The sequence below is a fragment of the Arctopsyche grandis genome, chromosome 9, assembly GCF_051622035.1.
Source record: "Arctopsyche grandis isolate Sample6627 chromosome 9, ASM5162203v2, whole genome shotgun sequence".
Taxonomy (NCBI): Eukaryota; Metazoa; Arthropoda; class Insecta; order Trichoptera; family Hydropsychidae; genus Arctopsyche; species Arctopsyche grandis.
The window spans coordinates 23,096,410-23,168,498 of NC_135363.1; the positions used below are offsets into that span (position 1 = coordinate 23,096,410).

General features: G+C 32.5%; 1 protein-coding gene across 1 annotated transcript; it reads left to right on the forward strand.

The window, feature by feature from the left end:
* The first annotated feature begins 3,636 nt into the window (after nucleotides 1-3,636).
* On the forward strand, nucleotides 3,637-48,969 carry LOC143917317 (cytochrome P450 4d2-like). Its single transcript, XM_077438801.1, is given in 12 exon segments — nucleotides 3,637-3,790; nucleotides 4,173-4,279; nucleotides 4,359-4,449; nucleotides 4,530-4,715; nucleotides 4,789-4,858; nucleotides 5,170-5,384; nucleotides 5,454-5,563; nucleotides 5,630-5,763; nucleotides 5,825-5,931; nucleotides 6,002-6,181; nucleotides 6,259-6,383; nucleotides 48,682-48,969. Coding segments are annotated over 12 exon segments (1,767 nt in total).
* The last annotated feature ends 23,120 nt before the right edge of the window (nucleotides 48,970-72,089 follow it).

Sequence of the window (72,089 nt, forward strand, 5' to 3'; positions counted from 1 at the left end):
GGATAAGGACTCTACGCATATATGTATGTACATACACACAGAAACGCATAATTTATACTGTATTATTATATATTGAAACTGTAAATCTTTCAGATAAGCCTCACAACATGACAGCAATAAAAATGAATTGGAAACAAAAAAGAAACAATAAAATCAGATCCGATTGCACAATATCGCATCCCTGCGCTGCGGAAGTGGAGGAAAAAGATTTATTTCCTGTTATGCATCTAATGCATCTTTCCATCTCAGCTTCCTGTGAGTTTTCCCCCTTGAGGGGGGAAACTAACATTGATGTCATCCATTGAAAATATGTATTTTTATATATTGAAAGGTATTGTTACTGTGTGAGTAAGCTATGACGTTGGTTCTGGTTGCATATACATACATATGATTGTTATATTTAAAAATAATATAATAAAATATAAATACATATACATATATATGTATATATATATATATATATTTTAAATACTCTTACTGTGTATAAGTAGGTATGCATTTAGGGAATGTTAATGTAATTGAGATGCGGCTTGTCTTATCTGGCGGAGTGAATGGGCAAAGGGGCACTTTCTTATTGTTGCGGGGGAGTGATTCACGCCTTTGTTTGCAATAAAACCCTGCCCTATGTCAATACCATCTTGATTAAATAAGGGTGAGGGGTTTGGGGGCTGCTGGAAAACTTTTTGATTGCCGTAACAAATGCCACTAGGGGAGGATGAATTTATACGGAAATGCCGAAGGGAAAGTGCGACATGTCACTGTGCGGAAAACGGATCTGTCGATAAAGTTACCCGTCTTGTGTGCAAAAGTGCATTCGAATCTTGCGAAATTGAGTCATATAATAATATAATATGTCTATAGTAAATTAGTGTTATATCTAACCATTTATGGATTGTTATAATACAGCTGCCAGACCTTATGGAGTACCTTTGTAAAGGTCAATCCAGTATGGAAATGCATGTGACATTTTACATATTATATATGTATGTATGTACATAACAGTCCACGTGTTAACTCCGGTTCGTTCATGAACATACTACATATAGTTTGTTCATACACGAACTATTGGTTTTAGTTTAAGTGCTAACAGTCAAAAGCTATCTTTAAATAGACTCACCAGGTGTCACATGAAACTCTCAAAACTTTAGAACTGTCAAAACGTATTTAAAGGGGAAATTCTATGGAAATCACATTACAACGTTGCTATAATTCCCGTTTCTGCTATTTTTTTAATATTGCAAACCAGGGTAAGCATACATAGGGAATGAGATAAACAATTGAGAATACTGAAACGTATGTATGCCTAATAGTTTGTGCATGAACAAACTACATAGTTTGTTTGTCATTTTGTGTACACTATAACTGACCAGATTAATTCGTGTATGAAAAAACTATTACTCTTCGACTGTAATATATGTGTTTGCACTAATATTATAATATTTTATATTTCAAGTATTAAATCTTCCCAATGAAAATACTACTCAATTGAAATAAAATACAATATATAGCAAATTTAAACATATTTTGGTTAGAATTAAACGAAGAAAAATTCAATAAAAAAAATATATCATATAATTTACGATTTTTCCTCGAGTTCTACAGGTATAATATATGTACATACATATCTAGTATTTTTTATATTACTATAACGGAATTCAAGAAGATTCAAGTTTTGTGATTCATAATTTAATGGCGATTAAGGGATCGTTCAGAAAAAGTACGAATATACATAGGGTTAAAAAATGGACTCAATTTATTTACATAGACGATCAAACCCTCAAGACCAATTTATTTAGGGGTGAGTAAATGAGCATTGAATGCAATAAATAGACGTAGGATATGAAAGCTTACTTTCGACCAAAAATCAGGTACATTTTTCCATAAAGTAGAACATAAATGAAAAATTATTATTGTCATTTAAATAAATCACAATTTTTTTTACACTTGATTTATTGACGGACACATCACCTTTTTCTTTTTAAATATTTCTGGTTTTGGCTTAAAGGCTTCTTACTCTTCATATGTATGTATGTGCAATACATGCATTTGTGATATTTTCTATTTAAATTTATTATCAGTATTAAAATATGTTAAATTACTTTATATATTTTATACACTATGGGAAATTGTCGCGATCGGATGACATTTCTCGTCGTTTCCCAAAGTGTGACATCGCCAGATGCCCCAGATCACGGTGATGCTGCGCTTCTCTACCCACTGATCCGAGGCTCTGATGTCTCCGGAACGAAACGAATTTTTATCTAATTAGTTTCAATCAAAAAGGACGGTTTCACGGCCGCCATTGTGCTCGCGTCGAAAAAATTAATCGAGTAAATTGTCCCGCGTTTCCGGCGATTGAAGCCTGTGAAATTGCATCTGGAGAAAACGTCAACGATCTGTCCAAGTTGTTCCAACAACTCACACGTATCAATTACTCTAGATATAAAATAATATCTGACGAATTACCCGAGACGTACGACGGGATGAAATTTATCTTAAAAGCATTGCTTTTATATCTATATTGACAGATGCGGTGCAACCGCAGTCTCGTCTGACGATGAGCAAACATTTATTTTGGCAACGGATGCGACTTTCACCCCCTTTTCATACATAAACGAACATTTTAGCAGGAGCCGTGATGCTGTCGAAATATCTTGATGTCTAAAAGTAGTGACATCCCCTTTGTGCGTCCTCATTCGACCGTTTAAACAGGGCGATCAAAAGTCACAATAGATTGGTTCTAACGAAATTGAATTGATTCATAATGTATTTATTTGTAATATAAAGTACATACATACATATAGCATTTCCTTATCTTTCTTCACCTTACGTATGCGCTATTATTAGGCAAAATATGCGGAGGTAAACCTCATTATAAAATTTACATTTTAATATACTCATATTTTATAGGTGTATTGCGTAATCGAAAATATAACGATCCTCAACACTAGTACGAAGATTTTAACTACCAGTTTTATTATAACGTTTAATAATTTATTGTCCATTATTTACATGTTGTGTGTATGTATATATATATATATATGTATGTATGTGCCATAAATGTTTATTTCAAAACATCAAAGGTTTGTCCTCACATTTTCAGTACATGAATTTTGCATTGACATTTGAATCATTCATAAAAAAGAGGACACCTATCCAAGGGGAAGTACCATTTCAGGTCAACTTAAAAATTAACTTCATATCGTCATACTTTTGACTTTTGATTTGAACTGTTTTTTTATTTATATAATTAAATATAAATTAAAATAAAAATATATTAAATATTTTCCTTCACAGATTTCATATTATTACATTTGTGTTTTATTTATATATTTTATTCATTGTTTTTAATATGAAAATAAATAATCATTTTTTACTTTAAATTTTTACATAATAAACTTTAACAGTTTCCCGGATTTTGGTCGCAAAAACCCAATATCAATATAATATAAATGACAGGGTTTCTATTGTGGTTTTTAGGAAAAATTCCACTGATAAAGAATTCAATCAAACATACTGCTGGATAATTTTAACACCGAAATTTTTATATATAATTCGATGTCACGTTGAATTTTATGTCAGTACACGTCTTCCTCTTATAGATATTTGGTAGTTTTGTGACGAGTGGAATTAGTGATGGTAATCATTTTCCTGCTTATTGTGTGCTTAATTTCATTGTTCTATGTTTATACTATCAAAAATGATCGAAAGTTGGAGTTTAAAGGACCAAATCCACTACCCTTGATTGGAAATGTGCATCAATTAGGAGGTCAGCTGGGAACATCAGCTGGTATGTTTTTGAAATAAAATAAAATTTTCTAAGGCTGGTTAAGTTTTGAATTAGTTTAATATGTGTTGCTTTATTTATCAAAATGATAGTTTATGGAAAATAAAAGTTTTTCTATTATACACAGATAGTTGAAGTAACACGAAACCTTTAAATTATGTGAAGGTAAAGTTATAAAAATGAGAATTTTCCTGTTTGTTGTATTAATATTTATGAATATGATATCAATATTCAAATCTAATAGAGCTGAGTCAAAGTATCATAAAAATAAGGTAAAATAATGTAGAACTGGTTTTCCGCTCGATTTTAAGATTAAAAGTTGTTTTAACATTTGAACCAATTCAATTTATTTTTGGTAAAGGCTAAGTTTGAATTATTATTTAAGATTTCTATGGAAAAATTAATGAATTTTGGCATGAATACGGAACCAGATTTCAAATCTTCGTTGGCAGTCAACAATTAATTTGTTTATCTGATCCAAAGGATATACAGGCGAGTATATTTATAGGATTGACAAGATACTACGGTGTTTATTTATTTAGTTGTGATAGTATTGAAATTTTTTTTATAGATTATACTAAATAGCAATCAGTTAATTGAAAAATCACGAGAATATGATTTGTTAAAACCGTGGTTAGGAACTGGACTTCTAACTTCTAATGGTTTGTAGTGAAAACTCTTATCAACACTTACATACTGTTAGAATTATATCTTTAAATATTATATAATTCTGATTTTCTAGGCAAAAAATGGAAGCAACATAGGAAGGTCATAACACCTACATTTCACTTCAAAATATTACAAGGATTTGTACAAGTTTTCGACAGTCAGACTGTTCATCTTATCACAAAGTTGAAAAAGCACGTCGATGGTGAATCCTTTGATTTATTTCCACACATAACTCTCTGTGCCCTCGATATTATAAGTGGTAAGTTGTTGCTTAACAATTACATACGTATAAATGAAGTTGATGAGAATATTTGAAACATTGCAAATTACAGGAAGTGCTATGGGAGTGAACATCAACGCTCAGATTAATTCCGATTCTGAATATGTAACTGCTGTAAAAGAGTGAGTATACTAAATACAAATATATTGGATTATACCTACATATATAATATATGTACTAGTCTTTTTACCCGGCTTTGCTCGGTATTTGTAATATAAACCGTTGAAACATGGCCAATCTAATAGTAAACATTTTATCAAATTTATTTAAATAGTTTTATTTTATTTAAACTTATTTAAAAATTCATTTGTTTTTTTATTAAATTGAACGTCATGGATTTTACGAACCAAACAAATAAAAAACATACATACAAAGTCTATTTCGAAATTATATATTAGATGTACACATGTAATAATTATTATCTGAATTTCAGTATATGTCGTATTGTTGTCGAGAGAGGAACAAATCCATTGAAACAAATAGAGCTTCTATTCATGTTCTGCAAAGATTATTGGCTGCAAAAGAAATCTTTGAAGATTCTCCATAATTTTACATATAAAATGATTTCGGAAAGAAGGCGATTGTTGGAAAGCAACAAAGAAAATTTTACGTCGTATATAAATAGTGATGCAGACGACTCGATATTAGGTAAATAGATTGCGGTGATCGAATATTTGATTGAAGAATTTTTTAATTGATTTTTTTTTTATTTAATAGGAAAGAAAAATGCTTTAACTTTCTTAGATATGCTTCTTTTATCGACTGTCGATGCAAAACCTTTAAAAGATGAGAATATCAGAGAAGAAGTTGACACGTTTTTGTTTGAGGTAATTTTCTTGAAGTTGTTGATTAATAATTGATTTTTATTTATTATTTTTTTTTTTTTTAATTAGGGACATGACACCATAACTTCCGGAGTCACGTTTGCCCTTTATTTAATTGCCAATAACTCAGAAATACAGAACAAATTGTACGAGGAACAGAAGATCATTTTTGCAGACGATCTCGAACGATCCACAACGTACAAGTAGGTTGCAATTTCATTTGATCTAACGTTGAACTAAGTACTTTATAAAAAAAGTCTTTAGAGATTTGCAGGATATGAAATATTTGGAATAAGCGATAAAAGAAGCGCTTCGTCTGTATCCACCAGTACCATTGATTGGCAGATCGATTTCCAAAGATATAGAAATTGGTATTGAATTACTTGTTTTAATACGAAATTCGATTCTGTAATGAATACTAAATTTAATTTGAATTTTCAGGCGACATGATCCTTCCAGCTAAATCGACTGTCTTAATTTTAATACACAATATGAACAGAAATGCTTCCGTGTTTCCTAATCCTGATAAGTTCATACCGGAAAGATTCCTACCAGATGAAATCGCAAAACGAAATCCTTTTTCGACGGTGTCTTTCAGTGCTGGTCCTAGAAATTGTATAGGTAAGCAATTTTATTAAATCTGTATTCAAATAAGAATATTTGTAATTGAAGGAATATTTTTTTTAATTTGTTTTCAGGACAAAAGTTTGCCATGTTAGAAATGAAGTGTATTATATCAAAAGTAATGCGTCATTTTAAATTACTGCCCTCTTATGAAAAGATGACTTTATCTTTTAATGGGACTTTGAAGGCAGTGGATGGAGTAAAAATCAAAATTAAACAACGTTAAATACTAACTAATGAAATATAGCAATATTGATAGCTTTTCATGCACTTTAATGCAACGATCTCGCGAAAACAATGAATAATAACATTGTATTGTATAATTATTACAATGCACATACGTTCACAGCACCTTTATGTAGTTTTGCTTGAAAAAATTACGAAATTTTAAAATTCTCGTAATTAAATATAGTTTTAAAACCTCTCGAAAATATGAAATCGTGTATATATTTTATCTTGAATTAATTTTTATAATATTTTTACTGTCATATTTTAATAAAATTTCGAAGCATAAATGAAATCGTATGGTTTTTGTCAACAACAAAGTCATACGTATTAAGGACGCCAAGTTGGCGTCATCGGTTTTTTGAACGAAGCAACGGTAGGACGCCAACGTGGCGTCCGCGGTCGGTAGTGTTAAATTAATTTGAAATTGTTAAATTTTGAGTACATATACGTATATTATTAATCTAGTTATTTCAATTTAAACTGTACATTTGTAAATATTTCATATTGTTTTGACAGATAGAAAAGTTTGCAAAAGTGCGGATTGCGAATTAGATAAATCCACGCAAAATTTTAAACAATATTTAGAAATTGCACAACGTATAAAATAATGTCAATTGTTCAATGCCAAGTAAATTTCAAAATTCACACTTGAATTTCGAATCAAATCTGAAAATTCTAAGAAAGCGTGTCGATACAAATCGCATTGTTTCGCAATGCAGTTATAAATCGCCACTGCCGTTTCTCAACGCATGGTTGAATCCTCACCGTGTAAATTTTCACTTCCCGTTGCCGTTAATCGAATCAATGATGTGTTTTTGGTATTTTTCAGTCGACGTTGTCTTGAATGGAGTCACAAATGATGGGGAAATTATTTCGCGTTGTTATTATATGTAAGTCTCTGTTCGCACAAAGAGTGAAAATTCACATAAAGACGATGCCAAAATGCATAATAAATAATGACGATTTGGAAGGCAAAAATGCAACAATGCTAGGGAACAGTCGGCCAATTTTCTCGGTGAAATAAACATTCGATAGTGCACTGAGCTGAGTGCCGCAAATTTAGGGCTGCCACAAATTTTTATCAAATATTTCCTTACACGTATGTGTTATAATATACTCATAAGTAAAATTTCATTAAGGTAAAGAACAGCACGCTTATGTTTTCATACATATTATACTAGTTGTTTTACTCGGCTTCGCTCATTATTTGTAATATAAAGGGCCTAAACATGGCGAATCTAATAGTAACTATTAATTTGTTTTTTTTTTTATTAGATTTATTTGAATCGAAAAAAATATAATATTCAACCAATTGAATCGTCGTCATTGAAACTTTGTATTGTTTTCGAAGTTCCCAACCAACAATACTTACATACATACAAAGTCTCTTTTGAAATTATGTATTAGATTTACTGTAATACTTTGATTTTTAAATCAGTACTACGTCATTGAAATTCATTACTTTCAAGTAAAATCTTTCTTTTTGCTAAAATTAATTATATTTGATTTTGATTTTTAAATGCTTTTTATTATTACGAAATTATGTTCACAATACATCTTATATCTATTTTAATAGCTACTGATCTACTGATCATTTTCTATTTTACAATTTTATTTTATTTGTTTAGTAATCCTAGTATTATATCATTTTATTGTACAGCATAATAGGAAAAAGGGCTCAAAAGCCTATTTACAATTCTTAAATTAGTTATATAGGTACTAAAGTTGATATGTATATTTAATATTTAAATTAAATATGGTGTTTTCCATTCAATTTTAATTGTTAAATTGTATAATATGTATACTTTGAGCTTGGAATGTTTGAAGTTTAAAACATTGTAATTATATTCTCCATAAAATTTATCTTATTATTCATTAGAAGATTGTTTTAAAATGAAAATACCCCCTGACCCGAAATATCTTCTAAATAGTCTCATTTTGGTGGATTTTTACCTGCAGCTAAGAAGGTTGCCAGGGTCTGTATGTATTATATGTATATAATGTATGTATAGTAATATATAACAAATTTTAGCGTCGATTTCTTATTAGATTTGAATTTCAGCATATGTATGTATGTACATGGAGATGATTTACCCTGGTTTTGAGACCATTTTACTGTAGGTACCTACATACATATAGTAATCAATTAAAAAAAATGTAATTATCCAATTAAATGTTCGCTCATTTAATTGAATGATTGTTTACTTTCAGAAAGAAGGATCAAGGATTTGAACTTTGACTAAAATTGTCTTAAGTATAGATATTTAAGGATAATGGTTTCTTTTTGTTCTCTTTTATATTTTTGTATTTTTTTTTCTTATACATAATATGGATGTATGTATATCTGGCCATAGTGGCATATTGGGATGCTGTAAATCCATTATAGCACATTTTTTAAAAATAAAATCTCACGAAGATGTACATATTTAAAGAATTCTACTGGGCAGGTCTTAATTGTGTCGGAAACGAATACGTGTACATTAAAGCTATGCTTGAAAATATGTCAATTTTATTAGTGGAAATTCCATATACAAATAAAGCATAGATTTAACGAACCTTTCGTTCTAAAGCAGTTCAGGAGATGTATAATAAAATAATTCGTATTAGAACTGTAACAGCCCTGTTTCGAGGCCTGCATGAGCCTAACCGAGCGCAATATTCATCAACTGTGCGTCTGTCTGCCTGTACAAAGGCAATGAGAGAAATTGCCAGTGGCGTGCGAGTCCGTCTGCCAGGACATGAGCCATATACATGCACACAAACACCCACTTTTATGACGGCTCTTTATTTTTATGTCTCTGATGTAATAATATTGTCCGCACCATCGTAAACTCGCAGTTATTACTGTTTAGTGGCCGAAGCGCAAAAAGTCACACCCCACATCCCCAGACCGCTTTCAAATCGATCGAAGGAAAACCCCAAGTGTCTATGTGTTTTTCCGAGGATTTTCCGCACCGTTTCAACATCCCGTTTCTGCAATAAATATGGCAGGCCGTACGCTCTAACCAAGATGAATTATATCCCACTAATGTATTAGTTTGGTCACCCTAGCAAGTTTCATCCCCTACGATGATTATCGCCAAACATTTTGAAAAGTATAGAAAACGCGCTAAATATTGGTTTAAATGGGTATACATATACATATATACATGGTTGTATAATTTGCAGTGGTCGAAGGCAAATGTTGATATTCTAACTTGTAAATACTGAGCTAGACGATGGTTTGCATTGTGGGGGTTGATTCTGCGTCATCTTAATAATTCACGACTCTCATCTGAGAGGTCTTTTCGAAAGTCCCTTCGTCGGAGGGGTGGAAAAAGAGCTTTTTCCACTTGCACGGTTTCATATTGTCCGATCGCGACCGTAATTCATTTGGTGAAATTTGTTGAATACATTAAAGTAATGTTCAGACGTTGTAAATTACGCTCGATGGCACATTCGAGAATGGGGGATGTTTTTTTAGGGGTTGCTCTATTACGCCAATTATAGGCGCCACATTGTACGTATAGATTGAGCGAAAAATTCCGCTGCTAAAGAGGAGTGTGTCATAAAATTGATTAAAAAAAGACCGAAGTAGTTTTAACGTCGATTTTTTATGGAAATGAAAATACAAGAGTTGCCATTTAAATAAGGTTAAAAGTGATAAAGGTAATCTTAGGCTTATAGCAATTTTAAAGGTGACTTAATTTTGCAATCACAGCTGCTGCTATTATTTAACCTTACGAATATTTTATTCGTAAGGGTATAAAAAATAGGTAGATGTAAAAAGCTTCATAGTCGTATAATAATCTTTGAATTTCACGCTTTTACATTAATTATTTGAACATACATATGTATGTGTGTACACATTGTAAAATATAAAATCCGTTGAAATTGAATTCAATCCGTAATATTTATTATGCAAATACGAAAATTTGCAGTCATTAATTTATGTATGTATTTATATTTAATATTTTCAAAATATGCAAAGCATTACATCATAGGTAAATTATAACGGAGACTCAAACTATGATATCATCGAGTCGTTTGATCTTTTTGAGTTTATTTTTATAAGCTCTCAGTGAACGCTGTATTATATTTATATCATACGATTTACATATATGTATGTATGTTTTACATTTATCATACATACATTCGAACTTTTTCATGGTTCGATTAAAAAGGGCTATACATTTTATATACATATGTATCATATAAAAGAAAGCTATTGGCGTTTGCAATTTCAAATGCCCTCGGGTCGTATGGTTTAATAATAATATGAAAAAATCGTTTATATTATATATACATACATATATCAAGTACAGAAGTTACTTCTACAACAGATATTTAATTTAAAAATCTTTTATACTTGAGCATATATATTTTTTTCTAATGTATGTGTGTACTTGCTATCGAAATATTGTTATGTAAGAATAATTTAAGTTAAATCTAGATATTGTAAATATATACATACATACGGCGTTTAGATTGTTGAAACATTTTTTTAAGAATACCTATAATTCAACTCTTTCCATGTTACGAGTTAGGATAGTTGCCAAATGGGTTTTTCATTTAGTCGTTAAATATGCATTAATCATTAGGAAGACACTTGACTTCGCAGCCCAAATATACATACATACATAATTCCTACGAGTATACAAAATTAACGAAATTGAATATTAAAAATTGTGTGATGACGACATTGTGAATCATTCACATGCTTCAAACGTGAATAATATTAAAATATCGAAATTATATAAATTTAAATTAAAAATGGAATCGATTACGTATAATATATTATATTTGGAGGGAAATTTTGAATATAAACTGACTATAGATCCAACTTATTGATTTTGACTTTTAAACGCTTTTCATAAATTATATTCATAATACACATGTATATGTAAGGTCTATTACTATATAATTACTGGTATAGTGACCATTATCTATATTTAAAAAAAAATGTATTAAAATACTTAAATACTCATTCTTGTAAATCTTTTTCTATGCGAAAATTATTTACCCGAACATTAGAAATGCAAAATGCATATATGTACATACGTACATATGTATTAAACGACGATAATGCAAAACTGTCAACAACACCGAGGCTTATTATACCCTCACCCCACGGACAAAAATATAAAATCGAGTTGGTAATTTCGCGGAGAGCTTTCGCCCGTATAGTTTTATATTATATTTGAAATGCATCGCGCCTAGACGACAAATTTGCATAATGATATGCACTCTGTGACTGAACTTACACCCCCATCACTTATTAGTATACACCAGACAGATGCAGTTATGTGGTTGATAGGGGGGGGGGGGGTCTAAGTAAAATTTTTATGAATTTCTTTCTAATAATAAATTGTCTGATAGAGTCTCCGAGCTTATCAGAAGTACAGGGTTACTAATGTGCATGCACAGAGCGTCTCCTCGCACGTGCACAATGCAAATGTGCAATTTTTTCCTAGTGCAAATGACACTGGGATGCAATAACACCCTTCGTCACGTACTGGGTTGCACGTGGAGTATGCACCCCCACACACACACATATACACATACCAGATTTTTATGCTGAGTTTAATTTGGAGCTGCCTGGGTTTGCAGATGACGTCTGCAAATTTACACGCGACTCGGATTTTCAGCAGTGGCTGGGGGTCGGATACTCCTTTCGAAACATCATGTATGTATATGTGATAGTGATATTTTATTTAAAATATCGCATACACGTGTGAAAGGTCAGCGTGAGAGGTATAAATGTTAACAGAATTTCTATTTGCACAACATGGAGGTTTGTATGTATAATATGATTTGTGTAAAATATAATTTTAAGATTCGTGTATGAAAATTTGATACCAGGTACAGAGTGAATTTTCTCAATGAATTTTATTTGTATCAGATATATGTGTGCATTCTTAAAAGAGTGTTTGAACTAATTTGGAAGAAAAATGTGTCATTTGACAAACAATTATAAGATATACATATGTAGTGTGAATAATATAAGCCTTGTTTTTAATAGATACGGCTAAAGTCATCTCCCTTTGTTCAGAATTGCTTTGCGTGCGTTTGGTGATATGTAGATGAATCTAAAGAAGTAATTTTGTAGAGGTATGATATGATATAAAGGCCAAAAGACAGATAGGTGAGTTCGGAAAGAGAAATGTCCAACTACAATCACGCGCCTTGACGAAAGAACTACATATATCAATTTTCTAAAAATATATTTTTATCATTCATTATATACCCTATTAGTGAAGTAAAAATATATATGAGAGATAATGAGAGCTTAAAATATATATAAGATACAGTGTGAAAAAATTAAAGTTATAGGCATTTAAACAATTAAAATTTGACAAAACGAGTGGGGATGGAAAGTCAAACATATGTATAAGGCTACAAGGTAATGAAAACGGGTTAGCTGTAATCGAATCCAACATTTTTGAATTTTCAAATATCTTTATTATGATTTTATTTCATTATCGACTAGCGGACACAATTGAAATCTCTATCGGGGTCCAAATCTCGCATAATAGCAAATTTTCAAAGCGATCGGAAGAGTTTAAAGAATATCTTACAAATGAACTAGATGAAACTAATGAAAACCTTGTAGAAATAAGTGCATTGCTCGAAACCACTTGTTGGTCAGATTTGAAAAAGGTTCTATGGAGGATTTTGGAACTGAAAAATATATAAAAAAAGTAGCTGAATTCGGCGGCATCCCCGTTCCCGTTCCTGTTCCAGTTCCCGTTATTACAGTAATGATAGTTTTTTTTTGAAAAACGTAGGCAGCGACTTTTGAAATTATTCAATTTTTTGTTTATTTTACCCAACAACGCAGGTGGAGACGCGAAAACATTTGAAATTATTGCGTTGCATTGCCATTCATTCCCGTTTTTCCCATTTCCGTTCCCGTTTTTGGGCGATTTACAGAAATCTTCGCGGGCATACACACAATAACTCCTGTAAGTTTCATCGCAATCGGTTGAATGGTATAGGAACAAAAAATGGTATAGGAAAAAAAGACAAACAAACAGCCAGACAAATAGACAAACATTGATTTTTCTATATACGTATATAGATTTGACTATTTCGACGAAGAAATTTTCCTTTTGCAAATAAATATATTAAGTATCTGGCTATGAAATTGGATGTAAAACATGCTTAGATAGAAACTACATATGTACATACAAGTACTTTAGTAAGTACTTACATACATATAATATGGGTCTACGTGACGTTAGAATGTTAAATTACAGAAAACACAAATATCGGCAAAGGCAAAGATCGAAAATCGAAAGATCTTAAGTCGAAAGATAAAAAAAAGGGTGCATGGTAAACGGTACATATTCACGTACATACTCACTTAATTTGCGCGAGCAGGATACAACAGGAATAAGAGGAACATTCTGCGCGCGCACATTAATACGGGAGGAAAAGCCTGTTCCTCTTGTTCCTGTTGTATCCTGCTAGCGCAAATTAAGTGAGTATGTACCGTTTACCATACACCCTTTTTTTTTTGATCTTTCAATTTTCAATCTTTGCCTTCCGATATTTGCGTTTTCTGTAATTTAACATTCTGGCTCGTCACGGAGACCGATATAATATTTTTTATTTTATTTTATTTTATTTATTTGGAAAATTTACAGTTTACAGTTTATTAGATTGATAGTAAAAAAAATATAATTATGTTAAGTAAACCATTAATAATTTTCACATATAGGTAAAAAAAGAAAAGCTCAAACATTTAAAATAAGAAACAAAAATGATAATAGAGTAAGATAGTTAAAGAAAACAAAAAAAGAAAAAAAATAGAAATAACAGTATAATAAAAATATCAGAATAATAAGAATAATAATATGATAAAAATTATGAAATAATATAAAAAATATAATATATAACAAAAAACAAAAAGACAAAATAAATATATCAAAATAAAAATTCATAATCATAATCATAAACTTTCATTAAAATTAATCATCGAAAAACAAATTTGCAATAATTACTCTAGCTTGTATAGCATTAATATTAAATAAGTCAAACATAGAAATTGTTAAGATTAGTGTGTTGACGGTGGAGCTTGCACGCCAGATGAATGAGCTTCTTCCATAATTAGAAAAAGTATTAGGTATGTAAAGGAGCTCATTACATCTAGTCATTCTATTTGTATATGTATAGTACTTTTGAAAAATGCTGGAAAATATATTAAAAATGGATATTATCATATCGATAAGTATCCTTGAAGTTGTAAAGAGCTCACACATTGTTCATAGAAAAGTCTGAAAGAAAATTGAGTGACGTAATATAAGAACGTGTGTATATCCAGTATTCGAATATGGGTTTAAATATGCATTTCTGTACGTGGCAAAAGTATAGACACAATATACATATGTATGTAACATAAGAGGAGTACCAAGACTGCAGCATCGTCTCGGGAAAATCCCGTTGACGTGATTTATCATTGGGGAGCTTTGTAGCCGGAGCTTTTCCCCGAATTCTTCTTTCGAGCTTCCGAGAAGCACGACGTCGTTGTGCACGAAAAGCCTTAAGGCCTACGACAATAAAGTGCTTAGCCATGTAGTTTCCTCCACGGACCAGTTTGCTGCGCCGTACTGCCGAATTTAGCTACGGCTACGTTTTTCATTCGGATCCAAATAGCAAAGAAAATCTCCGGAAATCTCAGCCCACTCCTCCCCCCCCTCCTTCAGACCCCATCCGGTTGAATTACTATCGACGATTATTCAAGTAGACAAACGGCCATAGTCGGTCATCCATCCGTTTTGTTTTTGACTGTATGTATGTATATGTACATATATGTACATACAGTCAAAAACAAATATATGTACGTATATATAGTCTTTATGTCCCTAATCACTATGTGCGTGGTAGACATCATCATTTGCTGGCTGTACCTCCTGCCCGCACAGTCCTTTTTCGAATGGCTCCTATTCCAAGAGCTATTCGACTTCTTAATGAAATCGTTGCTGCCGAGACTGAATGTGATATTTTCCACCTTAGTGAGCGTGAATTGTCGGAAATTACTCTAACGCATTTATCTGGTAGTCTGCGCTCATCATTGTTTTCACGATTTTTTGTGATTTATGAGTGAAATTTTGATTAACTCTCTTCTATTTGGGCCTTACAGGGATGTTTTGTATTTGTAGTTGTTTCTTACATATTTATTGAATCTGGCTGTAGGTGCAAGGCATTCCTTATGCTATATTTTATTTGATATTTTTACTTTATCTGTTATTATTAAATGCTATTTTTTATGTTTATGTATGGATGTATTTATGTTTATGTTCAAATGTATTTTTTTTATCTATAATTGATGAGTATATTATTTTCGTTATGTATTAATTTATGTTTAATTGTTATTTTGTTTTTTTTTTGTGTTATATTTTTTGACCATTGTGGCGCTTTAGGAATTCCTGTTATGCCACAATGGTCTGCTTAGAATAAAATAAATAAATAAATATAGCCAGCAGTATGGCTCAATGGTAGCGTGTATGCTTAGCACCAAGTGATCAGTGGATTCGATCCGCTATACTGCTGGTTAGATTTGGGGGTATTTGTGACTCCAAATTGATCGTTTCTTATCAGAATTTTCCAATTTTATCAGATCATTGTTGAAACGGTTCCTCAAAATTGGCAAAAAAAAACATCTTTCCTGTTGTCACAAATTTTCTGTATTTATTGTATGTACAATTTTTAAAAATTATGTACAAATCTAAATCTATAGATGTCTCAATGGATTAATTATTTAATTAATTGTTATTTCGTGTTCTTCAGCTTCTCGAAATACAATGATTTATGTAAAAATAAAATACTGCATTGTTTGTAATTAATTGTCCAGGAGTCTTGGAGTCTTCTTTCAAGCCTTCCTGGTATATATCTACATATCTAAAATAAAAAATTCAACAAAGATTAGATAAAATTTGCAAACTCCGATAAGAAACTTTCGACTTGGACCCACAAACATCCAAGTCTAATCAGCAGCATATTAAAATTGATTACTAAATTTAACGCCTACAAACAGAGCCAAACCATAAAAGCTGCAAATAAAAAGTTTAAATAGCGTATATATAAATAAGTATATGTATCTATAGCTACATATATGTTGTTTTTATGCCGTATAATAAAACAGCATGGGCTTGCAGTTTACAATTAATTAATTACAATAAATGCAGCATTTTATAATTACATAAATTACTGCATTTTTAGAAGCTGAATAACATGAAAATAACAATTAATTACATAGTAAATCCATTGAGACATATATGGATTTAGATTTTGTACATAATTTTTACAAATTATACACACAATAAATACAGAAGATTTGTGACAACAGGAAAGATGATTTTTTGCCAATTTTGAGAAACCGTTTCAACAATGATTAGATAAAATTGGCAAACTGATAAGAAACGATCAATTTGGAGTCAATTGTAGTCAATTTGGACCAATACCCCCAAATCTAACCAGCAGTATGGCGGATCGAACCCACTGATCACTTGGTGCTAAACATAAATGCTAACATTAAGCCATACTGCTGGCTAATAATATAATAACTTATAACATGTTCATAAAATAGCTACTGGAATGATTTATATGTATTTTAATATCACTATGTACATTAAATTATATGTAATTTGAAAGATACACATATTGTGTTTCATAGTCCAACAACCAAACTCAGATCGAAAGCATCATTTTGTACAATGGTTAGAGGAGAAGTTTAAATTTGTCGCATTTGTTTGTGTGAGCGCGTCGAAGGACAACAAAAGCTACAGGGTGGACAGGAAGTTCCGGTCGCCGCAAAGGCTACACTCTGGTCCATGGTTAATGACTACATTTCGCCGACTACACACAGTCTGAAATAAGTCTCAGTTGAATTAGTCAACACACACCGACAAACATAAACATACATATGTACATATGTATGTACTTTGTAACTGGGAAATATATTTTCTTTCTAAAGCGAGCGGACAAATGAAAAACTTTCAGCCAGTTTTCTTTACATTTCATAGCGGCTAGGAAATTACCTGTTGGAAAAGTGGAACGCAAAATGGTGTTCGCTGATACACCTGCAAACTTTTGTATACAGTTGTATGTACATACACATGTTTGTACGTTTGTTCGAAAGTGCTGAAGTTCGCTTTAAGCCGAATGAGTCCGTATTGCATGTGGCGCATATAACATATGTAAATACAAAAGTTAAATGCTATTCAATCTCATTCTTGCCTTAAATTTTATAGCAATTATAAAATAATACATAATAATAATACCTCTGAATAGCCAGCTGTCATCACGTAGATCTGACAAATAAGTCCAATGTAATTTTTAATAGTTTCGTTAATGATTAATTTCCTCTAGCGTCATGTCGGAATTTCTGTTTATTTTATTAAAATCTGACCCTCCGCATGTCAGTAAATTATCGTATTAATCGAAATAATGGAAATGGTACAAAATCAATTCACAAATTTTAACTGGTTAGAATTTAGAATTTTACAAATTGAATTAGTTTATACTTAATTTAATACACGAAAAAAGAGTTATTACAGTATAATCTCGATTAAAAATGGTCAACCACACATTTGACTATTTTATGTAATAAATAACATTGGAAATATTGTAATATTATTTTGATGAAAATTTGTATTACTGTAATTAAGAAAATGATTTATCAAAATTTCGAAGTCAAAGTTTCGCACCATCATATCACAAAGCTTCGCCTATTTATACGTAAGAGGGATGTAAATACATTATTATATAATAAATATTAATCATAGTAAAAAATGAATGACATAAACACAGTAAAATGAAATGTATATTTAAATTAATTTTTGGGATAGAATTTCTACATTTGGTGTAATTATAAAAATCACCTTTGGTTTTATAATAACTAATCACAAAATTTAGTTTCAAGATTTTGATCTTGAAACTAAATTTTGTCATGATCACAAAACATCATTTATTGTTACTACGTACATATACATATGTCTGTATATATGTACATACATATGTATGTATATACATAAGAATATAACAATTTACGTACGATTATATGAAAAATTCATTCCTTAGCTATGGCACTTTGGCATTTTGATTTTTAAATGCTTTGTATTATTACTAAATTATATTCACAATAAATCTTATATCTATTTTAATATCTACTGATCTACTGATCATTTTATATTTTACAATTTTAATTTAATTCTGCTAGTAATCATAGCATTATATTATTCTAATGTTAATGTACAGCATAATAGGAAAAAGAGCTTTTTGGCATTTAAAATTTTTTATATTGCTTAATTTAGACACTTATTATTACATCTTAATTACATCTTAATTACACACCCTTTATTACATCTTAAATTCACTGACAAAAATATATGTACATATATAGTATGTATATGTACATATCTATATACTAAAAAAAAGTAGTATAACAAAAAAAACATGTAAATTATTTATATGGTTACCTTACATTGTTACATACATATTTGAGCTTGTCTAAATTGAATTTAAAAAATTCTCGTTTTGGCAAATTTTCAATGTTGCATAAGTATAATACGTACATAATTTGTGCTAAATACACATTAAAATATGCATTAAGTAAATGTATTAAGAAATCAAATTTTTCTTCAATTCAAAATACAACATGTATGTATGTATTTGAAATGAACTGAAAATCTTCACTTTGTCAACTTCTGGGCTGGATATTATGATAGTATCATATTCTGAATAAGGAACAAGAAATGGTTTATGGAATATGAATTATATGCCCATATAATTGGTGCGAACTAGTTACTATGTAGATCGTCGTTGGTAAATTTATAGCATGCGATTCGTTCGACCGTTTAAAATTCGCGCACGCAATTCTTCAAACGCAGATGAATATTTTATTAATAGGGCGGCCTCGCAAGAGTTTTCAGCGGTCGGTTCGATGTGAAAGGGTTCGTGGTCCATACAATACACTGTGGGTCGTGAAAAGAATATCTTAACAATGTATTGAAAAGCTCTGCGCCATAAATTTCGCACGAAGCTTGCGAAAAACGCCGTATAATGACGCTGAAAAGGGCGCAACGCTCTCGTATGAAAAGTCAATTTTCATCGTGATGATATATTAAAAAATATAATAATAATAATAAGGTCAACACGTTCTGCGTGCTATGTCGTAGTTGAACTATGACGAGATCGTATTACATATATAATGGTATGAACTTTTTGATTTTGTTATCTCGAAAGCGTATTTTCATTCTTCGTGTAGTGTGCGATCGTTAAAATAAGTCATTTGTTATAATGTGAGCGTCTTCTATTGGTATTAAATTTCCTTTCGCGTTAACGAGCGTTCGAAAAGAAGAATCGGCTTGCTTCTAGACAAAAGCGGGTCTCTTACTACAGCCTTTTCAATTTAAATTGAATGAAAAACGTGTGGAGAAGTGTGCCACTGGGTGAAAAATCTAGGAAAAAGATTTTTCTCGGCGGCACAATCAACCGGCGCGCACTGAAACTTCTGTTCTCACTGTTCTTTTCTCTTTTTATTATATTTTTTTTAATCTGTTCATCGCAAAAGACGTCTTCATTATGGCGACTGGACTCGAAGACATTCCGTTCACGTTCTCATTACGTTATTTTATCTACCTGATGCTAAAGGAATGTTTTTAGTTCTGTGATTCCTTTTCTATACATCGAATAGTTTATATATAAAGATAATGTAACCAGCGCTAAAAATGTTCAGTTGAAAGTTGTCGGATACACAAACTAATATACATATATAATAATGACATGGAAGAAACACCAATCACAGCTCTAGCTTTTTAAGAGCAAATATCAAAAATATTTGTTCAAATATTTAATACGCTTGTATAAGTTCGTGTCCGTTTACTATTGGAAAATGCTTAGCATCGCCAATGAAAATCGAGCATGAACTTATACAATCATCCAATATATTAATTAATTATCAATTTATTTTAATTGTTGCCCTTTGACAGTGTAGTATAATATTTTAGAAATCTATACAGGAGTACGCACACAGGTGAAAACTGAGAAGTATGATAATGGTAGTGGATATACAAGTGGAGATATACATACAACCACACATCACTGCTCTATTAATAAACCGCAATTTACCTACCAGTACAAAACAATAACAGTGTATTATAAATAATTAAAAAAGGATACAAGTTGAGATAGTGAAGAGGTAGAAATGGCAATAGGTGGGTCATGTAACTAGAAGAATGGACAAGAGTGCTAGAATGGTACCCGAGAGAATTTAAAAGCCAGCACCATATAACGGTGGTTGCTTTAATGATAACCACCTAGAGATGCCGGGTTTGATCCCGTGGGTTGACTTCGACTTAAAGGAATTCATTGCGAGTATAATCTGTAGTGCTGCTGGTCATACTTGAATATTTGTGACTCCCTGTCAATATCCAGTTTATCTGATTTCATTGCCGTTCCATTATTTGCATTTAATTATAAATTTATAATAATATTATAAATGTATATATTATACCTATATAATATATACGTACAAAGTTGACCTTAGGTTTCGCTTTGGGGCAACCCGTTATGGCACCATGGTACATATAATAAATAAAAAATGATTAGATACAAATAGGTATTAACAATTGTAAGACGACTTGTATGAACCTGTCCCTAATTAATGTATAATATATCATCATCTATATTATACATTAATTATATAGTCGTCTATGTTTTGCGCAACTCTCATCCATCTCACTGCACACAAGTTCCTACATAATTTCGTCTAACCAGATATCTTCCCCGCGGTCATTCTTTTACCCTTTGCATTCTCTCGGGTACCATTCTAGCACTTCTTTTGTCCACCGTTCGTTCATTCTTCTAGCCACATGGCCTATCTATTGCCATTTCAATCTCTTCTCTCTATCCACTATATCCACTATCGTTGTCATACTTTTCACCGACGTATTTAATTTGCTATATTTCCTCATTATGTCAAGCATACAACGTTCCATACTTCTGTGAGAGCATTGAATTTGTGTAGCAACTTGGCGTTAAATGTCCAAGGTTCGCATCCATACGTCATCACTGACAAACGCATTGACCGAAAATCTTTTTCTTTATGCAGAGTGGCATTTTTGATTTAAAAACAACATTCATTCGTCTAAATGCACTCCAACCTAATTTTATAAGTCTAAAGTTTATAAATTTCAATACATACATATGTACATATATTATTTGGAGGCCACACGAATGATTAGATTTAACTTAAGAATTTGTTTTAATTAAGAAATGAAGCATTTGGTTAATATGAGGAAAAATGAAATTCATTTAGTAGTGAAAATATGGGTTCAACTCAAAATTATATTGATTAAATTTAAAAAGAAATGTTTTTCAACAGTTTCCCGTTCAATTTGTATTTTTTGCGTCTACTATGGAGTGGTAGAGCGACCCAGTCGGACTTGGACTGGGATAACGTAATGAAATTTGCCAGAAATTACCCTTACCGAAGAAACGTACCGACAGATTTCCCGTCCACCCACCCACCCACCCACCTACCCACAGCCGATCTCGTCCGAAGAAAATCCCCCAAAGAGAAAACTCCGTCTTAGTGGAAGAATTTTCTCATTGAAGGCAACGACGGCCGATTTATGTAACGCGAATATTTCGAACGTAATGAATGAGCGAAGTTGTGCCGGCTCGAAACTTTAAAATTCAATAATATTATATCTACACACGTACGAAGCGGCGAACCAATATATACCAATATGTACATTCAAATTCGATATCAAATTTATTTTTTTATATTTATGTACATATACAATATTTAAAAAAATATTTTTAAGCTGGAATTAATACACTAGGTTTAATAAATTTGGCGGAAAAGGGGGGGTTAAATCAATTTTGATTATATATTATATTGACACTAGTGTTGTGTTCGTTGATTTCGTGCGGTCGCTTCGGAAAGGAATTGATACACGAATTAAAATAAAGTTATATGTTATATATAAATATAATTTCAGGTAATTTATAGGCGCGCGCATGTATTAATCGTAAAAAAGTTGAGTGCGTGCATTACACGCTCGCCGATCCAACCCGTTCACATGTTCGAAATGATGAATGAACGTGTGTGTCTTTGTGGATGTGTATATCGGTCTAAGATACATAGGTGCTCAATATCAGGAGCACATGTCAGATGCTCCACACCCCCCCACTTCCCCGCTACCCCACTTCCCCGCGTCTGCTTGACACGATCGGTCGTCACACCACATCCATATGCATAGCTTATACTCCTGGTGTTCTAAAATTTGTTTTATTGAAATTTCCATACTTGTTCATGCGTCCGTCATATACATACCCACAAACATACATACATCGCGTCCGTTTTTATATATATTATTGAAAATTATTTTTATTTTTATTTTTATATAGATATGTACCAGGAAGGCTTGACAGGAAGACCCTAATGCGCCTTCCTGGACAATTAATTACAAACAATGCAGTATTTTTATTACATAAATCACTGTATTTTGAGAAGCTAAAGAACGCGAAATTAACAATTAATTAATTAATTAATGAACTAATCCATTGAGACATCTATCAATTTTTAGACTTGTACATATTTTTTTACAAATTGTACATACATTAATACAGAAGATTTGCAACAGCAGGTAGGATGATTTTTTGAAAATTTTAAGGAACCGTTTCAACAATGATCTGATAAGAAACGTTCGACTTGGACTCACAAAAATCCAAGTCTAACCAGCAGCATACTGAAGATTAGCCCGGGATCGAACCCAATAATCTCTTTGGTGCTAAACATAAACGCAACCACAGAGCTATTCTGTTGGCTAATGGCAAATGTGCATGTACATGTGTAGGTATACGAAATTTTAAAAAATCAGTTAGATGTCTAAAATTGATAACAAAATTTAACGCCTACAAACAGTGCCAAACCATAAAAGCCGCAAATAAAAAGTTTAAATAACGTATACATACATACATATGTATATGTATCTCTAGCTACATATATGGTGTTTTTATGCCGTATAATAAAACAGCATGGGCTTGCAGTTTATTAAAGTTTGTGGAAAATTCAACTGCACGATACCAAAAAAGAGGTTCTCCACATGAAAAGCGTATACGTAGAGTCCTCTGGAACCGCTCCAAAAAACTAATTGGTCTTTTTTTTTTGTAAGCTCCAAACAGTGTTGCCATGTGCCAAATTTATACACACGCAATACGTCACACGTGATATATAACACTCGTAAAAAATACATCTAAATAATTTAAATTGTCGGTAGGCTATGAAACTGCCGTCGGCCGGTTTGCGTGTCGGGAAATGCATTTCCTTTTAATGAACGATCGTTACGTGAAATGCATGTGAATTTTCTCGAACGCCATCGACAAGCTGAGCGGCCCCTCGAGTGCAAAAGGGGAAGGTAATGAAAGAAGTATAAATGCGAAATCTGGGAAAAAATCCGGTCGTTATTCATTATTCAATTATATTGCATGTAAACGTTTTATATACCACATCCGGCTAAGTGGGTAGAAAAATGCATTTGCATAAACAATACTGACATGCGATAAAATACCTCATGTATGCAGTACTCAATAGACCTACTCTTGAATTTATACCATTAAAATATTATTGTAATTTAACAACTGAGATATTTTAAAACGCATTATAATTATACATATGTATGCACGGGCATGAACCTATGCAATCATCCAATATGTTAAAGTCTAAGTGCACATTTCGTTCATTCATGAATGTCCTAGTTTGTTCATACATGGCCAGTACATATAGGTGTACACAACAGAACAAATTAACAAACGGATTAGTTTGTTCATCCACAAACTATTAGGCATAATTTCAAGCATTATCAATCGTTTGTTCCATCCTATATGTATGAATGTATGCTTACCCTGGGTTTTAATATTTTTAATATTAGATGAAACGGGAATTAGAGCGACGTTTGAATGTGGTTTCCATAGGATTTTCTTTTTAAAGACTTATCGTTTTGACATCTCAAAGGTTTTGACAGCTTTAAAGCTTTGGCAGCTAAAAGTTTCATGCGACAACTGTAGATTCTATGTATTTGAATATAGTTTTTGATCTTTAGCACTTTAACTTAGATCAATAGTTCGTGTATGAATATGTCCAAGTGAACATTTGGATGGTATTATATGTATATAATTTTTTTTTTAATATTAACAATGCTTTGAACGTATTGTGTAGATACTTTTCACAAAGTTTTTCTTTGCAACAATTACATATATTATTTAATAAAAATGTGATCATAATATTTTGAAATTCTTAATTCATAAGTTTTTTTTTTGATAAAAAAGTGTCGGAAAGCATTTCTTGAAAATTAAAAAATATATATATTTTAGTTATGTCAAATCTAAAGTTAAATAAACAAATACAAATATAACATATAACTGAAGCCTAATCTAAGATATAATTTCGAAAGAGACTTTGTAAGTCTGTAAGTATTTTTGTATTTTGTAAGAAAACAAGTCAGTTTCTATGAAGACGATTTGATTGGTTGAATATTAATTTTTTTCGATTCAAATAAATTTAATAAAATAACACACGAATATTTACTATTAGATTCGCCAAGTTTAAGCTGTTGATATTACAAATACTGAGCGAAGCCTGGTAAAACATTTAATCTTAGAGAGTTAAAATTATTTTTAAAGGATAATTAGAGGTGATTATAAATTGTAAAATTAAAAATAATAATTTTAGATCAATTAATTTGCATTACTGTTTATTTCAAGGTTTTTTTTAACACAGTATTTCATTATTGATTTATATTTCTAACTGCTATCAGCTTTAAATCTGTAATATAATAGTAGTCAATATTCGTTGTAATCTTATATAAAGTCGAAAAATCATTAGTCAGAAATAAAACATCGTACTATATACTGTGACATCGTACTATATACTGTGACATCGTACTATATAATATGTACATAGTACATGACTATTTTTTCAATAACTGCTATTTTTGACAAAAAAATCTATTTACAATTGATATCTGACGAAGGCGTATTTTTTTTACTATTTGTTTTAAACAGATTCTGTATGGGAAATAAATACGTTGAAACTGAATCGGTGAAAAAAACTTATGAAAAGCATTTTTCTAGCCGAGAAAATAGTCCTAATTTAATAGGGTGAATCATGAGATAAAATACACCGTCAGAGATCAAAATAATGTACATATATGTATATAGTATATGTATGTATATATTTTTTTTACGTACATACATATGTATACATCTATAAGGTGCATCGTTTCTCTACTCGAATTTTCACACGATCCTCTCAGTTTTTCATATTTTCCGATGGATTTTCATCTCAAGCGATCTAACAGGATTATATATATATATACATACATACATACATATATACAGGATTATGCAAAAGTGGGTACAGTGAAATTAGTGGTGAGCAATGTGGTCACCGGTGCGATAAGCGTTGGCACGCGCCGGAATTCGAAGCAGTCGACCGTTACGAGTTGGCCGACAGGTTGACAACCTTCAAAACGATGTTTGTCCCCGAGGGGGGGAAAAAAGAGTGATGAATGCGTTTCGAAACGTCAACCAACTCTGACTTTATTTCTCGAGAGTACGAACGAGACCATCATCGTTAGCGTGCCATCGTTCACAACTGTCACGCGCGAACTGTCTTCTTCGTAGTAGAAATCAATTGCTCGGACGTTTTATTGCCTGTTTTGGAATGTCGAACTCTGGTCGTATGTGTCTTTGTCTAGATTTTGGATGTCGTGGATTATGTATATACATACATATGCACAATAACTCAATCGGTAGAGCTTTTGCTTATATGCGGACTAAAAGGTTAACGGTTCAAATCTTGTTCGAATTCGAATTTATGTATAGTCATATTATGTTGTAGTCAAATACATCAAAATATGACATTTTGACCGGATTATATTTCATAATAATCGTTAGTTTTTTCGGAATTTTTTGTATTTAAAATAAAAATAGATACCTTTTATAATCAAAATAGCTTTTATAATCAAAATAATGACGAGAACTTGAAAAATATACGGTTTTCAGAAAAGCCCTATTTCGCTATACCAGAGAGCATTGCGCATTATGTGTACATACGTATATGCGAGCTTCTAGCTAAACGGCGACTTTGAACTTTCGTTAATCAGTCAAACCTTACTAAAATCAACCCAATTAAACTGAATAGGTAACTATTTATTTCTTTTTTGTTAAAAAACTAGTAAAACAAATCGTAACCATATGAAAGAAAAAGATATATGAAAAAAATCTACTTTTTCAAAAATTTTGTCGAGATAAATCGATTAGTTGGAGGCACAAAACTTTGTTTAAAATCGACGAAATTTTTTATTAAGTGTTTTTTTGATACAACAGAACATTTCTATTAAGTCTATCGTGGGAATTCCAAAATTTGCATTTTTCGATCCGGTCAAATATGTATGTACATTGTATATGTTCATATATGAAACTTGGCCATTGAATGCTAAAACTTTACACGAAATTCATTGCACTCAGTTAAGTACGGTACGTTGTATGCTTAGTATATCTAAAATAAACTGAAAATGTAAAATGCAGATGAGAGCTATGACTAAAATACCAGACATATTGGAGCGAGTGATTGAAATGGCAATGGGTAGCAGAAAGGTAGTCAAAATAAGTGCTCAAGAGGTTCCCAAGAGAGTATAACATGGTGCATGGATGGCTACACGTGAGATGGATGGAAAATTTATGACGTTAGGTGGATAAGTGTGGCTCAAAATAGAGTATGATTGAAGAAAATTTCATCAGATGACTGTGAAGGTGATATCACTGGCCTTAATATAATATGATATTGATAGATTATGACAACCATTATACACATTCAGAATGAATTTATAATTTTAGTCCTCGAAAATTTTAATAAACGTTTCAAAAGGATAAAAAATCAACACTTTTATCGTCTAGGTACCAGATGGTGTGTATAAAGCAAACACCGGTATTGCCCGGTATTTAAACTTAATTGCCGTTCGGCAAACACGGCTACAAAGTAAATTATCTTTGTGGGGACTCGAATCCGCGAAATTTATCAGATGCTGGGATGAAGGGGGCAACTGGGGTAAGGGGGTAGTCTCGAATTTCTGGCAATCAATTTCGTTGAAAAATTCAAATAGAACAACCACCCTTCCCACCCCCAACCACTGCCAAACGTTTCGTAATCGAATATCGAGAGGCATTCGCTGGGATTGTTTAAGGACCGAGCCAGAGCAAACATCTCGTATCGGATGATTGATTGAATTTTTTAACGACATGAATATTATACTATGTATATTATTAACACAGAATTTTTCGCTATTTTTATCTTGGCATATTTTAACAAATTTTTTTCAGTGGAAGAAAAATACATAAGTATAATATGGTATTTAATTTGCATAACAATCATGACAAATAAAGAGCTTTCGAAATGTGATTTCGATTACTAAAAGATTCAGTTCGTAATGGTATGTTATTCGTAAATCGAATGTTATTTTTGATCTGGGATTGGTGAAAGCTTTTGTTCCACATGGACCTTTCTAAAAATAAGCCTGTCATTTCTGCGTTATATCTTAATAGAAAATTTGATTGACACAAGAAAAATACTCGAAGTTACAATCTAAATTCATCATTTCGGTATGCAATGCATTATGTTTAGCCATTTCATCGATATCATATATAGCTTTATACATTTTTGAAAACGTCTACACTATGTCAGTGAAATTGCACACGATTCTGATATATTATTATAAGCTCGGAATATTGAATGGAACAATTTAGAAATATGCAAATTGTCTCGCAGCAAATGCAACATTTGTCGGCAACAGACAATGAAACCAATATAAAATTTACGATGAGAGAGCTCTCGCTCGTATGAATCGACTCTTCACTTTTAGCACTTCAAAAAATCCATTAAGGTCCCCGAAGAGAAGAACTTGTCGAATCGCTATTAGAGAAGTTTCTTGACCTCGCAAGAAGTCAGTCGATTTGTTTCTTTTTTATCGTTTCATAAATGAAACACTAATTGAGCAATAAAAGCACTTAGAGCTTATGACGAAACGTGGACAAAACCGCTCGCCGAATGCCTACAGATGTCCGACGATTTTATTTCGTTAATTTTTTTTTTTTTGCTCTCCATTGTTGAAAATATCATATCTTCGGCACGGTGTGTCTGGAAATGAAGAAATAAACGAAGCTTTATGGGCTTTAAATACGATGGCGATGAGTTCGACCCTGTCGCGATATCAGCTGAATTACAAACAGGTACGTGCTTCTAAAAGTAGAGCAACGCGTGACCTCTTTCATCAAAATTATTATTTTTTACTCGTATACCATGCGTGTAAATAAACGGTATCCGTGTGGGGCTTAAGCAGCATTTTCCAATCTGGGGACGCCGAATTTTCACATGGAAGTGAAGGGTGAGACCAAAAGTATCAAACGGCTTACAGATAAATGATAAAACTAGCAATTATTGTATGATTGTCAATTTCATCGTGAAAAGAAGTTCAAAGATTTTGAAAACATTTGACATTCAAATTGTTCAATCGACATTCAAATCGTTTCGTTGAATCAAAAAATGGTAGTTTCATTTTATTTCATCAAAAAATTTTTGGCCTGTTTTCGAGTTTAAATTGACAAATATACAAATACAGCATATATAATATGTTATTATAGGACAAACACATGGATAATACACTGATGGTTTTACCCGGCTTCGCTCACTATTTGTAATATAAACTGCTTAAACATGGCTAATCTAAACATTTATTTGTTGTTTTTTTTTTATTAAATTTATTTGAATCGAAACATAGTAATATTTACCGACAGCCAGAAATGTATAACAAACACACAACGAATCATTTTTCAGTTCCTGATCCGGAACTTAAAAAGGAACCCGGATTCGAACTGAAACAGGAATCCGGAACGGGAATTGAAACAGGTATCTGGAACCGGAACTGAAAAAGGAATCCAGAGCCGGAACTGAAATCTGAATCGGAACTGAAATATAAATCGATATGTGAATTGAAATTTGAATCTAAAATGGAATCAAAATCGATATCGATATCGTCGTCATAGAAAATTAGATATTTTCGATAACGTCACAGATTCTACGAACCATGCCTTACATTAAACTTTACATCAAACCTTACATACAAAGTTACAAAGTCTCTTTCGAAATTATATAGATATATAAAATATGTATGATAATTTAACTGTGATTTTTTTGACGGTTTCATGATTTCCCGTACAGAGTTAAAAATTCACCAGAGACCAATTCCTATAAAATATCCGTAAAAAAATAATGCCAACAAACAGGATAAACACGTCATAATTAAAATTAAATGATGCATACGAAAAAATTAAACGTACGCTGAATAATTGGGCTTTGCGAGCGAGCCGAAAAAGTAAAATATATATAATAAAAAAGCTGCAGATTGTTGTCCAATTAATCAAAATTAAAAAAAAATGGGGAAAATGAGCATAACGAGCGATTTTTCACAACGGTCGTATTTAAGGGAGGTGGATGCAAAAAAAAAATTATTTACCCGTGTCGGATGGTCACCCTCGAGGGGGTCGTAAAGACCGGCCCGACCGTCGCTAATTCCGTAAACTATGAACTTCCGAAATAAATTGTTAAATAAACGGTCTGAAAAGTTAAGCCTCTTATAAGCGAGCGCTTGAAAGTCACGCAATTATTTTAGATACATTGTACCTATATATGTATATGCGCAATGTAGTTGGTGAAAGCTCTAGTGTATTAAAATCTCTCTCTCTCGATTAATTTGAAACTGGTTTAATGTACTATGGTATCTACTGGGGGTAGCTTAAGCCCTTTTTTAACTAAAGTGCGGTTATAATAGAACATTAAAGTTTCGAATCTCAGCGCGGAAACTGTCTCATTGGAAATTCAAGCCTCCCCCAGGATCAAAAACATAGATATGTACAGCTGCGGTCAAATGTATTATGCCACTCGTAAAAAATGCTTTTGGCCAAAAATACTCGGGTATTTGAAATAGCCACAATCTGCATCGCATCTTACTAAAAATTCCTCTACTATTTAATCTTGCGGTTAAATTATAGAGATGTGTGGTCCAAGCGATATTGATCCTTTGCCCGTGGATGACCGGTATAGAAGTCATGCCTAAAATGTCAGTAGCGTCAGTCAGTCACTCAGAATAGCGAGAATATACTTCAGGTAACAACTGACATATTTGGTATTATAACTAGAGGTAGCAGGTGCTTTTTCCAGGAAACAGGGCGTTTTGGGTTTATTTCCAGTAAACAAAGCTAGAGTGCAAAAAAAAGGTTCATCATAAAAATGAACAACGCACGGCAAACAATGAACAATGAACGGCGCAAAATTGGTCCGCTCTTTCCTAATAACTAGCAGCGTGGACTAGTGGTCAGCATATTATGCTTTCGAGTAGAGTGGTTATGGGTTTGAGTCTCACTAGAGTCCCGCTGCTGGCCAGACCTTGTTTGTGACTCCAGGTCGATCGTTTCTTATCAGAGCTTGCCAATTTTTTTGATTTTCATTAAAACGGTTCCTGTAAAAATTGGCATCTCCTTTCCAATCTCTCATGCTAAGTTATTCAGCGTCACGAGGTTCACCTATTTGATTACAAAAAACTGCGAAAAATTCTCCATAGATGTCAATGTGGATGTTAGTATGAATTCGCATTGTATAAAATGCTTATTTATTTTGATTGTATTGATTGATTGTATTATTTATATTGTACATAAGTGCACTCGTGGCTTTGGAGCGATTTGTAAAGGCGGATGTTCATTTTTTATGAAATAAAATAAAATAAAAATAAAATTTGTCCACGGCTGTATAATAAGTATGAATTGCTCATTTATGCTTGATTTTTATATTCTTGTAATAATTTAGTAAACTGTATATAAATATTTATAACGTGCTACGTATAACTGTTTAAGTCAACCGTTACATGTGGAAAATTGGAAAATGCTTTTTTTACAAGGTTTATCACCAATTTTCATTGTTATACGAACGCTTTGACTTAGAACGACATATGTACATAATACTAGTGAATTTATACATACATACATATCTATGTGGTATATTATCAGATCGTACCTTTATACATAGGTACATGCGTGTATACATATATGCTAGTGCAAAACAACTTCCAAGTACACCTACAGCGAAAGTTTATAAATTTTAATACAAAACATTTTAACCCGTAATCTAGTGGCGGTCTGGCCACGACCAGACGTTGGGGTGTTAATTTCGCAGCCGCAGACTGTCCGGGGGTTCTTCCGACCCCATCCCCATTCCCCAGCAGCCCCATTCATCATTGTTAACTTACTCGAGTGGGATTTACTTCCATTTACTTCTGAGCCGCAAGGAGCTGGACATCCGACCCCATCCTCGCCCACCCACTGCTGCCTCATCCCTTCGATTTTCTCGACTTTTCCTCCCGGGTGTGTAAGTAATCATATCGGCGTTACACCAAGGGGGAGATTAATATTTGAGTGCGCAGATTTCCTCCCTCCCACCCACGCACGTATGCGATAATGTTTTTCCAAGTGGACATGATCAATAGACAGGTCTTGAGCTCGAATATTATTGCCTCGTCACGATATTGTGTCACCATTCTGATCACGGACCACTTTCTTTAAACCTTTAACAATCCCAAAATTGTTTTCTAGCTCAATTTCAAAGAAACTGAACATTTTATATTTCATTTAATTTAATTTTTACATAGATATATACCAGGAAGGCCTAACAAGTAAACCCCAATGCGCCTTCCTAGACAATTAATTATAAACATGTACACAAATAGCTGTATTTCGAGAGGCTAAAGAACACGAAATTAACAATTAAGGAATTAATACATAGATACATCTATGGATTTGGACTAGTATATAAATTTTTACATATTGTAAATATATCAAATTCAGATATTTGTGACATGGAGGAACCGTTCCAACATTGAAATCAGATAAATTGGCAAACTCGAATAAGAAATCATCGAAACCAGTCACAATATCCAAGTCTGACCAGCAGCTTTAAAAATTATCACGGGTTAGAACCTGTTAACCTCTCGGAGATAAACATAAACGCACCACTGAGCCATATGTACCATGTACTCTAAATAAAATATAAAAGACGTATTTGATATTATTTATAAGCCGTTTTCACTATCAAGAATATACATAGTTCTTCGTAAAAGCTTACGAGATATTATCAATTTATTTCTTGATAAATTTACTAGTATTTGATTCCTTTAGGAGAAGATCCCCGTTCCTTATAAATCCATATGTACATAGGGTGCATCGAAAACAGCGAATTTAGGAATTTGGAAATTTACCTCTAGTTGCAAAATATGTTCTATATTATATATCAGCGCTTCCCAAACTGTGGTACGCGAAAAAAAATCTAAAAATTTTTATATTTATAAACATTATTTTAGTTGATCATAGTCGACGTCCAAAATCCGACATTTGATACCGTTTTATAAAAAAGAAATACAGAAATAGATCGAATGCAGCTCCAGACTTAAGGGAATATCTCGCATCATTTGAATCGAATTTTAAAAAACGTTCCTCGGAACAAGCACAAGAACCTCATTAAATTTATTTTGTAAGGAGATTTACTTAATAATAGAAAATATATTATATGTACTTTGTAATTTCGTGTTTTTATTAAAACCATTTATCAATAATAGAAGTATGACGAAATAGTAAATAAATATATTAAACTTTGAGCATATTATAATTGTGAGTCCGCAAATAACTTTTTTTCCACAAAACTTCTTAACTTTCAAAATTGCATCTTTACACTCCATAACATGCAAATACTATACATATTTACACTTGCAATAACAAATTTCATTAAATATAATCAATTTTGTATGGTGGTACAAATTAGCGTTAAGTATTACCAAGTGGTAAGCGAGTCAAAAAATCGCTACTATAGATAATCCGTTAAAAATAATATAAAAATTAAAAATATATACCTACACATATTTGCACTGCCCATTCAAGTGTTAAAATTGTAAATTTTACCAAATTTAAAAAAATTTAAGCTCATATAAATATACAAATATATACATCATCGTATAAATGGAATAATTTTATGTTGAAAAATCTCATATGGCATACTTATTCACATTGCTATGGTACGAAAAAAAAACTGAAACTCCGAAGACGCGCTAATTCTGGCATTTAAGGTACGCATGACAAAGTTTCAATTTTGTTTTCATACCTTAGCAATGAGAAGAAGCTTTCCATATCAATATTTTTTAAATCAGAATTATTCCATTTGTATGATGAGGTGAATTAAAATAAAACCTTCAAAAGCTAAAATTAAAATAAAACCTTCAAAAATGGGTGAAATTTACGATTATTTTTTTATAATTTTATATATTATTTTTTTACGGATCTCCCATGATATAGAACGTCTTTTCCAACTAGAGGTGTTTTCAAAATCAAAAATTCGCTGTTATCGATATACCCTAATGTACATACAAAACAGCAATCATCATTCGTAGAGGCATGTTCTCTTCACGTATTTTGCAATCGAACCTCATCTTCATCTTCGGGACCAAGCTTATTATCGCAAAGTTTGATACTTACATACAATCCCATGCATGGCGGGATGTCTGGCATCCCTGGAACCCAATTATCCGACGTGGGTCCCCTGACGATAAGTCACAGCCGGTAAGGTACGAGACAGCCTCGCCCACGTGGACCACTGGGGTACAGCACCTCACGACCCAAAATGGACAAAACCCACAGGTGCAAAAAAAAAAACCAACACCAAGAATCAAAAGGGAATAAACATGCGGCGAAAGTTAATGAACGAAATCCCAAATGATCCGAAGTTTCCGACTATATGTACATACATAAGTTTGGTAATACACAGTTCGCGACAATTTGGCAGATGACCCGGAAAGGGTCGCCGAAGAAAGTGTCCCACGTTACGGGACGCACTATTCCCAAAACCCATTTATCATCTTCTTTCCGCCGAAATGATAAAGTAACCTCGAAAAACATGTCTCTCTCTCTCTCTCTCGCTCTCGAGTAAATTATGACATCGTCGAAAATGTCGTTAATTACGCTCGGAAAACTTGTCTCATCCGATAAGTTTGAGTTGAGTAAGGAAGCAAGGTGTTACAGTCTATAAATAAACACTTTTATAAATACAATATAATATAGATAATATTCAACTAAATCGATGAATGTAATAAAGCAATTCCCGAATATGACGCTGGTATAAACATTGTATAAGAGAAAACCCAGATACAAAGCTATACATATATACATAGCTATACATACATATATACATAATGTATTTTTTTATTTTATTTACATATATACCAGGAAGGCCTTACAGGTAAATCCCAATGCGCCTTCCTGGCCAATTACAAATACAAATGCAGTATTTTTATTACAAGTCGTTGAATTGCGAGACACTGAAAAACTCGCAAATTAACGAGATCTCTATGAATTGTACATAAATTTTATTATACTTCAATCAAACTTCAAATAGTGGTTACATAGTAGGTAGGAAGGATTTTTAGCCAATTTTTTTTCCGGGAACCGTTTCAACAATGAAATCAGAGAAAATTGGCAAACTCTGATAGGAAACGATCAACCTGGAGTCACAAATCCAGGTCTGACCAACAGCATACTCTGAAAAATTCATTTTAATTCAGGGATTGAACCCGGCACCTTCTTGACGCTAACCAGAAGCTTAACGACAGAGCTATGCTGCTGGCTGCTATGCTATTGTTGCTGGTCAGACTTGGATATTTGTAACTCTAAGTCGATCGTTTCCTACCAGAGTTTGCGAATTTATCTGATTTCATTGTTGAAACTGTTCTCCATTAAATTGGCGAAACCACTGTGTCCACTATTTACATATGATTTCAAAAATTTACAGTCTATAAATTTATATACATATGTATAAGTTGAATAAAATAGATACCATTTACTACCATAGATGATTCAGGGGCAACCCGAAAACGGCAATCATGGGAAAATATAAAAAATCGGCTATTCCGCCTTTATCAAGTATATGTACATACATATATATGTACATAAATAATTATTGAATTTCTAACTTAGAGTGATTCATCAATATCTAATGTACATATACTGTGAGACACAATGTTTCTATTTTTGTTTTTTCTCATGCTTAGGTTCAATTGAGATGAGGCATGGTATTTGATAAATCTATTACGCTAAGATGCGCACATTCATGTACTAATTCATTGACAAAAACTATAAAAAATGAAAGAAAAAAGGTTTATAAATTGTTAATGATTTATATCAGCTTATTGTATACATATATCTTATCATATACATATTAACCAGCGGTGAGGACTAGTGGTTAGCATATTATGCTTTCGAGCAGAGTGATCATGGGTTCGAGTACCACTAGAGTCCCACTGATGGTCAGACCTTGGTTTGTGACTCCAGGTCGATCGTTTTGATCGACCTGATTGATTTCTAATCGATTTTTGATTTTTTTAGTCGATCGTTTTTTTTTTTTTTTAGTCGATCAGAGTTTGACAATTTATCTGATTTTCATTAAAACGGTTCATGTAAAAATCTCCTTTCCTATCTCTCTTGCTAATCTCAAGTTATTCAGCGTCATGAGCTTCACCCATTTGATTATAAAAAGCTGCAATTTTATTTCCATAAATGTCACTGTGGATGTTTTATGAATTCGCATTGTATAAAATGCTTATGTACATATATATCGATTATATTGTATCTGTATAAGTGCACCCGTCGCTTTGGGGCAATTTTTAAAGGTGAGATCTGAAATGGCATGTGATTTTTGAGAAAAATCTTAGTTAAACAAAGTATAACTTCATAAGCTGAAAAATTGTTTAACTCAAAAAAAACATTGGAAACATTACGAATTCCATTATCATATTCATATTCGGTGAGTTTTTGTTTGTTAAAATTATTCAGTGTGTATTTACAAATATTTATATTTATATATATTTTTTACTAGCTGAACCCGGCATGCGTTGCAATGCCACAATAACGTATGCAATTCCCGTTCCCGTTCTCGTTTCAGTTCTCATTTGTTGGTAAAACGCAGGCAGCGAACACATTTGAAATTATTGCGTTACAATGACATTCAATCCCGTTTTTCAGCGATTTTTTTCACAGTAATCTTTCCGGACATGCATAAAACAAATCCTGAAAGTTCCATCGTAATCGGTTTAGAGGTTTATATACGGACCACACAGACAGACATTCAATTTTATATATGTATATAGATTTTAAAATTTAAGTAAAAATACATATAAATTATATGCTCATTTAAGTTCGACTGCAAAAATTAGCAAGTCATCGATTGAAAAGAACATTATAATCAATAAATTCAATTTAATAGATATGAATCTAAAATCCCGTCCAGTTCTCACACAGCCTCCGCTGATTAGATTCGGCATCACAATACAAACATAAATCAAAAACATTCTTTAAAAAAAATCCTAGAATAATATACAAAACCAAAGAATGCCGTCTAACCTGCAATGCACCGCGCCACCACCCATTGTACTTCGACCTTCACAATCGTCCTCAAAACACAATAAAATTATCTATATAAATAAAATACAAGCAATTTTTGCAACACCGTATATGTATTGCTAAACGCAGATGAAAAAATTTCGCATTGAAAAAAAAATAAACCATTTTTTTATACCGCGGCGGTTCGAGAGTTCGCAATTTATAGTTTGATTAATGCCCACGGACGGCACTGGGGTCCCGAAAATAAATATGTGCAGAGCCGCTCATTATGCACGGGGTAAACGAAATAAAAGCATTTGACCCAGGGCGCGCTCAGCGTGACGCCGACACCAAATCACACCACCGCACAATGCACTTTTGACATGGCCGCAAAAAATGTGCATAAATTGCACGTATGCAAATAGCGCACCCAATGCGACATCTTTACGATTGTCGTGTATGGCTACGTAGGTACACACACATGTGTGTGTGTACTGGTCCTCTTTTGTTAATAATAATCGACGTTTAAAAAATGCATCATTCCCTTATTATAATGCAGTTAAAGGATACGTTTTGGGCTTTAAATCAAAACCGATATAATTTACAGTGAAGCTTTTGGGTGCGATGTATAATTAGTCAGTCAGTTCCAGCGAGAATATTTCAATTTAATGCAAGTATATTTTTTATTTAATTGTCAGCCACCTTGAAAGTTTGTCAAATTTCAAAAATATAAATCATATGTGTGATTATATAGGTATATAAATATATGATGGAAAATTAATTATGTAGTATATTTGAGTTTGCTATGCATATATGCAATATGTACGTTAGGTTGAGTTCATTTACTCTGGAAGTTCTATGAGTCGGAATTTTATCGAAATTCTGAAAATGAGACAGTTCATCCTCTTAAGCGCTATCTTAAATTGTAAGTTTTTACAGAGACTACTAACAAACTAACAGGTAGATTCTATGAAAGAATCACTAATAACCATACAAACACACTTGTGAAGGGTCTCGGTGATTACAACAAAATGTCTATACCCTTCAGGTATAAACACAGATTACCTAAACACAATCTGCTTTAGGTCATCGACTTTAGAGAGTCTTTAATTAATATTATGTATTAGATGTATTATGAGCATTTATAAGAATTGTAAATAGGTTTTTGAGCTCTTTTTACATACCTCCTTTACGTTTCACTTACGATTACAATACAGGAAAAAGTTTGCCTCTAATCCGATCGTTTTCATACTTTGCCATATTGCTCATTTTGGTCATCAATATAAGTAAATGGATCCTCCGCCATTACGATAGTGCAAAAATATCGTGTAAGACGCGTTTGATATCTGCCCGGCGAGATAGTCGTTGACGTTTATCAATCGTTTGTTTATTAGTTTTAAACATAGATGGCGGTAGTAAAATAAAATTATTGTTTTTATTCAAAATAATAATTTTATATATGTATGTACAAATTATAGAAGAGGTATGTTTTTAAAAAACTTTTTTTTCCTATTATGCTGTCCATTAACATTATCATAATTAGTCACCGGAGCCTGAGGGGGCCGTGTATTGTTCAAAGGTTGTAAATGCATTGTTAAAGGTTTGTCGAACAATGGATAGCACTGTGACTATCCTACCTCTAATCATAATACATATAATACTATGCAGCCAGCAGCGTGGCTCGGTCGTTAAGCTTCTGCTTAACACTGAGAGGCGCCGAGTTCGATCCCTTGAGCTGACCTCGATTGAAAAGAATTTTTCTGAGTATATCTGTAATGCTGCTGGTCAGACCAGGATTTGTGACTCCTGGTTGATCGTTTCCTATCAGAGTTTGCCAATTTTCTCTGATTTCATTGTTGAAACGATTCCCGATTAAAAATTGGCTAAAAATCCTTCCTACCCACTATGTCACCACTATTTGAGTATGATTAATGTAAATATTACAATAAAAATGTATGTACAATTCATAGATGTCTCGTTAATTGTCGAGTTTAAGTCAGTGTCTCGTAATTTAGCGACTTATATAATGAAAAATGCTGTATTGTTTGTAATTTGGCCAGGAAGGCGCATTGGGGTTTACCTGTAATGCCTTCCTGGTATGAAATAAAAAAAAAAAAAAAAAAATAAAAAAAAAATAAAAAAAAAATGATTACTAACAAAATTAAATTAAATTTGCAAAATAGAAAATGATCAGTAGATCAGTAGCTATTACAATGGATATAAGATGTATTGTGAACATAATTTCGTAATAATAAAAAGCATTTAAAAATCAAAAAAAATACTGACCAATGACCACGTTCACCCGAAAACTTCGATTCGCTGCCAATAACGCCCGGTAAAAATTATCTTCTTGTTGGTTTGCCGCTCCCAGCGGGATCGAAAAGGTTAAATTGCGATCTCTTCGCATTATTAAACGGGGGAGAATAAGGAGGAGTCGTCGTGTGAACAAAACCAGGCTGGCGAGATACCCGCTGCGTTCGACGAATTAACCAAACAAAGGTGCAACGCAGAACCAAGTATTCAATCAGCGGATCGTTAATCTGATTTATGACTCCGTCAATAATAAATCGCCGAATTGAATCAATATTGATGGTGAGAGTGCTAAAACCGGTGTCGAACCGTCAACATCAGATAACGTCCCTAATGAGAACCCACTGAGCGGCTGCTCGTTTCCAACTTGCCATTCCTACAATATATAGTACATATGTTTGTATATATATACCGGGTTTAATTTGATTTGATACCCGAGTTCTTGAGGTGCTACAATATTCAAGAGTCATCCAGATCAAAGGCACTGAAAGAGTTCGAGTGATAAGTGTGCATAAAGCTGTAGGTACGGTTGTTGATGATGCGGTCATTGAATGCTATATTAGATTTACCATTATTCGCGAGTAGTATTTAAGATGTATCAATATGATTGAAAACTCATCAGAAAAATACAATAGACAGTGGATTCCTCGAAGTTAATGAAATGTATTGACGTAATAACCATCTCATTAACTATGTAAGACAGAAAAATCACACGGCCAATTAGATGTTTATAAATACAAATACCAATCCGTGACGTTTCAAGTGCCAGAAAATTAAGTTTTCGGGAGAGACTTAAAACTGTTTAAATAAATAATGTATAAATATATCCTTGCATCATTGATTAATAAACCATAATAATTCTGCGAGGTATTATAATCATTCAATGAGCAATCAATAAATCTTAGATATAAGAAAAAATAAATAAAAAGAACAAAACGTTTTAAGTGCCATCATTTGTGTCATCATTGAGTGCCATAATAACGTTGTATGTACCAGTTTCATGATAATAAATGGACAACTTCTATGTATAGTGTCGTCTTTCTCAACTCTTAGATTTACCCTGATCATAACGGGTGTGAACGGGTTATTTCTCACATGACGATCGCTTCCGCGAGAATCGCTCACCTCAATCGAATACTCGTCGCACGAAAATTGCTTTCACCGAAAATCACCCACATATAAAATTGGCCACATGAAAAATGCTCACATATTTTTACAAGTTTTTTATTAGTTTCATTAGATGTCAGTTCGCGAAATTAAATTTGTGAGGTTTTTAACCACTTCCAGATTTGACCGATATACGGGAGTTAGCTGTCAGCTAACATCACATACAACTTCACATGAAACGTACTTGATCAGGTACAAAATATTGGGTGATTCTTTCAGAAGCAGTATTTAAGTGTTCAGATATAAATAAATCAGCTGATAACTAAAAAAAAACTATCACTGTTTGATCTGAGTACATATATTAAGCTTGTGTTGGTTAGAAAGTTTGTTTTGGAGGAATAAACAATGAAATTTAAGGTTATGAGTTATGTATACCCATCAATGCTGGAACCACACTACAAAAAATGTGGCCTTGATTTTTAGTTGGTGAAAAACTTATTGTAAATCATATTAAAAATTAGATACAACATAACTTCTTATTGCATACTTATCTCGCAGATAACGTTCATTGAAGAGAAGTACTTTTAGCAGTGAAATGTCAGATCTGACATATTTGGCCAAAAATCAATATATATCGTGTATTACCTTACAAGAAGCTACACGCCAAATTTGAAATATATATATACATATGAGAGTTGAAACTATAAATATTTATATATTAGAGATAACGAGAACCTATAGAGCAAATTTTATAAAATATAGAGTGAATTATAGGCGTTTCAACAGTTAAAATCTGATATGGCCATATCATAGCGAACAGGTTGAAAGATAGGTTATAGTAGCTTGCTAGAAGATCAAAACGTCACCGTACCCAAAATTGTGGATATTTTATACGCATTGTATACTATATTTTATCTCCAACGTAATGGCAGACGATACATTAACGTATATTGATGACCCAAATGAGCAATATGGCAAAGTATGAAAACGATCGGATAAGAGATAAGAGATATAAAAAATTACCACTAACTGTATAAGAGGTATGTAAAAATAGTGAATTAAAAAAGTTATATGCGAAAGTATTATCTAATTTTAAGTTTATTTGAAATGAGAGTTAAAACAGCTTTACCACTATTTCAAAGAGTTGCAAAGGGGTGGTAGGAAGAAGCGTATTGAAAGCGAGCTGTCATCGCTCCGATCTGACACAAGATTCCAATGTAAATTTTAATAAGTTCGTTAATGATTAAACTTCTCTAGCTTTATGTCGGAGACATTAGCTAGCCCCGTTAGTCAATAAGATATCAAAGCGACCTGAAGAGTGGAAGTGGTTTAAAATCACATCACAATTTTTTGACAGGCAGGAATGTCACCGAACTAACAGATAGGCGCTAATAAAAGGAAACGTTATAAACATACTTTAAAGAAGACAACTCTTCCTTCATTTAGGTTTGGCAGATGTGATAGGACATCAGTAATAATTTGTCATACCACCTTACTCTGTATTAAAGTGCATAATGACGTGTGCGATATCCTCGAATTACATTAAATTATATCACGACAGATGGACCACTTTGTCCGTTGTTCGAATCCCGATGTGATTGATCATTATTGCGCCTTCGCTGTCGATAAATCCACGTCATACGTCATACATACATATTCCCTGTAGCTAAAATATTATGGGTCACATATAATACATATTTATAGATGGAATTGTGTGAAATTTGGTGCGAGTTGTAGATACAAGGTGGTGGTATGGAGTGAGACATTTCGCGGTGCATTTAAAAGGCGTGCCGAATGCATGTCGATGTGCATTTGCAATGCATGCGAGGAAAGTACATAAATAAAATATAAGTAGTAAACAAAACGGTAGAAAGAAAACGAAAAAAATCGGATAACATCCAATGCTTTTGAAACGTTCAATGTGCAAGAGTCGACGGTGAATGTATCATTACTTCAAACGATTTTTTTTATTATTACTTAATTCAGTTATTTGTTTTTTCACACGTGTACATTTTTATGTGTCTGACTTTGCTTAATTCAGTCACTTGATAGACTTAAGTAATATTTAATCAACGCGAAAACATCATTTTCTATCTGAATACAAAATGAGTCTGGTTTTGTGAAGGTGCAAAGTAAGCTCTTCTTTTGATTAAATAATTTAATCAAAAGATGAAATATATTGAGATTCAAAGTATTGAAATGAAATTTGACTTCATATTATTATAGTTAAGTGAATTTTAACAGCTTTTCATATCATTAACAGTTTAAATATTTTATTGTTAAGGGAGCGCTATTAATAAAATACATCTACATATGTATATATTGTTTGAGTGGCGAATAAATATATATAACATAAATTTAAAAATATACGATAGACAATGTTCATTACATCAATTATCTATACAGATGTATTCAAGTTGAATATAAGTGTAATAACAATCTCAACAGTAATATGAAGGTTTCAAAAATCAAATAGAGAATGTGTTGTGACTGTATTGGGTCAAAGAGTAATTGTTTTTAATTAAAATTCTAATCTAACTTAACCTTAATAAAATCAATAAATAACGTCTATATATAATTCAATCAAATAAAACTCGAATCAAAATAATTAATTAACATTCATATAATAAACTATCACTATAATTATCAAGTCATAAAATTTTATCGATAATTTATTTGTATAACGAAACAGTAAAAGGATTTTTTAAGTCTCAAACGTAATATGAAAAAAAAGCGTATCCTTGCAAATAGAGATCGAAATCGAAGAGTCATGCAAGGATATAATTTATTATTTTTTAAACACGTTCAAATATGAAAATATCATTACAAAAGTAAAAAAAGTCGATTATTACGTTTCATTGTTGTAAATATTCAAGGATAGATTTCGTAGAAAATGTATTATATTTTTTGCGAATATTTATTTATTTACGTGTGAGAACGGATCGGTTGCGAATTTAGCATCATTTATTTACGAATGGATTATTTAAGAGATTATACCTATAGATTGATTCGCCTTCGATCGTCGGTTTTTGAACGAAACCATATTTCGGTCGCGATTTTTATCCCTTTGACTGCGGAGCCTCGTCGGTTCGTTCTATGAATTATTTATAAGGTTTACGAAACGGAACAATGGGACTGCTAATTTGACATTTGACAACGAGCCACCGTAAGAAGAAAACTCTGGATCCTTTCGCCGATTTCGAAAATTCAAAAGATGACCGTTTAATTCTTCCGTCCCCACATTTGAAGGCAACGTTCGAATTTGGCCTCTTTGAAATGCACGCGAAAGTCGACAACAAATTCAACCTCGTTAAAAGTTATCAAACGGACCGAAAGCGTTTGAATTCTAGCCGAGATTTAGTTGAAAAATCTCTTGAGAATTTCCCGGAAAAATTTCAACTCGAAAAATCTGGATTACCAAGCTTATTTTTCGTTTTATTCATCTCGATATATAAAAGCGATTGCTTTATACACAATATGTTTCCAGAACAATAGTACACGTTAACTCATATCAGATTTTATATTTATAGTAATTTGAAATTATTTAAAAAATTCCTTTAAATTTCAGGTACAATGTACTGTATATAAGTATAGTTTATTTAATACCGGCTACATTTTTACAGCCACTTTTAAAAGCAAACAATTTAAAGCAATTCTGATCTCGCAATAAATCACGACGTGTACTATTTATATGATACTTTGGGAATAGTTATACTATGTCTGAGATACGATCTGATTATACCAATTTTTTTGTGAAAAACCGCTTAAATAATTTTAATTAGTGTGCACATGTAACTTTGCATACGATATCAGATAATTTTTATTGTACCATTGTTACATGAATTGCTACATCTCATTTTTGAGAATTTGTTACATGTACGAGAAAATACGTTTTATTATTTAATGGTCACAGAATACCGAGCCGGAAAGCAGGGACTTAATAAAGCAATTACAGAATAAAAATGTACCAAATGGAAAATTTTAATTTGAAGACGGCAAAAAGTGTATCTTTATTACAATTAACGAAGATTAAATCAATTTGAACGTATTTTATATGGATAAAAATATAATTATGTCCAATTTATAGAGTATGGCTGCGAGAGTAATCATACACATTTAACGTATTATAAACGTTTAAGTTGCGCGGTGAGCCGTAATATTTTGTTTTTGGCGAACCTACAATTTAATGATTTCGATTATAAATAGCTTATTTACCCAAATTTTTTTTTTATATAAACATCATAATTGGAATTTTACAATTAAATTAAGTTAGGGAGATGTTCGATAGGTAGTATCCTAACTCTAATCGATGCAAAGATGATTAGAATGATAACAAACTAAATAAAATCTTAAGAAAATATATTTTGCATACAGGACCGTAGCGTAAGGGGTTGGGGGGGGGGGGGGGGCAGATGATCCCGGCCGTAAAGTTGAGGGGGGGGGGCAAAGCACGGTTGATATTATATGATTTTTGTTGATGATCTCGACTATTTTCTGAAATTTTACAATGAATGTGTATCTTAAATAAAAACGAGCGTTACAAAGGGAGGCATTCATCCTTTCTATGTATGCACATATTTACGAATATGACAATATTCTCCTTTTACTTGAATTTATTATTTTGAATTTTATTGTATTTGCTGCTCGTATTACATGAGAAAACAGTAATTTTGATATCTTACACAATTAACCTCTTCGAAAATCGTGAATACAAAATAGATAAATAAAGAGTAGGGGGGGGGGGCTCTGCGGCTCTGCGTTCATACATACATTCACATGTCATCATCATCATCATCATTTACAGCCACTTGCCATCTACTTCTGGATGAATGCCTCTTCACCACGATTCCATTCGTCTCTGTTATGGACAACTCTCAACCATTTCATCCCACACGTTTATTTAAAAATTTCATTCACCTATCTATCCGTGGCCTTCATTGCAATATTTTAGTCTCTTAGGTACCATTCAATCACTTATTTTTCTAGCTACATGACCCACCCATTGCCATTTCAATCTCTTCTCTCTTTCCAATATACATATGTATATCCACTAACCTTGCCACACTTCTCACCCATTATGTCTTCATCATCTACAGCCACTCTCCATCCTATATCATCATCATTTACAGCCGCTCACCATCCACTGCTGGATGAAAGCCTTTCCAACACGCTTCCACTCGTCTGTTCTGCGCAATTCTCATTCATCTCACCCCACACATGTTCTTAATTTTGTCTACCCATCTTCCGTGCCGTCTTCATTTAACCCTTTTACATTTTCTCTGGTACCATTCTAGCACTTCTTTTGTCCACCTTTCGTCCATTCTTCCAGCTACGTGGCCCGCACATTGCCATTTAAATCTATATGCACTATGTCCACTACCATTGCCATATTTATCACCATTAGCCGTTATATTTAAATGTGGTGGACGTCCTATTTACAGTTCCAAAAACATTATTTATATTTGACAAACTATTATCACTTTTTCAGTATGTCCAAAATCTCCGAAAAGCAGAATATATGTAAGTATTACCGGCCACAAATATTTTGAAATATTGATAGACGCAAAACATAATATTTATTTATCTTACTATATACATAGTTAAAAAATAGTCTGTGATAATGCGCATGCTCGATCTGTTAACTAATAGTTCTCTAACACTTTTCATTAAGTGTACGAATGCGTGCACCAAGCCACAAGTTTTCAAATTGGAATCCTAGCATATGCATAACACGGGGTTTTTTATTATTTTTTTTTTTTTTTGGGAATTTTTATTTATTGATTTATCAACAGGTTGGTTTGTTCGGATTTAGCACGACCGTGAACGCTATGATCATATATGTATGTATGTATATATGTACATATTATGTTTAATGAACGCTTCTTTGTGCAAGAAATATATAGTATATGTAATTATAAAGAAATTAAAATAATTTCATTCAAATGTTGCCTATTATAAATTTGACCACGTACAATCGCCAAAAAAGTTTAATCAAATCTTGAAAATGGAAATTTTTCAAAAGTGTCGTACGCTTTCTTTGTTTCGATCGTCGTCGTCACGAACGGTGGTTTCCGAGCGGAAAAAATAAAATAAAAAGAAGACTTTATCCGTGGACTGTTGTCCAAAATCGGTCAAGTGTTAAGATGAGCCGAAAAAGACGAGATATTCGCTGACAGGTTCGCGAGCGTTTCTCGACAATGAGCCAGATCTGTGATTGATTGCGAAATGGGAATCCATTGTTACGCCATTTCCTACGAACGGCGCTAATTTCTCCATTTGTCTGGCATACGCAAGTTGAGAACCACTCAAATACGAAAAAAATATATATAGATATACATACATACATAAATATTCTAAAATTGTTTTAATACAATAAGCGCCTGATACGATGGAGCTTAGTTTGATTTAAACGAAGAGAAAATATAGAAAGGTGTTGAAAAGAATGAAATTTTGTGCTCGACAAAAAGCAATCATACATATTGTATTTGTCTCTCGATATGTCTCATAGCGATATGTACAAGTAGCGTTTAAATCTACAGCAACGACAAACTTTACAGTCAGATACTAAATTGTCTGCAAGCAAATCTCTACATGAATGGCCACCTTTATTTTACAAAACTGTGTTGTCCACATTGTGCATGATTGGTCCACACCGTACGAATCACATCCAATCTTTCAGATGCATATGAATGGAAAATACCACCTACGCAACCTCTCGCACTTACGATGATAAAAGTGTACCCTCAACGTTGATTGATCAACTTTTATTGTGTCGACAATAAAAAAATTGAGCGTTTCCCAAGAACTTCGGAGGAGCTTTTAGTAGATTTTTATTTATCGTCGCGGGTCACTATCGCCGCACAGCATCTAGTACGGCAGGTTACTCAACAATGGTGATATTTTATTTTATTTATTCTTTTTCTCAACGTCCACGATTATGCTTATGAAAATCGAAAGAGGCCATTTCTCAAACGGACGATAAGGCACCGCGGCAATATTGTGACATTTTTCCTATCGGCCGTAGGATTAAACGGCTTATAAAATTTACATCAAAATGGTGACCCGTCTCGCATAGTTATGCCACCGTGTCTCTTTCGCGGGTCATCGTGAATGAATATTGAAGTTTTTCTTCTTTTTTTGTGAAGTGGCGTTAATTTCGTATGTAAAGCGTATGTAAATTCGAAAGACAAACGAAAGCTCAAAGGCGACGAGACGTGAAAATCGTCACTTGATTACGGAGCTTAAGTAAACCAAGGACTCTCGAGTTTCAACCGAAATTGAGACCTTTAAGAAAAACAAATTTTGAAAGTTAGTTTAACGATTCAAATAAGTAATTACATGTACTAATGGAACTGAATCGGTTTTTTTTATTTAATTGGTGATTTGAGCCGTAATATTTGATAGTGGCAGAAGCCCAATTTTCAGTACCAAAAACACTATTTCTGTTTGACTTACATACTTCACAAGTTGTCATCACTTTTAAATCAATATTGTCAGAATCTCGGAAAAGCAGAATAAACGGCCACCAGTATTTTTTAAATTTATTAAACACAAACATTATATTTAATATTTTGCGAATTATTTCTCGAAATGAAGAAAAGTGGACTTTTGCCATTTCCAATTATAACGGCTCATATGGTCTTTCTAATACACATGTATTACTACAGTGACGACGACAAAATATACATTTTATTTCAATGAACACCACAGGAAACCAACGGTTAAAATATAAATAAGGAAATAAAGAGACAGCTTCTTTTGAAAATGTAGAATTATTAATTTAAATAAAACAAGGTGAAGATAATCTCTAATGACTTTATCGTCGTGCCAGGTGGTGTGGAGGAAATAGATGTGTCGAATTAAGAGATTTTTCAAAATAAATGACCCTACAGTCATGTATATTTTATAGCAAAAACTTTATGAAAGACAAATCTTCACATTCATAAATTCTGACATATTGAACCGACCGAAATAGTAGACGGTATAAACATTGTTTTAGGCACTTAGTGGGCTGGCAACTAACAAAAGTAGATATTGATGGCTTGGTGCACAGATATTGTATGTCCATTTTTTAATTTGTATCGAAATTTAAGTTTGTAGATGCTGAAATAATTCAGGTTTTTCCTTTCAAGGTATTCATGTGGTATAATATCTGTGCACCAAGTCTTAAATTTTGTTTTATATTTATTTTTATACCAATATTAACAAAGCAATATCAATTTATAGTTAAAATAATAATTTAAAATGATCTTTTTATTTTAATAATCATAATTAATAACCATTCGTCATCCACTGCCGATAAGAAATAAATTAAAGCAATTAATGTCTGTTCGACCAAGCGTCCCAACGTCCATCGGCCCAACCTCTATCAGCTCAACGTCCGTCAGCCCAACGTCCGTCAGCCCAACGTCCATCAGCCCAACGTTCATCAGCCCAACGCCCGTCAGACCAACGTCCGTCAGCCCAACGTCCGTCAGCCCAACGCCCGTCAGCCCAACGTCCGTCAGACCAACGTCCGTCAGCCCAACGTCCGTCAGCCCAACGTCCGTCAGCCCAACGTTCGTCGGCATAGGTTGCCTTTCAAGACACAAAACAGCTCTACCTATACAGAAAACGTTGAAGGGTAATAATCAGGATCCACTACAATCATCTTCAGTTTAAAATAATATTAATATGTATATAAAAATTAAATTTATATAAAAAAAACATAATTGAGAAATTACCAATTCTCTCCGTAAACTTTGATCATGAGTATGGAAAAGTGCTCAATCTGCCATAACGAGAGGGGGGCGGGGAAAAGGGAAAAACGATCAGAACTGTGTGGACGATAGACGTCACCGTGAACGAAGATGCAGTATTTTCAAACTTGTCTTTTACGATTATTTTTCACCATCGTAATGGCGGACGTCATTTCCACTTATATTGATGACCAAACCGAGCAAAATGGCAAAGTTTGAAAACGATCGGATATGAACCCAAACTTCGTCACACGACAAAATCGTTTTTGAACCAAGAAGAGGTAAGTAATAATAAAAATACGAAATTTACATACAAAAATATATTGCCATAACTTATTCAATAATTTTTTGTACCCATTAATATTACAAATATTATTATGTATTCATTAGGGCGACATTCAACCACTCATACGCACATAAATATACCTATTGGTCATTCGAATCATGCATACCATCTCGCCGGGGATAGATTAAGAAGATGGAACGATTGGCTACCGTATCGACGAGATACGATCATCTTCCAAGTCCGAGGACACAAAACCCACAGAAAGGCCGAAACAACACCGCGATCATTCCTCATGCGGTGTTGTTGGAGTTATCAGTGCGACGCCATCAAACCCGGTGGGTGTCTCACGGCTGCTTGCTACGCAAGACATCGCTAAATTAATGTATTATATTATACATTTATATCTGTATGTATGCATATATTTTTCCGTAAAGTCGCATATTGTTCGTCGTTCGATAGACAGGTCCAATTCAACATTGGAAAGGCAGGGTGTAAATTATTTAGTCGTGTGACGTTCGTTGTCTTTCGTGCATATTTATCGCAGTTAGTTATGTATGTAGTTGGTAGCTGAATTCGAATTTATGTTAATCTGATTTCCTTTCGGCTTGATACATACGATACTATATCAAATGATGTTATGACTGGTAATAGAGGTCAGTGGAATTGAAAATTACTTTTAAGTGACAGGTTCCGTTGAGGACGTATTTTTACTTTATTTATAATTAAATTTCAGAATGTTTTGATGGCAGCGTTGTTTGTTTGGAATGGAGTTTTATAGGCATACCTAATTGATTTCAAAAATAGCATATTCATAGAAGGATGTGGAATTTGCTATAAAAGGAAATTAATGGAGTCTATTTTGACAATTTTACTAATTTATAGATGAAAAATTCAATTTGTATTGAACTGCTATGCGTTTATTTATTATATATTATATTAGAAGCTATTTCAAACTTCATATTTGCTTAAGTAAGTGTGAATAATTTGATTTATTTGCTCATTAAAATTTCTAATAAATTGATTACATCGATACATCACAATCGAATAACATTTTTCTGTATTTAAATACGACAAAACCTTATAAGACCAAATTTATTTTTGAATAATATCCTTAACCGACGAACAAATTGTTGTCTATTCATAATTTGTAGTCATTTATTTGAAATCCGTGTCAATTAAATTCTTTATTTCAATTATTTGATTTAAGAAATATTGTAGAATTTGATTTGAGGTGCGAAGAGACACCTCTGTGAGGAACAGTACATATGCGTTCATTAAAATTTTTAGAGTTAAGTAATTAAGATGTATTTTTTAAATTATCTTGATAGCTAAAATAATATATAAATAAATAAAATAAGAAATAGCCAAATTTTATACAGGAAAACTATTGGCACGTGAGAAAACAGTTTGAAATTACAGCTAGTGAACTTAAAATTAGTTTAAGATAAAATATTTTTAAAATATTACTACTATCCTAGAGGGAGATGTAATATAATCAGGTGCGGCTCGTGCATAGGAACTGCGGCGCTGCAGTACCCCCGAAAAATTACAAAAAAAAATTACAAACGCTTTTACAACTTGTATTTAGATATATTTGACATACTCATTAATAATGATAATGTCAAATATCTAATCATTCTTATTTAAATTATATTCACAAGTTGTAAATGTATACAAATGTGATTTTTTGTATTTTTTCTGGGGGTGCTGCAGCGCCGCAGTTCCTATGCACGAGCCGCGCCTGAATATAATATATGTATGTTGTATAAATTTGAGCAATAAATACTTATTTTTTTACCAAATTAACAGACATATCTACGTATAATCGTTTAAATACGTTCAGGAGTTGAATGGGTCAAGCATTCCTACGATTTTGCATTTTTAATGATGCATGAAATCAGATTCGACTACAGTTAAATTTATTATAATATTCTTTTAAACGTATTATACAATACGAGTGATATGCGAAGAATGCAAACAAACTTTGCATAATATGCCGAGGACAGGTTTTTCTTATCGAAATTATCTGCGTATTATCCTTAATCGGTTTTTATCGACGAAAAACATTTTCGGACAAAGTCGATAAGCGACATTTTCAAATCGTTGAACAAAAGAGGCGCACGTTCGCAAAAAGTTTTTATCAAAAACACTAAATTTAGACCGTTTAGTATGTACATTGTCCGAGCGCGAATAAATTCGAGATTATTCCCATTGAGTTTGCATATAAATCTACCTTTGTTTATTTACGAGGTCTTTGTGCAAGCCAGATCAAAATCTAGACGGTTGACATTTCAGTAATACATCCATTACGTTTTACTATGACAGTGTCCGGTGATGCTCAAACGTTCTCTCACGAGAATAAAATCAATCTTGAATTAAAAAATCGACGACAAATAAAATAAAAATCAAGAAAACCAGCGTTATCTATGCATACATGAGAAAATATGTTAAGAGGATTCTGCGGCTTCCGATGATTTTAACGCTTATTGTTTCCAAATACCGAAACTTTTATGACTTTCTGACTACTCAAACGCGCTTGTAATCTGATTTTTATCACTCGACTGCTGGTGTTTATCATCGGATGGGTCACGAAAGTGCTATTAGCTTGTAAATTGGGTAAATTGATCCGATCGCTCGAAAGTCACGGTCGAATGGAAAGAAGAAAAAAAATAGTAAGAATATGGTATACCTTTATTAAAAAAGAAAACGAAACAGTCACGAAAACGAAAGTAAAAAGCAACTTTTTGAATTGGGAACGCTACTGATTTGAAGTTGAGGAAATTTGATCAAAAAGTTAGCTGAACTTACTAATCGAAGAGTGGGCGTATAATGAACAGCGCACGCTCAAAATTAGATAAATATTTGCTCCTTAACGAAGGTCACCTTTGAAATATTTGCTTTTTGTAATGAAATTATACGATTTGAACTAAATATAAACTATTAAAATTTTACGAAATGATACATATAAAAAAGTTATGTCGACTTTATAACCGCCCACCATTCCGCCGCATAGTGTGGCCGTTTGTTTACAGATCGGCCCAGACATTCACAATTTTAATATTTTCCGAAAAACTATAAAAATATCATTGTTTTATATTATTTAATGTCTATTGTTTGATATAGTGTTAATCAAATTTTATTTAGTATGGTCAAAAGTTCGACAAACTTGATAAAACCTGTGCCTCGTGACATTCAATGAAATAGATTTGTACTGAATGCGTTTGTTACTTCTAGATTGAAGGCAATTGTTGTCTAATCGAAAGATTTATTGATACATTTTTTATTGAATATTACTCCAAAAGATATGTTCTAATATATTTAATTAAAATTTTAACCAAAATATAATTAGTTCTGTAGAAATTTTGATTAGAATCAATCCCCACGATCGAAATTTTTTGTAAAAATTAAAAATTTCAACAAGGTTTTTAAAGTAGATCTATGCTCGGCTCCGCCATGATTTAAATCAATTATTAAAGTTGAACTATTCAAATATTAGAAACTGCAAAAATTTGCTGCCAAAAATTGCCACAAAATCTTCATTTTTTACATTAAATTTGTATCTTTATTTTGTCAATTGCTACACCGATGAACCAACTTTGACCTCTTTCATTGAAACGTAACCTTTCTGATATGTTTTGTCCCAATGATTACGAATATGACAATTAATTAAATATGTCAATCGTATTAGTTTCTCAATGCAAAATGCAACTCAATTCTTTGCGAAAGTAAACTACCACTTCCGGTTAGTGACTTCGTATTGAAATATTAAGATATCTGAACCCTTATATTAATACATATCTGCAAACGGCCTCAATGTGCGCCGCAGCGATTCGACACAAAATATAAAATGCTCTATAAAATTTTGAATTCAAACAAATTTAACGCATTTTATTTACACACATAATGACTGAATGTGTACTTAAGTTTTTATAGCACACATTCGAACAATTGGCGCCACGTCTATTATGAAAATTGAACGTCAAACTTTGATATGAAATCTGTCGCCAGACTTCAATAGTTAAGCGACACGATTATACTACAATAAAAGACATGCATAATCTCGAAGATAAGCCGGGTTTTCCTTGAGACGTCTGGCCTTTTTAACGTGCAAGCAGTGTGTTTTTAGGCGTCTAATTAGTACCGATATATGTGTCTTCTATTTCGAGTTTCGAAGTCTCATACGGCAAATATTTGGTCGACGAAAACGACGACTACGTACATACACATACGAAAACGACTTTCAAAGGAAAACCGAAACGTTCGAGATAACCGTTTGAGACGTTTACGATTCGCGTGTTTTTGAGCTTAAATTTCCTTTATTGTCGACGTGGATAAACGTTTTAGGTGCCTTTGTCTTGGGGTATTCCTCGTGTGAATGTCTATTTGAGTATAAATATCCTAAGACAACCTTACGAGTGTGTTTTCCATACATATATTCAATTGTAAAAGTTTAATTTAAAAAAATTTAATACCCGACAGTTATTTTTAATCTACATAAAACTTTATATGTAGTAAGTGCAACTCCAATATAAACAAATCCAGAGATTTATTTATTCTTATAACTTCGTTTTTAGCATTAAAACTGTAACTACTTATGTACAAGTGTATGAAGATGGCTTAATATGATATTAGTTCGTTTTTTTATTGCAGTAATATAAATTTAGGAATTACATTAAGAGAGCTCTTCTCATTACTTGGAATTGCTTTGATTTAATATCTAAACTATTTTAATGCTTCGTGGGAGTAGCTATGACATAAAATGTTAGAATGAGATGAAGTTTATTTTCATAATTCTAGGAATGCATTATTACATCACATACAATACATTTTTAATTTTATTAGTAGTTTTACAATTATCAAAGCTGAATATACATACTTTTGTGTATGCACATGTAGGTACATAAGTCACAAAGAGATGTATCAATCTTAACACATTGAAAAAATAAAAACTCTCAAGACTATATTATTGCTTATTTACGAATTACAATTTAGATGAATGGAGTCTCAGGAATCCACATATAAAGGTATTTTCTTTAACAATTTTGTGTAGGTAGCAATTTAGCTCAACTATTTAGTATAGGTAGATTAATTGTCTATTGTTTATAGCTAATATTGCTTGTAAAATAAATACATAATATAACCAGTAGCGTGGACTAATGGTTAGTATATTATGCTTTCGAGCGTAGTGGTCACGGTTTGATTCCCAATAGTAGCTGTTGGTCAGACCTTGGTTTGTGATTTCCCGCGGATGACCGCTATAGAAGTCATGCCTAAAATGCCAGTAGCGAGAATGTTGTGACTCGTAAAAATATACTTCAGGTAACAATGGACATATTTGGCCACTTAAAAAAATCTTACAATATTATATTTACCCAGTAATGTTTTCAATTGTGTGGTAGCGAGTTCTATCCCTAGTGTGAGCTGCTGACCAGACCTAGGATATGTGACTCGAAGGTCAATCGTTTCTTTTCCAATTTTTCTGATTTAATTCAAACGGTTCCAATAAATTGGTATCCCTGTCCTATCTCTCTCGCAAAAATTAGAGTTATTCAGGTTTTCAATTTTTGCTGATTTGTATAAATGCTGCAAATTTATCCATAGATGTCTCTGTGGATGTAAGTCGATGTTTGTATTATATTTGCCTTGTATAATACTTACATTACTTCTGTACAATGTTTGTCCATAGGTTTGTGTTTTATGTACATTTACATATTAATATAATTATACATTACATATATAATTAAAATTTTGTAATCTGTATAGCGCACTGGTTTTTATTGAAACAGTTCTTGTAAATTGGAATCTCCTTTCCAATCTCGATTGCAAATCTCAAGTTATTCAGCGTCTTGAGGTTTGCCAATTTCTATAATAAAATGCTGCAAAAATTTCTCCATAGATGTCACTGTGGACGATGTTTCTGTGACGAATAAAATGCTTGTATTAATGGTATCATTGTATTGTATCTGTATTAACACAGTGGTCGCTTCCGAGCGATCTGTAAAGGCGAGTGTACATGTTCGATTGAAATAAATAAAAGTTGCAGCTTGATATATGTATAACAAGTGGAAGAACAATAATGGTATATTAAAATTGAATATAATTTTGATTGAAATTAAAGTGTAAAGCAACCTATGTAATATAGAAATGCTCCAATTATATTATTCGCCGTATAACGAGCTCAAATCGACTCCTTATTGTCATCGTCACATGAGACCGGAGCATTTGTCACGGGGAAAATTTGTCGACACGTCGTTTTTCGTTTTTCTCCTTTCATTATATTATAGTATACGTCTGTCAGATTTATTTGGCGTCGTCTCAAAGGGACGCGCTGCATCGCCAATGAAAATAAATAAATTCGAATGTGAGAGACGACCAACGGCCGACTCGCTTATCTCACATAATTTGTTTTGGCCAAATTGGGACCTCCTTGATGAATGACTCTCGTGATATTTATACGCGCCCGTGCACAGGGTCGCACTCGCGCATTTGTAAAATCATCATAAACGACTGACTGCCCACTACTGGATGGATGTGATTTCGACATTATTTATACACGCGCCAAAAACGCAACACTGCAATTCAATCAACGCTCGATCAAAATTGACAAGTCATTAAATACGTTTGTACGGTAGGGATATGCCAAATGTGGCTTGCGAGCCATAAATACTGAGAGAGGAACGAGTTATATCTACGATTTATATTTCTAAACAATTTTTTTTGAAATCATTTCAACAATAACTGATTAAATTAATTAATAACTGATTGATTCATTTCTTCTCCTATTCTATTTTTCCAATATTTCCAATATTTTTATACTTTAGTTTAGTTATGTATGTAGTGTGCTATTTAATCATATTATAGCTTTCATTCTTTTCCTTTTCATTTGTTTATTTTGTATTTACCCTTTTCATTTGTTTTATGTTTGTAAATTTCAATTTCTTCTTATATTCTATTTTATAACCTTTTCCAAATATTTTAATACTATAGTTTAATTATGCAATATTCTACATATTTTGTCATGCCTTTATTATTTACTTTTTAATTTGTTTTCCTTATATTTATCTTTTTCATTTTTGTAAAAATCTATTATTGGACTCGGATGTTACATATATTATTTATTTACTATTTGTTTTTTTATACATATCTATGTACATCCTGTCTGTTGATTTTTCAATTAATAAAATAAAATAAAATAAAATAAAGATGAGTTTCTATAGTATAATTTTAGGTGAAAGGATCAAGAAATAAATTCAGATTTATATGATTTCTTTAATACTAGTTTTATATGGGGTTAAGATTTCTTATTTATTTACTTGCTAGCTGAACCCGGAATGCGTTGCAATGCCAGAATAACCCGTTCCCGTTCCCGTTTCAAGTCATGGTTGGAACTCAACAACGTATCTTCAACGCCGTGTCGTCATCAACCAAATGGTAAAGTGGTTACCAACGAACAACATTTCCTTGACTACACAATGGCGCTTCAAACTTTCGCGTCGGTAAAATCGTAATTACGAATATTATTAATAAGAGGTTTTATCCCATTTTTTTTTCACAGTAAGCTTCCCGGACATGCATACAACAAATCCTGAAAGTTCCATCATAATCGGTTGAGTGGTTTAGGAGCCTATACAAGACAGACAGACAAACAGACATTCAATTTTATATATATATATATATATATATATATATATATATATATATATATATATATATATATATATATATATATATATTATTATTATATATATATATATATATATATATATATATATATATATATATATATATATATATATATATATATATATATATATATATATATATATATATATGTATGTATATATATATATATATATATATATATATATATATATATATATATATATATATATATATATATATATATATATATATATATATATATATAGATAACCAGCAGTGTGGACTAGTGGTTAGCATATTATGCTTTCGAGCGGAGTAGTCACAGTTCGACTCCAACTAGTAGCTGTTGGCCAGACCTTGGTTTGTGACTCCAAGTAGATCGTTTCCTTTGAGAGTTTGCCAATTTTTCTCATTTTTATTAAAACGGTTCCTGTAAATTAGCATTTCTTATCCAATCTCAAGTTATTCAGCGTCTTGAGGTTCGCCAATTTCATCTAAATGCTACAAAAACTTACACTTGTTGCTTTGTAGTGATCTGTAAATGCGAGCAGTGTATATGTTCAATTGAAATAATATTAAATAAAATATATTTATTTATTTAGACTTAAGAAAAGGCAGCATAGCATTGGTAGTAAAATTGTACATATATAAATTTATAGATTATAAATTTTTGAAATCATATTCAAATAGTGGTGACAAATAGTAGGTAGGATGGATGGTTTTACCAATTTGATTAGCAACCGTTTCAACAATTAAATCAGATAAATTGGCAAATTATAATAGGAAACAATCGATTCGGAGGCACAAATATGAATAAGTCTGACCAGGAGCACTACAGATAACACTCGGAATCAATTATTTTCAAATCGAAGTCAACCTACGGGATAGAGCTCGGCAGCCTTTCGGTGGTTAACATCGACGCAACCAGCAAGCTATGCTGCAGGACCATAAAATAATCCCTTTAGAATTATTGTTGTGACGGCTTCATACAACATTTCTAAGAAATCACATTCTATTTTGGCATAAAAAACATAGTTCATCATTTCTCAAGGGGCCTATAGATGCAGCGATCTGTCATAATTTATCGTTGTGACAAACTATGTAGATAACAGGTCTTTTGAGGATTCAAAACTTTATTGAAAAAATGGAGCAGACTTGGCTATAGATAAAATGTGAATTTTTTATTAACTGAAATCTAGTTTACTTCGATATAATGTCAAAATTCAAAGCTTAGAAACAATATACATATGTATGTATGTATAATACAAATGCAGAGTAATTCAGATAATATGAAAATTTAATCCGATTCGTAATAATTCATTTTACGGCTAAAATTTCTACATTCAGTACATTTTTGTGCAATTCAAAATGAATCGTCATTTTAATTTGATTGAATAAAACTACATAAAGATTTTGATATTATAACTGAAAATTTTCAACTATATAAAATATAATACTGAAAAGTTTATACTTCCCTGAAGTATACGTACCTATTTACAACAAGATAAATGTACTTATCATGTGACGCAAGATAGAGCAGTCAAAGGGTTAGTATTATAGTAATAAACGAATTCCATTCGCAGATCGGACCGATAAGCACAATTGCAATACGCCTATGATATTTAAACAGACACTTTTGAATGCCAATTTTCGTAGCGAGTGAACGTTGAGCAATAACAAATATTAGGTCAAATAAAAATCATCAACCTTTGACATACGGCCCAACGCACTTGAGTCATTCAAGTGGCGATCTTCGCCGGAAATTGAACTCGTTGTGCAATATTAAAAGCGGTCGTAAGATATCGAGAGAGAGAGATACGATCAAAAGTGCACACATCATATTATACATACGTAGTGGGGGAAAAGCGACCAACGCGAAAGTTCAAATTAAGCGGAAAATGTACTCGAGCAGCTTTCACTCCTCGAGCTTTTGAGCTTTTCGGTCGGATCGTGTCGGGGATGAAATATATATGGGCGCGAGAGAATATCTGAAGTGACTTCAAAGTGGCGGAAGCAATTTTTCAGACGCTGCGACAGATGCGTCTTCGAATCTTGATTTGGTATCTGTCGAACCGGCGACAACTACGAATAACGATTTCGATCGATGCAGAATTACATATATTTCGTCATAGAATTTAAATCTTGTCTGAGACTTTACTCGAAAGGAAGCATGAAAGCTCCTATACGTGGAGAATTTCACTAATTGAACTAATTGGTAGTGTTATACTAATACGTACCCTTTGAACTAATGGAAATACGTATGTACATATGGAGGTACATACATCGTATATTTAATACATATGTAAATATGACTTCTTCTTTTACAAGGTTTATATTACATAGCTTCACTAAACTTCTTATACTCTTCCGACCACTTTGAAATTGCATCGCCATTTTGCGAAGACAGAGATTTTAATTGAGTCCGCTACGTCGATCATGTAATATAATCGTAATAATCACGTTTAACCCTTTGAATGCTGACCAACGCCGATCGGCGTTTTGCCAACAAGTCCGTAGGCCTGAAAAACGCCGATAGGCATTGTATTTTGAGCATGTACAAAGTAAACAAGAATACTACCCGCTAAACCAGAAATTATAATTTCTATTACATGTAAAAAAAAAACAGTTCGATCCAGTTAGCCGTTTGGGAGATAATTGAATTCAAAAACAATTTCCGGTCAACTTAAAAATTGGAAAAAAAATTACGCCGTGTCCATAAGAATTTCAGTAACCAATGCTAAGTTTCAGTTCGATAGGACTAACGGTGTTCAAAAAATCCGCAAAATACACAGACATACAGACACACACACACATTTTTTCTAGACCATGAAAACGTGATCAGTAATCGATTCTGAGTTCGAATCAGTCAAAAACTCCGGTTCGAATTTTCGCATTATCACAAAACTTAATCTATTGTAACTACGTATGTACAATAGATAAAGTAAAAAACGCATTGAACATGGGTCGTGTAATCCGTGTCATTCATTTTTCCACGTTTATAAAGAGGGGTTTACACCGGAATTTTTGAATTTATAACCATAGCATAATTTCCCGATAGAAATCCCTAACTGCCGAGTATTTTACGTTTTTGTCTTGGCATTTAGATTGTGAGCATTTCATTTTAACAACGTTGAAGAAGATGGAACTACATAGTTTTGGAAAAATACATTCATTAATAGACGTCTTTTTTTATTTTATATTGTTGCAAGGTATATTAGAGAGTCTAAACACACCTTTACAAAGCTCGAAATCCGCGGCGGTAGTGATCTAGGGTTTGTTTGAATTAGCTTAAATTTTTATACGTGCTGTCTATTGGATTTATAAATAATTCTAGTTGGAAGTGTTAGTGAAATTTTCAGCGTGGTGGACTTTCAACAGAAAAGACGTCAGCACTCAAGGAATAAGGAATAAGGGAATTCTAAAATTTTGGAGACGGTTTTTAATTGTTTAAATGTATCAAAAATATCATTGAGATCGCGATGATTTCTGAATAATGTATTTGTTTTCAGTGAGTTTTGATTGATTACAATATACAATCAGCCAAATATCCATTCGGCCTAACTTCCGTCGGCCAAGTGTCCATTTGGCCAAAAGCACGAAAGATATGAAACAGCTATACTTATATAGAGAAAATTGCAACAAATGACGAATGGATCTATAAGTGGATGGCGAATGGCTGTAAATGATGATTTTGATTAGGGGATATTATAGTCAGAAAAAAACCTGTTAAATAAATAAAAAAATAATAATTACCTCTAAAACTTGTTATACATCTGCAATATGGAAGTAGATTCCGTGGTCCTGATGGAAATCAAGAGAACTAGAACAAAAAAATAAACATCACTGACTATTGTCATGTCATTGAATTTAATTAAGAATTTCTTATCATGTTTGCCATTAAAAATATCACAATTCCATACCTGCTCTTACATTATAACGATTTCTAAAGTATATTTTGAAGCCTCGTATATATAAAATATTGAATTTTATATTAATATAACATAATAAAAGTAAATCATAATACATATACCATATATGTGCTTCACTATACACGTGAATAACATTATGCAATATTAACAAATCCAATGAGGAAGGTACATATGTATGTATATATTATGCTATATATGTATATGGTGATTTTAAAGCGATTTTTTTTTTATAATTAGTTCAGCGATCTTTGAGCTCGACAACGAACGCCATTATACAATACCTGTTTCGTGAAAACACTGTCATTTTCAAATTCCCGAAAAAATAGACGTTCAATATATTAGCGAAACGTCAGATTTTATCGCGTTTGATACATACGGCGTTATTTTTCCAATAGCATAATTTGAATTTATTGCGACCGTTTGCGGGTTAATAAGCCGTGCATCTTGAAGCGGACTATAAATAAATATTTACACATTTAAAACTATACGATCGCGTGAAAACGGCGAACGATAAATAAGAGATCGGACGATCGATGGCTTCATTAGAATTAACGCGCATACATCCTTATATACGATGTAAATTTTAATTTATTTTATTACACTTTTTTCCATCATTCCTGTACATATATTTAAAATTAGGAAAAACGCGGCCTTATTATTCATTAGGATGCAACAACATCAAATAATAAAACACAAGGTGAAATCGTTAATTTAACTTTCAGTAGCTATGTTAATATGACTACTAAATCTACTTTGCATTGATGTATAGTTCCATTCTGTCGTATATTAATGCGTCCTATAAATTACGCAATATATTTTCTTTAAAATTTATTTTACATATTATATAATAGAAAAGTAGTTGATAATATTAATGATTTAAATTTGAAACTGTTCTGAAACAAAATGATCTCGTCTAGACAAAATAATATTAAACGTATCTATGTACATTTTTTGCATAACGGTTCTATGTACGTACATACTTTTATTTTAAATTTGAAAATTCATATATATATATATATATATATATATATATATATATATATATATATATATATATATATATATATATATATATATATATATATATATATATATATATATATACATACATATGTATGTATATATATGTACATATGTGCATATATACACAGTGCAAATTTAATATTTAGTATTAACAAGATTAAGGCACATTATGTGGGGGTTCAAGGAGGGGCCAAAAAGCCATACCAGGAACATATTTCGTTTGATTAAATACTATAAATCATAATAAAATCGTTTATTAGTTACTAAAAGCTAAGACCAACAGAAACTGCAACAATTTTAAATATTTCGATCAGAAGCTTCTTCCGGAAAAAAGGTTTTATTAAAAACAGGAACAAATTGGATAACTATTGTCCCACTTGGAAAAAGGTGAAATAACTTCTCAGATGACATATATGTATATATGTAATTTTAAATTAGAATAAATATGTAGATTATTTTATCAATGCTGTATTTATAATTAATTATTAATAGTGAGTCGTGTGGATATATAAGAGAGTGTGAAGAGATTGAAATGGCAATGGACGGGTCACGTAGCTAGAAGAATGGACGAGAAATGGACCAAGAAAGTGCTGGAATGGTACCCGAGAGAATGTATAATAGAAGGGTGAAAGGAAGGCTGCAAGGAAGATGGGTGAAAGAAATCAGGAGATAGCTAATTAAGCTATTGGAAGTGTGTTGGAAAGGCCTTCATGCAGAAGTGGATAGTGAGTGGCTGCAGAATGCACAGTGTCGATGATGATGATTATTTGTATGATATTTTTATATACAAAATACGGGTCCAAGTTTAAGTATTACGTCTGCCTTATGTATACAAACTAATGATAGATAGTTGTTCCGCTCAAGGGTATTTTTTCGCAATCACCCTATCATACACCCAACTTTCCAATCACATTACACACAATACGCAATATACGATCACTAATTTAACCCAGCCAATACGAATCGGCTGGGGGTCCTCGCCACAGAATTATTTCCTCCTTTTTTCATTTTATTTTTCGACTCGTTCGCGTCACTGTGACAAATTGACATCGCCGAAAAAAATTAGGTCCGTTCGTTCGTTCGGTCTCACTCTCGTATAACGAGCGCCCTTTTGTGCAGAATAAAATAATAGAGGTCCAGGCACGTCATCCGTCTTCCGAAACGCGCAAGAAGACGACGAGAAAGTTCAAATGTCACCGGTCCAATGGTGGACAGGGAAGGGCCGCACTCGGAACCCTTCAAAACCGGTCATTTTTCACTCGGCCCTTCGTCCTAATTTACATTCCGACCCGAAGAGGTGCACTGTGCGGCCCTGTGCGAAGATTATGTGCATACCTTTACCTGAGATCGAGAGCCAGGGCTGGCCAATTTCCCAGAAATTCAATTGCACCGACTAATCGGCCTTGACTACTCTACTATTATATGTAACTACCGCGAGAGACACGATGTGATGAAAAGCTAAAAAAAAAAAAAAAATAAATACAAAAAGTAAAAATATCGTAGGTAGGTGATTTACGAGAAGCCGGATAAACGAGTTTGTTGCGAGAAGTTAACCGATTGGTTGTGGGTCTTTTTCGGTGACCCTCGTGTGACCCTTCCGATTCGTGAACATGCAGCCAGAGGAGAGGCGACAAAAATCGAACATTCCCAATTAAATTTATGCACCTCGGAATCGGTCACAAATTCCAATTTAATTTGAATATTTTTCAAATTCCAGTCGTAATCAACGTGCGCGTGTTACAGCTTGTTTAAATTAAGCTAGCCGTCTCCATTGTAAGAAATGTGACAGAAAAGGTTCAGAAGAACATTCATACATATGTGGTTAGTTTATTAATGTTGCGAAATGGACGCAACATAATGCTATTCATTTATTCATAGCATTTTTTTCATAATAAATTTTGGAGTAATAACAGTAAAAGCACACTTACGGATAGTGCCAAAGATATTTTTTTTTAATATGATTTAATGATAATATTCACTGTTGTTTTCCTTTAGTTAAGACCTGTGATTGGAACTATGTACTATATAAAATTTAAGTAAGAAGCGTTTCTCGAAATTCTTAGTAGCTAATATGTATATATACATACATATATAATTGTTATTTTGTTTTTTTTTTCTTTTTTGTGTTATATTTTTTGACCATTGTGGCGCTTTAGGAATTCCTGTTATGCCACAATGGTCTGTTTAAAATAAATAAATAAATAAATAAATAAATATATGGATTCCAAATAACTAAATATTTCATGGTGCTTTAAGTGCATTGAATATAAAAAATATAATTTGAAGATAGTTTATCAATGGTTATTTTTCGTACTTATATATACATATACACACATATAAATATATATATTCCACATAAAAATCTCGAATTTTTAAAATTTCAAAATGTGCTCCATAAAGTTGTACTATAGTGAACCTAACAAGTTAACGACTGAAGACTCGCGTATGAGTCTTAGCTAAAACAAAGACAGCGGACCGTGGACTCACATACGAGTCTTAGCAAAACCATTTCAACCGGTCGAAGACTGACATGCGAGTCTTCTTCCTATATGAAGTTTCCCACACAAAAAAAGCAATTCAAGATTACCTTTTCAGTAAAAAAACAAACATGTGACTAATTTTAATGGGAAATCATTAAATTATTACACTAATTTTGACAATAAGGCTATGTCATAATTTTTCAGCAATACACTTCCATTCGTCTCTACATATTTTGAGGAACTTTTATCCATCTCAATCCACACATTTTTCTAATTGCATCTACCCATCTTTCCTGTGCCCTACCTTGCACCCTATTACATTCTATCGGGTACCACTTGAGCATTTCTTTCGACCATCTATCGCCCATCCTTCTAGCTACGTGACCCGCCCATTACCATTCCAATCTCTTAGGGACTATACATATGTCGTGCATGGATTTTTGGTCGAATGTTCACTTGGCCGAATGGACACTAGGCCGATGGATGTTTGGCCGAACAGGCATTTGGCCGATTATGTATCGAAATTACCAAAAATTCACTGAAATCACCCCAACCTCATTAAAAATGATATTTTTGATAAATTTTAATATTCAGTCCGTTCAGTCAAATGTTCGTCAGTTTAATATCTGTTCGGTCAAGCGTCCGTCGTCCTAGTGTACTTCAGCCAAATGTCCCTTCGGCCAATAGTCCGTCAACCTTATTTTTTTTACATAGATATACGAGGAAGCCTTGACAGATAGACCTGAACACCTTCCTGCTACTTAATTACAAACAATGCAGAATTTTTTATTACATAAATCACTGTATTTAGGCAGGCCGAAGAAAATGAAATGAACAATTAATGAATTAATCCATTGAGACATCTATGGATTTAGACTTCTACATACATTTTTACAAATTGTACATACAATAAATACAGAAGATTTGTGACAGCAGGTAGGATGATTTTTTTTTGCCAATTTTGAGGAACCGTTTCAACAATGATCAGATAAAATTGGCAAACTCTGATGAGAAACGATCAACTTGGAATCACAAATATCCAAGTCTAACAAGCAGTCTTAAAGTAATCATTCTTGTTGTATTCAACTTTATACATATGTAAATTTATTGCTATGCAAAAGATAATCTCAAATTTATAGCAATTTCAAGGTCGTCATACTTTCATGAATATCGAAATTATACATCAAAATTAAACATTTCTAATCATTGTGAAATTTTTAACTATTATGTAATTCCATCAAAGCAATTTGTATCGCGTATTGATTTTTATTTGATTTTTAAATGCTTTTTATTATTATTAAGCTATGTTCACAATACATCTTATATCTATTTTAATAGCTACTGATTTACTGATCATTTTCTATTTTACAATTTTAATTTAATTTTGTTAGTAATCATAGTATTACATTATTCTAATGTTAATGTACAGCATGATAGGAAAAAGATCTCAAAAACCTATTTACAATTCTTATAAATGCTCATAATACATCTAATATATAATATTAATTAAAGTCTCTCTAAAGTCGATGACATAAAGCAGATTGTGTTTAGGTAATCTGTGTTTATACCTGAAGGGTATAGACATTTTGTTGTAATCACTGAGACTCTTCACAAGTGTATTAGTATGGTTATTATTGATACTGTGATAGAATCTACTGGTTAGTTTGTTAGTAATGTCTGTAACAAACGGAATATTATTTATGGTATGCAGTTTTTTCAAGTTAGTATATATGGGTGTATTATAAATTATTTTTAGGGATTTATTTTGTATTATTTGGAGCTTGGAAAGGTTAGTATTCGAGGCGTTATTGTATCGCGTATAAAAAATAATATCATATACAAATTGTTGCCAGTCCTCATTTGAGTATCCCTGGCAACGTCCGGCGTCGCATCTCGCCTGAGATCGCGGTTGACAGCCTTTATCTATCTAATCTTTGACATTTAAGGCCATTTGTTATGCTTTTCGTGCGTACCATACGAATGTTTCGAGATTCGTACGTAGGCGTCGCGTCGGCCCGCTAGACACCCGTGAATATTCAAATGAATTCCGGCACATAATAATGGAGATGCCGTAAATATTTGAGAACTCCCATAAAAATACTGGAAATATTCCGGACATACATACATACATTCACGCATGTGAATGTGTGAGGATGCCGGTTCCTAAATATGCGAATATATTTCCGGAAAAGGGATAAGAGTGGGAGAGGGTGGGCGTTGCGAGGACGCGCCAAAAATCTCACATAAAATTTTCGTCACATTCAATAGTGTGCGCGATTTCGTACGAAAATCTCGTAAATTTTCCTTGTATAAACATTTCTCAACACTTAACGAGCCAGCGATGTGTTTCTTTTGGACCGATCAAGTATGTGAAAATATACACTTGCGCTATCGTAGTGCTACGAAACGACAGGATATTTTACAAAATGTGTAAACGTCGTATAAATTCAGTCAAGAGTGTGAAATTGTTACCGTGCTCTGATTTTAGAGGTCGGCACTGTTATAATAAAGTACTGTGAAGAATGTTGAAGATTGAACTTTTTAAGTATGCATTTGGTTAGGACGAATTCCTAATAAAGCTAATAATACAGAGAAAATCCATAGAAATATAATAGGTAGGCGAAGAAGCTAGCTTTTCCAACTTACTTCTATGTAATAGATTGTTAAAAAGTGAGTTGTGGATTTGAAATTGATTATGCTTAATAATTTGTTGATGTTCATATGTTATACGATTTTTTTGTACAATACGAAGGCATATATAAAAAAATGTTCATTTTAAAGAATTGGGGACGGAGTGATGATTCCGTAGTGCCCGTACATGATCTGAAGAGCAACGATATCGCTGGTGATGATTTATCGGGAATCGATAAGATGGCACCAAAAAAAAAAAAAAAAAAAAAAATTTAAAGAAGAGTAGATATGCATATAATAAAATGATTCATTCATTGTTGGCATCTATTTTTAAGGACAAAAGAAAGTCAGAAATTTTCCCAGGGGCCATCATTGAAAAAGCTCAAAATTTCCTTCGAAATTTATATCCACATTTCTTTCTTATAGTAAATAGCTATGATAGCAGAATAGTTCAAAATATAAGCTGTTTTTCTATTGTCTTAATATCTTATATAATACATCTACCCAGCTCAATAGTTAATTTAATTTTTAAATCTATCTATTGTTTATAATATACGATCTCGAATAAGTATTACATCTATGTATTTTAATAGTTATTGATTTAATGATTTATACATTTTTCCTCGTTATTAGTATTTATAGTGTTTTTTTATGTATGTAAATATTGTTACGATGACATGAAAAGGTTATAAATCCATTTACAATTTTTATTTTGCAATATAAAAAGAAAAATGTTGGTTTCAATGTGAAGCAGCTGAATATTTGAAATGAAAGCACTTAAGTAGATAAGTGAGAGATAAGATGTAAATATAAAGATGAGTTACGAAGAGAAAAAAAAGAAGAAGAAGACAACAAGATAGAATAATCGATTACAAGTATAATTAGTCAAGAATTATCAAAGGCTTTTGGAATCATGATCCAGTATGAAGATACAACTGAGAATTATCGCAAAATAAGAAATCGAATACGCTTAATATTGTATTTAAGCTCGGACCATTGTAGCATTACAAGAATTCTTAATGAGCCACAATGGTTTAAAATATAACAGAGAAAACACATACATATACAAAATACATCAAAATAAAGTAGAAACAATATCAGAAAATTTTCAGACAATAATATAAGTCAACATAATGGTAAAATATAAGGATAAAATTGGGAATGCCTTGCATCAAAAGTCAGCATCAATATATGTACATATAAGAACCGGCCATGAATACAAAACATCCCCGTGAGATCCAAATGGAAGAGAGAATATCAAAATTCACTCTTACGTCATATCCAATTATGAAAATAATTATGAGCGCAAGCTACCAGACAAATACCTATAGATTAAAATAATATCCGATAACCTACGCTCAACGAGGTGGAAAATATCATGTTCAGGCACGGCAGTAACGATTTCATTAAGAAGTTGAATAGCTCTTGGAATAGGAGCCATCCGATAAAGCACCAGCTTTGAAGTACAACCAGCAAATGATGATGTTTACCACACACATAATTATAAGAAACAGAAAGTCCCAACTTTTCTGATATATTACCATGTAGAAGCTGGAGAACAAAACCAATTCATGATAAGTTTCCCGAAGTTCAAGGGAATTATATTTAAACATGCCCAAAAGGAAAGGAGTGGGGTAGAGATATGGACAATACCCATACTCTTTCCTATATAGGAAACGAATAAATGCTTTTTGCACTTTCTAAATCACTAGAGAATATTAATTTGCTTCATGCTGATTCCACACAGTACATTATACTCTAGCTTGCTTCTCACATCGAGTTGAAAAGCAAGCGAGAAGACAAAGGGTTGGAGAATAACCTTACATGTTTCAAGACGAATTCGAGTCGACGAAAGAAAACCTCAGCGACTGTCTCGATGTGATTATGAAAGTTGAGTTGAGGATCAAAAGTTATATCCAAATCAACCATATATGTATCTAGTTAAAAGAAAATGTATTTTGTAACATTTAATACAAATGTAAAGATACATTTAAAAGATCCGTCATCGCAAAGTCGTTACAGTTAAATTCCGCTGCCGGCAAAACACAATTTTATAATACGTAGGCATGTCTTTGTACAAATATGGTCATCATTAGTGCACAAATCAATTATTTAACAACATTTTGAAAAAGCGAACGCTTCAATTTTAATTAATTTGCGTGTATTTTCGGCTAATTATCCGAGTGTTTTTATCTCGTGGTTTCATGCGCTCCATTGTATCGCATTGTTTAATTCGACCGTTTGTTGCTTGTCGGTTTGTACGGACACGATTCAATTTTTTCAATCTCCTTCGATGATATAAAAATTGGATAATTGACTGACATGTACACAAAATAATAATAATAACAGAGGAGAAAAAAAAATCATTATAATTTCAAAACGTTGCGCATAATAAAAACGTTCAATCACCGCATAATGTCGGAGCCACTTTATAACGTCACGGCTATAGCGAAATTTCGAACCGTGACACACGATTTTTAGTACTATACACGATATTGCGGAAATTATTGAACGAAATGACTATACTTGCATGAGATGCTGCTTTTTGTATTTTTTTATTAGGTGCATTATGTTTAAAAATATTATTGAAAAAATATAAACGCACAGTAGACGACCCTGAATTCTTACAGCGAACAAACATCAGCCACTTAAACACTATTTAACATCATATAATTAATTGAAATTGCATAAATAGTTAATATGATGACTTCAAAGATAATATTGGTACGTGAAAACCTATGAAAACAGTCAGGAATATAACAATTTAAATATCGATTATATGTAAAAATCATTTCTTTTGGCAATATTGCCTTTAAAATTTTCTATATTGGTTACTTTAGATGCCTTATCTGTATTAAATATATGATATTTTAGTACATTTAAAGATTAATGAAAGTTAACGTCAGTGCATCTGACAAATATACATATACGTATGTATGCATTTACGACTTTGTACAGGTATAAAATCACCGTAATGATTCGTCATGAGTTGTTGGTCAACCAAGCTGGCGATACAACACAAAATAATAAAAATAATAAACTTGCACGGAGAGTCTATTTTGACAATTTAATATAAAATGTGATTTTAAGTATACGCGATTTGCGTGTAATGCATTTATAATTCGCGTAATGACAGGAAAACTTAAATAAATTGCTCCAGTAGTCTTTGAAGTGTATTATGGGGCAATAATAAAAATATGAATTCGGACATTTAATACTGTGGTATATTGCACGCACTCAGGCTATATTGGATGACGCGAAAGTCAGAAGAAAATGCATAACACTGAACTTGAGAAGTTAATATGTGTCATCATCATTTACAGCCATTCACCATCTACTCTCCAATACGCTTCCATTAATTTCCATTTTAGGTTACTCTTATCCATCTCACCTCACATATTTTTCTAATTTCATTCATCCATTTCCTTTGTGGCCTTCTTTGTACCTTTTTACATTCTCTCGGGTACTGTTCTTAGAACTTCTTTCGTCCATTTACAGTCCATACTTACGTGACCCACTCATTGCCATTTCAATTTCTTCACCCTCTCTACTATATCAATCACACTTGTCATACCTCTCACCAACATATTCTGTTTTCCATCTTTTTGATTTGTAAAATACATACATATTTATATAATATGTAAATGGCAAAGGTTATTTATGAATGCATAAAACGAATGAATGAAACGAACGAATCACATTTTAATCATTACTAAGCTTTGGTAATGATTAAAATGTGATTTGTATATAATACATATATACGTATGTCGTGCGCGGACTTTTGACTGAATGTACACTTGGCCGACGGACGCTTGGCCTAACGGACATTTGGCCTATTGTTTACTTAAATCAGTTAAACTGAAAACAGACACATTCTTCAGCAATCACCCCGACCTCAATTTTAAGCATTTTCTTCAGACTCATAAATTTAAGCATTTTAAAAATGTTCTAATTTCGGCCTAATTTCTATTTGGTGAAGCATCCGTCGGCATAGTGTCCGTTGGTCAAGTGTCCATTCGATCAATAGTCCGTCAATCATTATATGTATGTATTATCATTCATATACATAGGCATAGTCAGAATATTTATACTTTTTTATGTTTAGATTAAAAAACTTTTTATTTTATACTAAGGAATAGTATTTATATGTATAGAAAATATCTTCATCTATACATATGTACATATGTATATACAAAAGTGCTTATCATGAGATAGAAGTTACTCTTCAAAATACTAGTTATGTATCTTTCTACCATCTTTGGGAATTGTCCGTTTGATTTATCCCCTTAAAGAGGGTAAATATTTCTTGTATTTTTTCTATATACATATACATATGTATTGTTATAAGCATAAAAGGAGTTTAGATAGGGATAATAATAAGCAAGAATACAATCTAGTAAATAAGGAAATTAAAAAGAGAATAGTCAGGGATGTCAGGGATTTTAACAGCAAGTTAATAGAAAGTACCATTAAGAATAACCGTAGCCTGAAAAAGTGCAAACAGGATCTTTTCTTAGGCAAAAACCAATTGATCGCAATCAGATCAGAGAGCGGAGTAATAATTAGGAATAGAGAAGAAATCATAGACAGAGTTTACACGTTCTATGCAAAACTATACGAGAACGACAACGGCAAATCCCCCGCTCTGGAATCGACAAACGGCCAAAGGGTTCCTGCAGTATTGCCTAGCGAAGTAGAGGCCGCGCTAAAAACTGCAAAGAGCGGTAAAACCCCAGGGGAAGATAATATTCCCATTGAATTACTAAAATGTGGCGGCTCCCCCCTAAATAATATCTTAGCTAGGCTTTTCAGCAAATGCATCCAGAACCAAGCTATACCAGAAGGATGGAATAACGCAACTATCATCTTAATACACAAAAAAGGTGATAAAAGCGATATCAAGAACTACCGACCCATTAGTTTACTTTCAGCGGTCTACAAGCTCTTCACGAAGGTTATTACAGAAAGGCTGAAGAATATCCTCGACGAGAACCAACC